This window comes from Chlamydotis macqueenii, chromosome 1 (assembly GCF_036417535.1).
Source record: "Chlamydotis macqueenii isolate bChlMac1 chromosome 1, bChlMac1.mat, whole genome shotgun sequence".
Lineage (NCBI taxonomy): Eukaryota > Metazoa > Chordata > Aves > Otidiformes > Otididae > Chlamydotis > Chlamydotis macqueenii.
In genome coordinates, this window is record NC_141556.1 from 38,431,776 (window position 1) to 38,503,864 (window position 72,089).

A 72,089-nucleotide genomic window follows, 5' to 3' on the forward strand; every position below is an offset into this window, starting at 1 on the left:
CCAGGGGAACCTCTGAGTCAGTGAGTTTCCTGTTGGAGTGGAACTATTGTCAAGAATGTGAGATTTATGGGGACAAAAGGAGACCAAACAAAACAGCCACAGCCTAGCAATTAGGATGCTGTCTTCCTGAGTTATCTGTTTTTAGCCACATGTCGTGTAAGTTAAAACAGTAAACAGGCTGGAGCCGGCTTCCCACTGGAAACATGAAAAGCACGGCCCTCATGAAAGCAGCATTCTGGGAACTCGTGTTTGTATCAGATACAAACACAGTTTAAGGAAAAGCTTTGATGCCCACTCAAAACCTGCACAGGTCACTCCCTTAGTTACCTCAGGAAAGGTAAGCTGGCATAAACATGGATCAGTCACATTTACACACCTGATGCTCGCTTACCAGAAGATTTTATCAAGACCTCTGAAGAAAGTGGGAAGTGAGAAGCTTCAGTTGTCCTTCTCCCCTCCACTGAAGAACTGTCTGCACTAAGGAGGATTTGCTGCCATGACTGTCCACCAAACTCCCTAGCAAAGACCAAGCTCATACCAGCAAATGAGTACTTTTACTCTTATATTTTTATTCTAGCTCCATGCATGAAATAAATTGATGCAGCAAAAGATGTGTAAGCTATAAACACTGTCAGGCCTTGCTCGCCTTCCCAAAAGACTGTCAGTCTCCAGGTGAATCTTCTGCAGTTCTCAGTCTTCCACCCTAACAAGATGCTGCAGGACCACCAAGCACCATCCTTCAGAGTTTCTCAGGATTTTCCCAGGGGCAGCACATCCAGCATGCCAAGTTGAGATCTGCTAGGCAGGGCTCAGTGACTCCAGGAGCTGTAGAACACAGCCTGTGAAACAGAAACCTCGTGAGGTCAGCTCACATCTGACACAGACAAACTGTAGTAAGTATCGGAATATTTAGGAAGTTCATTTGCATGTTTAACATGGAACTCCAGATGTCCTTCTTCCACAGAGAATTAAACTCAGATCAAAAAGCAAAACAAAACTTGGATTTCTATGAAACTGAAGTTTTCCAGTTAGCTACCATCCACTATGCTCTCTCCAACTTTTGATTTTGGTGTGATCACTGCTATGCGATTAACACTTTCCCACCAGATTTCGATGCAGAGCAAAGTCAAAGAACTGACTGTGCCTCAAAGAGTTAACTGTAGCTCCACCATCCTCCCTTCTCTTCCCAAGGCTCCTGCCTGCAAAGTTTTGAATAACTGCTGCAATCAGGACATTAATGTAGTTTGCTTCACGTGAAAATTACCATTTGGCTTGTTTTCTTCATCACACACTTGTGTGCATCTGGGTAATGGAACAATTTTGCTTCAGGCTATGCTAAAAAATTGGTCAACAAGGGCAAAACTTCCACTTGCATCAGATGGTGATGGGGCTCTTTGCTGACGAATTTTACCAGACGGCAAGAACAGCTCTGATACCAGAACACGAGGCACCACCTCAGCCTTGCAGGAACAGGCAGATGTAATGAAGCAATATGGCATTATGCAAATAAGCACACACTAAATTGTTCAAAGAAGCTGTGCTTCCTGCCCCATCTTCAAGTACTACAAATTTGCTCGTCGAGTATTACAGATAGTACTTGGAAATTTCTTTTTTTCTTCACTGCTGTCTGCCAGAAAGTGATCAAGTCTGATAAGAAAAACATCTTAGCACCTGAACTCAAAGAATTTGTGAGTGAAGGAAAAGGTTGGCGGCTGGTAAGTAACTTTGCTTCCTTTCACCCTTCTGCAACATACACTGGGCTTCAGTCTGTGGCCCGTAAGTGCAGGGGGAACTCAGGCTACCTGCAAGGTGTCGGTGAAGGTAAACCTGTTTTCAGGAGGTTGTTCTCCCAAACTTCCCTGCATAGCTGGAAAGCCCCAACTGATTCTTCTCAAACTCTTCAATCCAGAATTTCAGGGGTAATTTCAGCATTTTAAGTAGAGAAGTCTGATGCATCATGAAAGGCACTGGAAATGGAGACTCTGAAAAGAAATGAAAGCCCAGAGCTGTAAAACGACGCATTCCTAACTACTACTGTGCTGCTAATGTAAGCATTTAGCTAAATCCTCAGAAATCTCCTCACGCCCAGGGACATCCAAATCTCCCTGGGGGAATTGCCTAAGTGCTGAGAAAGGTGCTTCATCCCGCTGCTGAAGTCATTCCACTCCAAACGATTTGGCCAGAAAGAGGAGGAGGATGCTAGAGTGACCACAGCTTTGGGAACAGGGAGATCTTTGTTCTACCCCCTAGGTCAGCAACTGTTTTAATACAAAAAAAAAGTTTCAGTAGAAGAAACTGAGAGCTCGCTCTTGACACGGACAAATAACAGGCTTATTATCTGGCAAGACGCGAAGGCTTTTGAGAAGCGACAGACTGGAATCAAGTCTCCTCTTTGTGGGATTGCTGAGGGAAAGCTTTATTGGCAGGAATATTGGGTAAAGGAAGGTGTTTTCCCATCGGGCAGTGGTCAGTGAGCAAGAGCCAGCTATTTACAGGTAGTCGACAGCTGTGAATCCCCAGCAGCAATATTCACCCAGCAGGTATACCCAACTTGGGAACAGGAGCTGAAAACATTCAATTCAACACTTACTGACTGTGCTGGTTTTGTAAATCTCGACCTCAAGTTGACAAACTCCCAAAGCTGTTTATTCCTTAGATATATCTCCTATTGGCAACTGCCTTCCTCCTTGTTTATCTACTTGGTCTCTCCTCTTCAAGACGTCTAAGATTTCCTTGACTGAAAACAATACACATTCACTGTACGGCACGCATTTGTAATTATTAATAAAGGGTGCACTTTTGAACCTTCTTCCATGTTCACTTGCTGGAAAACACAACAGGAAACATGTTTGAAGGTTGGTCTGAAACATTTAGAAAAACAAAACAAAAAACCCTCTTGAACTAGATAAACAACAATAGCAGAAAGGAGGCACGAAGAGTTCTTTATCTGCCTTGGAGGCTACAGAACAGGATCCTTCAGAAGCTTTCCACTGGCATTACTCAAAGAGGTATTTTGGCTACATTTCCCTTAAATACTTCTGTCCAGAAGTAAACTCAATTAGAACATTTCAGGCAAAAGCTACAATTTGTTCAGATGGGAAATAATGTCATGATGTGTGGGACACCAGGTGCTTCCATTCTCATCTCTAAATTGGGTTTGTACCCTCGTGCAACAAAAATGTCTCCTTCATTTACCAATTCTATTGTCTCCCTGGCAGAAATAAACATACACATACCATACAGCACACGTCTCACAAACTCAAGAGCTACTCAGATGCACCAGACTCACACTGCAATACCGTAAGCAAAACCAGCACATATGCTGTTACAGTATCTATGACTTGCAGACCTCAAAATCAGGCCTGCACAAAAACTGACAGAGCCATTGGATACCTAAGAATCCCAGGCAAACCTAGAAAAACAACAATAACAGATTTAAAAAGAGGGCACAGTTCAAAAAACTGAAATTACAGGTACCACAGAGGAGAAGTAATGGATGATGAGAGCTCTTGGCCATGAGAAGATGTTGAAAATGAAGAATGTGGACAGAAAACACAAAAATGAACCCACTCACAACACATTGCGGCAACATTCCCTCCTAAAAAAAAAATATTTCCGCTTTTTAGCGATTAAGTTTTCCACCATAAAACTATCATTCTAGAGGAACACTGGCAATTTTTATAAAGGCCTTTGCACGCAAATACAGCTTCCCTTTCAGTAGAAACTTTCTGACCCATTATAAAACTTACATATTAAGTGTATACCACAGAATAATTTCCAGAAGACCTCGAGATAAAATAAAATACCTTGGTTTGTTTCAAACAACTCCACTGGTAGGAAGACACTGCAACGCAGAATTTTTTGAAGAAGCAGACATTGTTTTCTAACATGATCAGTGCTGGACAGCACTCACTCTTTAAATCAACACCTCATTTTTGGGGAATTGACCCTTTGGGCACTGCAGCTTTCCAGCCTGTATAGCACCCACCTTCTCTGGGTCACAATTCCAAGTATCAATGTATCTAGCTTTGGGAATTTATTCTTTCTGAAGATCAGTTCCAAGGTAACATCTTGGCCTTCAAAAGTCCACAGATATTTCAGCTGAACAGGTGAAACAAAGGACTAAACAGAGAATTGCCAGCATAATAGGCTCTACCAATTTACCTAGTATAACTTGAATAGAAACAGATTAAAACAACCTTTTTTATTTTCAGTAATGTGTACATAATTGTGTACAAAATCGAAAATGTAAGCAAATGTGTACAAAATTCAAACTGTTCTTGTATAAAATTTCCAAATGAAGTATTATTAAAACTTGCAGTCACACAAGAAGAGCCAAACTGCCTGCTACCCACCTATTTCCTCTACTTCATATTAACTCATTTGCATTGCTTGGAAAAATAAAACAAGCTGTCAGCATAATTCAAACATTTTTCACTGTAACAATCATAACAGTATTCCAGTCCCCCAGAAACAGGCAACTAGAAGGAGAGGTAATTAAAATGTCAAAGTCAAGGAAAAAAAACCAAAACATTCTTCTGAGTTTAAGAGATCAAGTACTCCTATACACCTGAGTTTGAAGTGGGGAAGGCCACTGTTCAAGGTGACCGAGGTTGCTTTTTCTAGAGAAGTTGAAATTAAGACTAAACATGGGTCTTGCCCACAAAAAGACAATGTTCACATCAGTACATCTGACATACTGCATTACTGTACTCTGAAAGTCATTCTGGCCAAAAAACTGTGGACAATGAACAAACCCTAAGGCTAAATGTCTTTTTCTCAAACTCCTGTATGTTCCATGTTAGCTTCATTATGAAATAATAGGAATTTTTTGGTAACAGGTTAAAAGCAGTAAGTAGTAAAAGTAACTTTTTTGTTACAGCACTGTGTTGTACTGACAATTCATACAGCAACACAAACAAATATACCACAGTTGCCTTTATGACAGCTGGTTAAAAGCAAGCAACTGAGGTGGTTGGTGAACGATGGTGTTGCTCCTCAATACTGTCCCAGATCATACTGCAGGATTGCAGTCGAATACCTTGAAAAGTAACACACAGGTTGCATAAAAAATAATTGTCTCAGTTTCAAGAGGTGCGACTGTAAAAAACAAACAAAAAAAAAAAACAAAAAACCAAAATCCCACATGGCTGTTGTGACATAGTGAATTAAGACATAATTCTCAGATATAAGGGATCTACATTTTAAACACTAGTTTCAATAACAAAATTTTAAATTGGTATGGCAAGTCCTAAAAATTGGGTCATATTAGTGATACGTGAAAGGATGCTGCATATCTACAATCACCATTATTTAAAAAGTACACCAAAAACCATAAAAAATAAATCATTTTACAGAACAGTTTCTATACAACAGGTGGGAGAGATTATGTCTTGCCCCAGAAATCCTTCCTCTTCTGAGCTCGTTCCAGTATCTGAGACGCAAGTGAGCTAGATGCTGCTGAACGAGCAGAAATCTGAGACAGCCTGTCATCTGTGGGGAAAGCAACAGGAAAAATGTAAATAGGAAGACTGAATATACATTTTAAAATACAGTTGACATTCATGGCAGACTTTGAAAGTTCAAGTATTTTTAAGCCCTCTTTCAGTGTGGATGCTAAAACAGTACCACAATACATTTCAACTCTATTACTTGGTAACTGATATGCTGGAGAAGAATCTAACTAGAAGGCTACGAGGATGCTGGGTAAGTTTAAGAGAGCTACATGCCCAACTCTTGATAAACTCCAGAATGAGATCCGTACCATCAGCTGATGGGAAACTGCCCAATTCTCCCAAGTCATCTTTACATTTAGTTTCCTGCGTCAGGAGACCTCAGAAACCATTCCTCTGCCACTGAACTCTGTATAGACCAGGCTCTCATAACAACATATTCTTGAGCAACCCACCACTTCAAGCAAAGTGGCCAACCTTAGAATAACACCACTAAAATATCAGAACCTATAGTCCCAAAAGAGCTGTTCTGTGCCAAAACCAGCTAATGTGCCACAAGCTGTTAGGAGAAATGTGTCTTCTGAAGAAAACAGGAAGTCTAACAAAAAGACAACAAGAAGCACGCTTTCAAAATGTATTTTTGAAAGGTTTTCCTTTTAAATATAGGGTCCACTGCACACTCAGCAGAAGTCTTAAAATTAAGCAGCCTGGATGCTGCTTCTCTGATAGAGTACAACGCTATTTCTTTAACATCATTATTAAAATGCTGCTACAGCTCTGTCAAGATGCTCTCTATGAAAAATTACCTCAATTACACCTGTTCTCCTGCAATGGATTAAAAAGAACTGTATCACTACTTCCCAGCCACCCCCCCACCAAAAAAAAAAAATAATAATTCCACAACTCAATCCTAACAGGACCTGTATTCTGTCAGTGTTTACTTTTCAGCAGCATTTCTCAATTATTGAAATACAGTGATCCAAACAGCCTGAAACAAGCTCACACACAATGCTTAACAACTATATTCCACGTATGAGGAAACTGACTGCACTTCCACAAACAGACATGTAATTGGAATAATTCCCAGGTTTGCATGTACATGAATAAATACGGGCACATGAAATACCTGTGAGCTAGCACATTGCACCTGTTTCTGAAAGCTCATATATCATCACTCAGCTCATAGGAAAAAAAAAAAAGAAAAAGAAAAAGAAACAGCAGTTACAGCATTGACTCTGTATGCAGCAAGCTTGTGGGAAGCTGCAGAGTACTATAGGATTTTGTGTATTTTATGTAGATACACAGACACTTGGCTGAGCCATCTGCACAACCCACACATTTTCCAGACAACTGCAATGAGTAAAATAGAGAATCAGGCTGAACCTTGGTTAAAACCAAGGACCAAAGATGCATAAGGGGTACAGAAAAAAAAAGCTTTTGGTTGCTTTGGGGTATATTTATAAATAAACTGCAATCAGATATAAACTTGCTATGCCCATACTCTAATCTGAGCCAAACACAGGTGATTGCAACTAGCACAGCACTGCACCAAGCTCAACCTCATACACCACACTAAGAAACAAACATATACCAGCTCAAGCTAATGAGGCTACAGTGCCTCTGGCTGACTCACACTACTGAGTTTATTTGTGTCTGCCCACAAAAGGGCCAAGATGATGCACTGGTGCTGGCTGCTGCCCCAGATTAGGTCCATAGTAAACAGAAAAGAAAAAAAAAAATCCCACAACTGCAATTGGAATAACAGGATGCCATAAGTACCCCTAATACACTAAGCAGAGAAACAGGTGTGAAAATTAGAGTAATTACTTTATGCTGCTTATCTGGTGCTGAAGTCTTTATCTTAAGATTTTTGGTACCTTTTAAGTTACATCCAAAGTTACTGCAACTGCAGCCTGGGCTGCGATCATTTTGCAGTTCGCTTTTGTTGCTATCAACACAAAGGCTTAAAAAATATGTGGAGAGGAAACGATTTTAGGTATGGAACTCAGCAAGCTATAGTAACCATATTGAGCCACAATGGTCTACTTAATTTTCAGCCACATTTAATGGTTTATTCATACTAGAATATACCTTCATATTCATACTTCCTATTACTAGGATGAACATTTTCAAATAATTTTGATGAAACAATGCAGTAGTTATCCATGCAAATACATAAACTAGTATTACTTACTGCATTCAGAAACCTCTCATATTAGTGCAAAAGTTAAAATTAATCTAGGTAATATACACATGATATACAATAATACTGTGGGACAAGAAATACCTTCGTCATTATAGTTTCTTTCCTGAAGTGGTAACTGGAAAGATCTCATTTTCGGATTGCCAACATTCCCTAAGGCAAAAAGTCAAAGGCATAGTTTTGAATCATTTAAAAATAGACAAAGGATAATATTTCATTCTAAAACATTTTAAAATGTGACAAAATTACTTCCAAAACATGAGTCTTATAAATAGCAAACATACCAAAAACTCCATGAGACTCCTTTACTCTAAGCTGAGGTAAAATAAACTTATTCCAGTTTATTCTTCTCAAGGCACTTATCTTTGGCAGATGCTACAATTGCCAAGAAATGGCTTTTCACAATATCCAATAAATCTTTTATAGATGGCTTTTTTGTTTCCATATCCTGCAGAAATATTTAAGGAACTTAACTCTCAGAAATCCACAACTCCTGCAAAATAATACCACACTATAAAGGTCCCCAGTTACACACCATTGTTGGTAACTGCAGATGGAAAAGTGTCACAGCTTCCAGTTGCAGCCTAAAGATTAAAAATTACAACTGTTCATGCTAAACCAAATCATCATAATAAATAAGTACTTACTGAAACTAGTAAGACAAAATTAGATAATAGACCGCGAGAATTACAAGGACATTAGTGGAATCTGAAACTAAGGTGGAGAGCTGTACACACTTCCTCAGCAAGACTAAACATATAATAGAAAAAGTTTTTGTTTACAAACAACACATTCTTTGTAGAGTCGGTAAGGCAGCAAGCTCAGCACTCTCTTGGCCTGAACACTGCACAGTAGGCATTTCCATCCTGCAGCACTCTAGCACAGCCAGTTAACACACAAAACCCACCATTATGCTGGAACTCTGGATCCTTGAGAGTCCCTTGAATACGACGAGAGGGACTCCAGCAAGGCATAGAGCAGCTTTTGGTTGACTTCAGCACAGGAGGTGTAGGGGAACGCTCTTGATGGGCTGAAGCAAGAGGAACTTGCTCATCAGAAACACTGTTAGGTGGCCACTGATCCTGCCTAAGCGGCAGAGGATCCAAAGTTCCCAGCCCAGCGGGTGGAGACATAAGGAGTGAAACAGCTTCCACATCAGGCTAAAACACAATAGAAAGAAAAAACAAAAACAACACAAAAATTCAACATCTCATACGCAGCCTTCCAGTACAGACCCTCACATACGCGGTAAACATTGGCTTTACAGTTACACTTCTCATGAGGGTACTGGAAGAATAACTGCTTCAAGCTTGTGAGACAGCTTAAAGAAAATCTATTCTTAAATACAAGTGTTTAACATAGTCCGAAAGTAATCTAATCAGGTCAAACCAAAAGCAGTTGGTTTTTTCTTCACAGTAAAAAAGTGTGATCTTAGATTTTAAAACAACAGAACCAACTTCTCATGCAATTGTGTCTGCTTTATTACAGAACTTACTGCAGAGGATGCATGCAGTGAAATGCTAGCTGTCTTTGTAGAACACAGACTAAGCACAACTTGACAAAAACTCCACGATTTTGAGAGGAAGACAGTTAAATAATTCCTAAATGTTTCTATTTTTCTTTTAGCAACTGTGCAAGCTGCAAAATAAAAGCAGCACAAAAGTAAAGGAAAAGGAGAATGAAACTACTATGGCACATTTACCCATCTTGTACTTCTTTCAAGTCAAGGAATCTGGAGCTGTGCCCTATGTCAGTCAGTGGCAAGCTACAGTAACATTAATTGGGAAATCAACAGCTCCTGAAGGCAACTTTAAAAAAAAAAAAAAAAAACCAACCAAACTACACACCAAAAAGAAAAGCCCCACAAACAGAATGCATGCATTTGGCAGAAAAAGCCAAAATGGAGCTGCTCCAATCTCACTCCAATAGTCTCAACTACTTTGCCTAATATCCCCAAAAAATTATTTATTCAGACATTTTTAGTCACAGATGCTGAAAATTATTGTCGTAGTTCAGCCCCGATCGGACCAGACTACGCAGTCTCTCTCTCACTCCCCCCACACTCCGAGAGAACAGGGAGAGAAAATATAAGGAAAAGGAGGTTTGAGATAAGGACAGGGAGAAATCCTTAAAGTTACCATCACGGGCAAAACAGACTCGACTTGGGGAAAACTATTCATTTATTACTACAAACAGCAGGATAATGAGACAGAGAACAAGATAACCTCCCCCCACCCCTCCCTCTTCCCGAGCTTAACATTATCTCTACTACCTTCCCCTCCCGAGCGGCATAGGGGGGAAGAGGGAATGGGGGTTGCAGTCAGTTCATCATATGTTGTTTTACGCCGCTGCTTCATGGTTGGGGGAAGAACTCCTCACATTCCTCCCCTGCTCCAGCATGGGGTCCCTCCCACGGGCCACAGTCCTTCGTGGAACTGCTCCGGCGTGGGTCATCTCTTCCACGGGTGCAGTCTCTCCAGAACAGCTGTCCCAGCGGGCCCTCCACGGGCCACAGCTGCTTTCAGGCATCCACCTCCCCCGGTACGGGGTCCTTCATGGGCTCCAAGTGGATCTCTGCTCCTCCATGGACCTCCATGGGCTGCAGGGGGACAACCTGCTCCACCATGGTCGTCACCACAGGCTGCAGGGGAATCTTGGCCAGGAGTCGCATTACTCCTCCCCCTCCTTCTGAACTGACCTTGGCATCTGCAGCCGTTCCTCACAACAGGCTGGTAGATGTCTCTCAGGATCTTTTTTACATCTTATTCACTTCTCATCTCCTCTCCACTTCTTGCAGCCGGGCTGGACCGAGTCGGGCCCAATCGGCAGCCTGGCGAGAGGCCAGAGGGTGAGGCCTGCAAGGCCCATGAGGCCTGCGCCTCCCCCTCTGCACCTCTGCCCCCGCTCAGCTTCTTCACATCTTCTCTTCTCTCTCTTTTTTTCTGTTTTCCCATTCTTAAATACGTTATCGCAGAGGCGTTATCACGAGACATTCTGCTACCAATCGGCTCGGCCTTGGCCAGCAGTGGGTCCGCCCTAGGCCCGGCCGAGTCCCCTTAAGAAAGGGGAGCGACTTCTAGCAGTTTCCTACAGAAGCAACCACCTTAGGCCCCCCCTCACTAACAAAACCACGACAATTATACAATGGCAAATGACAACTCAAGAAAAAGAATTAGTAAATAAATTATTCACAGTTACTTAAAAAGCACATTCCTAAAATGTATAATGATAAGTCTCTTTTCTGGCTCACCTGGAAGGACCTTTTTTTTGAAGCTTCTCTTGCACTTTGCTTAGCTGAAGAAGGGCCTGTTCCTAAACCTCGTGTTCTCTGCTGTGCTGATGAAGACTTGAATTTCGGAGACACTAGAACTGCACCTCCTATTGTCGTGGAGAAGGAGAAAAATGCTTTATTACCTTAAGTAATCTACTGAATTAATTCATACATGTCTTTTTTTTTTTCAGTTCCTGAAACACTGCTTTGCATTTAAAAGTTTTTACCAATAGCTGGAGTAGTGAGATCATGATGAGTCCTCTGAGCTCCACCAAGCGCTCTCAGCTTCGGAGTAGGAAGCCTGCCGCCTGTCCTCAAGGATACAGAAGAAGAATCTGACACAGCTGCAGGAGAATTCAATACTAAGGCATTCTCACTGCAAAAAAAGATAAGACATGATTAAAGGATTAGCTAAGGACTCAGGAGCCTTGCACTCAAGCTTTTTGTTTCTAATACACTACTACAGTGAAGCCTAAGGCAAGACAGTAAGGGCCATAAAACACCACCAGCCTGTAGCTAAAACATCTGCTTGCAATGCAGAGTCCTGGATTCCAGCCCCTGAGCCTCAGTTTCTGTGTTTTGCCGTTTTTTTTATGCAACTGCATGAAATACGTAAACAGTCTCAAGCTGCAAATTCAGGCTCCCTCTGTCAATAAACCTGTAATGTATTGCTGCATAGTAGCAGAGACTCAACAGGATCGCTGGAAGGAGCACTCACCCAGAAAAACTTTGAACCTGGTTGCCACCTTACAGGTAGGGATGTGGGTTTGACTCTTTTCAGTCAATGTGGTGGAACCGAAACCAAGTATCCAACAATTATGTAACTACTCTAGCCCCCAGATTATTAAATCAGCACTACCACTTCTGCCTTCTTCCTCCAGATGTATTTCTGAAGGAGGCGGCAGCACACCCACACTGTGCAAGGAACCAGATCCTATCACAGCACGCTAGACACTCTGAGGACATCTATGCAATGAATGCCTCATCTCTAGCTCTCAAGCAGGCTTAGATAACATGCAACTGTTAAGCTGCTCTGCATAGCCAAGTCCAGAGCTGATCACGGCACACACACAAACTTCTGTCTTGCAGATTAGAAATCCAGTATTCTTAATGACAGATCCATTTCTATCAGTCAGCTCAATGTCTTGAACTTTCCCATTCCTTATCATACTGTTAAAAACAAAAGCAGTGTCACACTAATTTATAGTCTCTTAAGTAAATCTGATTTAAAAACAAAAATGAGTTAACCTATACATTTCTGACATATTAGAGGAAAAAATTATATATACACACACACATACAAAAAAAAAACCAAAAAAAAGTTCAGCTTTACCCTTCCATTTTCTTATCATCATTAGCATCCTTATTGTTTTCTTCTAACTTCTGAGCTACAACTGCAGCCTGTTCATCTTGTTTTTCTTTCTCTTCTGCTGATTGCCGATTGTCCCTTTCTTCAGTACCTTCTTGTTCACCCCAAACTAAACGCCTTTTGACTGGAACAGTTAAAGCATCTGACATGTCTTTCTTCTCAGTGCTGTCTTGGTGTGGCTGTTCTCTGGAGTCAGGGTGCTGCAGCATTTTGGGGCTTGGTGCAGTCTCTTTTTCAGAAACTCTAGGTAAGAAAGAAAGCAATGTTTCATACCACTGATTTGCATGATATACCCATGCCTATGTAGAATACATTCATCCAGTTCAGCCCTTTGCCGAAAGTACAGCTCAAATATTAAAAGGTGGTACTGTTGACATGACGAATGATTTTAACTGATGTTCAAGCACAATCCATTTTCAAACTAGACTCTATGAAAATTGTTTCTAATTACCATTTCCAAAAATGGAATCTAAAATTAGGCCTCTATTTCCAACTGAAACAACAAGTTAGATTATCAGAAGTGCTCAAAAAAATAACTAGTTCCTTGCATAGGGACTGTCTGATGGCACAATTTTGAAAGCCAAGTAGCTTAGAAGACTCCTCTTTAGGCACAACTTTCGAAAGTCTTAAACTCTCAACTCTCACAGAAATCAGTGCAAATCAGCCCAGTGCACAGAAATGAGATCAGTAAGGCGATCAGTAAGGCAAAAACCAAACTAGTAAACAAAAAATTTACACCATACTAAATATCACACATTATAGTGTAATAAATTCTACATGTCATCCCCCAGCCCTTATTTGGGCTACAATCATGCAAATGGGTAGATCTCTCCCATATAGACACACGACAACTAGTGCACATGCAGTTGTCTAACAGACTGCAGAGGCATCCAAGACACTGTTTTTAAATAAGAGATCTCAGAGAAGACACAAATGGCTTTTTTTTCCCTACTTGCTTCAGCAATAGCTATCTATACATTTTACTAAAATACTAATTCTGAATTTTCCTAGCAAGGAATTTAATATCTGCCAATTCTGATGGCCTTCAAAGAAAGCAAAAAATGGACATGCACGAGTCCTGTTCTTAAGTCTTCATCTCAGAACTACACAGTGTCTACAACTCAACCACAAGAGTAATTAATCCTGACAAGAATATTGATAACATCTGAGTAGGCAAAGCATATTTCATATCATGCCAGCAGAAAGAAGAATATTGCTTCAGTATGACTCAGTGCAAAATTCCTTCAGACTTGATGAGACTAAGGTTGCCACACTAAATATGCATTTTTAGAAAATTATAAAAGAGTAACTTTCTCTTCTTTCAGAAAAGTGGATCATGCCTCATTTTCAATTTGAGCACAGATTTATCTGTGAAAAGGTAAATGCCCTCATCTGTTTGAGAATTTACATATCACACAATTGTAGAACAGCCCAGGTTGGAAGGGCCTTCAAGAGACCATGTGGTCCAAACTTTCTTGGGTAAAAGGAGCCTAGGTGAAATTATCTAGCACCCTGTCTGATCGCATCTTGAATACAGTCAAACATCCAAGATCTCACAGCTATGCTAAGCCTATGTTCAGCATTTTACTCTCTTTCAAAGCTACAGAATAATAGGCAGGAATTACGACCTTACCCAGCAAGATCTAGTGCTCTGATATTGTTGCTGACGTCTTCTTCTGAACTGGAATTTGAGGACACATCCCAGAGACTGTTATTATCGGACAGGATCTGATTGAGATGGTATCTGGAGAAGTGTGTTCCCTCTACTCGTTGCCTGTAAGCCTTTGCTCTTTCTCGAAGTTCTCTCACCTGCGCATCAAGGTTTCAGAAGTTGCACATCTGTTTAAAGTTCACTAACAGGCTACTATATTATAACGTATTTGCATTAGCTAATGGCAGCTGAAGAAGAAAGACAAGTTACTCATAATACAGGGCCACCCACAGCACAAGAATTGCATGCCGCAGTAAATGCAACAAAAGGAAAGCAAAAATAACAAAAGTGTATATTTAGTAAGCATGTTTGAGCCATGAAGCCAAAGCAAAATTGTCAATTACTCATTCAACGAGCACAGAAAGTTATACAGCAACTACGAATAAGCTTAGCGCTGAATTCTAGTTTTTCCATCAGTGCTCAGACAAAGTCGTCCAAACATTGAAACAGGAACTTAGATGCAACCAACCTCCACATACCACATGGAATTTATGGTGTTTTGAGATGCCTAAGGAGAGGAATACAGAATTATTTTTAAAATTCTTATTTTTCTCTCAACACTGTATTGTTATTTTATTTCCGTCTAAGTAAGAAATTAAATACCAAAAACCTCTCAACATAGCTCTATGCTGCCTCCCTGAGATTCAGTAAAAGCTGTAAAACAAAGACATCAGCACTGGTATTTCACCAGTTTTGCCAAGCTTGGAGAAATCAATTTAGATTTCTAAGCCTTAACGCTCAAAAATACATTAATCACACGCTAATTTATGATTATTTCAAGTCAATAGATCTATGTGCATGTGTAATACTGAGTTCGTATGCTGTGAAAACTGCAACTGTCTCTAGCTACATTAATCTTATCTCAGTCGGGAGCTGATGATTACTTGAGAACTCTTGGTGCTACTGTATGCAAGACATAATATCAAAATCATTCCTTCTAGGCTATCAGTAACTGTAAGAACAAGACGTCAGGTTTAGTCTTAAAAAAAAAGTGATAAGCCCTCTCTTTAGACATTACATTGCTGACTTTACACTATCGTTTTTATGGTTAAAGCTATTTCAACACTCACAGTGTCTTGTGTCCTCCACCCAAACACAATTAAAGCGCAGGAAGAACAAGCAACAACAAAACTTCTACGTTTAAATGACCAAAAATAACTTTGTGATATTGTAGTGTGAATTCTGGCTCACTAAAAAAATGGTTCACAGCAAAAGTATTTTGTCAAAGACCAGGAAGGTAATACTGACAGTTCCTCTAGCACATTTTCAGAGCTTTTCTTATTTATTATTCTTTCTTGCTAGACTTCTCATCATTCTTCCTGCAAGGAACAGAGTTAAGTAGGCCAAATTCCACTAAACCCACTAGAAGTAACGGCATGCAACAGATGGAAATCCACTTAGCCCTCACATGCTAACATCAAACAATGTGACCCACTAAACTTCCAAAGAATAGCCCATTAAAAATACATACTTGTCATTTTAAGAGGAGAGTTTAAAACTTGAGGTGCAACTGATCTACTGGATTATTCACTTTAAGTAGAAGAATGAAAAATTTATTATGATAGCCACAACAGAACGAATATAAATCCAGAGCAACAGGACACTGCAGGGGAAGGAAGAATACTATGTCTCCAGTTAATTGTGAAGAAGTACAAAGGACAACCATTTCCTTCAGTGACTCAGCTGGCAGCACTATCTCAGCAGGACACAGGCCCCTGAGAGTCCTACTGTGATTATGAATTGCCCACATTAATTTTTCAAAAGCATAATTCAAACAGATTTTTTCATTTGACTGCTGAAAAGCAAGCCTGAATAATAAATTGTAGAGTAGCAGTCTAGGAGTAATCACTAGAGCTAAGGTCATATCAGGATTCTATTATGGTCTTTGTTTGGGCTCACAACTTCAGAAAGGGTGCTTTGGACCCAAAGTTACCCATTTGCAGTCCCAACTAAGGGAGAAACTAGACTGAACCAGTCAGAGTTTATCATCTAAACACTTATGTAGAAGATGTCCTGCAGGCACCTTCAGCAGGGCTGAGTCTCGACACCCATCAGAGGCAGAGGTTAGATACAGTTTTAAAGAATGTTTCTCCTCACGTCAGTGCCATGCAGAACCACGCAAAAACCAAAAGGACTGTTCGGCAGCCTATACTGCGAATGGCCAAAGTACTTTTGTTGCTTTACAACAAAACCGATGCACTTGACACTTTTTCTAAGTTATGCATGTTTTCATTAATCTACTCTTAACATTTGTCAAAAGGCTAGATTCTTTCTTATGTCTCAAGCGTGAACGAAACATTTTATTCAGCCCTACTATTTCAGCCATGCCAGATTCCATCCTGTAGTTCTTAGAACAAAAATATGGACGGATGCTAAAAAAAAAAAAAAAAAAAAAGTATCAGGTTTTTTATTCTTGTATTAACAGAGGTTTTAACAATTAACTTTAGCTTTCTTCCAATCTGTTCTGAAGACTGGAAAATTCCAAGCTTTAATGTTGCTCTTTGTTTGCACTACACCCACAAATAACTTATTTTTGAAGAGTTACAACCCTCAATGATATATACGGAAATATTAACAAGACAATAGCAAGTGTGAAAAACTCTACACGGAAAAACTCCCAGATAGTATCGCATTTACATAAGCTAAACACTATTCTTTGTCTACCAGCAAAACTAGTTTGATATGCTTCACTGGTTTTGGCTGAGACAGAGTTAAATTTCTTCAGCTAGCTTGTACGGGGCTATGTAATGGATTTGTGATCAAAAGCTTTGATAACGAACTGATGCTTCAATTACTGCTTGAAGGGTGCTTACACAGCATCAAAGCCTCTTCTGCTTCTCATAACGCCCTGCCAGCGAGTAGACTGGGGGTGCACAAGAAGCTGGGAGGTGACACATCCAGGACAGTTGACTCCAACTGACCACAGGGATGTCCCAGACCACAAGACGTTGTGTTAAGCATTACATCTGGGAGAAGGAGGAAGGGGGGACATCTGGAGTTACGTGGGACAAACATAGCGTTTGTATTCCCAAGTAACCATTGTGTGCGATGTCCTGCTTTCCTGGCGATGGCTGAACATCTGCCAGCTGATGGGATGGAGGGAATTAATTCCTTATTTTGCTTTGCTTGTGCATGTAGTTTTTGCTTTACCTATTAAACTGTCCTTATCCCAGCCCACGAGTTTTCTCACTTTTACCCTTCTGATTCTCTCCCCAATTTCACTGGGGAGAAGTGAGCAGGGCGAGGCTCAGCTGCCCACAGGGGTTAAACCATGACAGATGCACACAGGCACATGACTTAAAGTCTAAGAGAGAGAAGAAATTCAGGTAATTGCAATTATAAAAGTCTCTTCTACATTAGCTCATGCTAGGTACACATAGATAAAAATACGTATGTAATCTAAGCACATTTGTTATCAGTAGAAGTCTTAAAATTCATTTGGCTCTTCTAGCTACCCAGCACAACTCCTTCATTTAGAAGGCCCTAAAAATGCTAATAATTCTTTTTTTAATTCCTCATGCCTACTCCCAAGTGACTTCTTTCTAGTTTCCTCTGCAGTTCTATTGGAAAAGTCAGACACATCCAAAACATGTATTTACAGTGTGGGAATTTCTTGGTTTCTCATACACTCTACTAAATGTGCATATTTACTTCCTACATCTCTCAAATATGATCTAAAAAGGATCCTGCCTGGTAAAGCAGAACACCCATCTTCCACTTGCAGTCTCCTCATTCTTTCTCTTGACTCTACTGCAGTGAATCCTCGCAGCTGGCTGTGCTGCAAAGAGAATCTACTCCAAGACAACGTGTCCCTTCCCCTTTACTTGCCTACCAGCCAGTTATTCTGAGCACCGTTCCTGACTATTTTGTATGTTACTGATGCACCATCCGGTTTCCAGACTAAATCCCTACACACCAGAAAAATTACATAATATTCTACATAAACATTCTGTATACTGCTTACAGTTAGGCTACATGTGATAATTTAGATTATTCTACAGTCTTAGTGACAGTAAGACTAAGTCAAATGCATATATTTATACATATACAAAATAAAAATATTGCTTGTTTTTAGTCCTCTAACATCCTTATGAGGCTGTTCTCACAGAATAGATTATCTCATGTATGCATACACAACATCTGATCATAAATTATGTCAAACTACAATATACTTCAAAATTTGAGATCTAGTTCTCATTATTTCATATACATTCAATATATTTTGTTTTGCCTAAAAAGAGAAGTGAAATTATTTCCTAGATCAAGTCCAGTGAGAAAAAATAAAACTGAATTCTACCACGCTACTCCTGCAATTCCCAGAGAACATTATTTCCGAACTCTCAAAGCCCAGTACCCTAGAGCCATCTGCTCCAGTTCTATCTTACACATCAGCTTGGTCCCAACTGATGAAGAAACTCACATTTCAAGTATTTGCCACACATTTAGCAACACACAGTGTCTCTTGAAGGCTCTCTCCACCAGCTAGGAGAAGTCTAATTCACTTAGGTGAAATCTGACAGTTGCAGAACTAGCTCCAGCAGCTTCTTAGCTCATTGCTAACGGTTTTGACGTCCTTGACTAATTCAGTATACCATACTCAGTAACATTGCTCAAAAATCCAAAGACCCTGAAGCTGTTCAGCATTTTCAGAGTTCTGTCAAAGGAGTTCCTATACAGCGTAATACTAATTGCAGTTGCTGAATAAACTACATGAAAATACTTAGACTGCCTGAAACTTGCAAGAAAAGTTCTTAGTTTTGTGTGGTTTATGACTGAATTCAGCTGACTGTTTTGAATGGATTCAGCATGGCAAGCTAATAAACTGATCCTGACTATCAAGCTGACCTAGGCTGATACATATGTTGGTCTTCTCCTTTTATTCCCTTGGAATCTTCTATCATCTAATTCTACATTTTGAAAACTTAGGCTTGTTACAACCGGGCAGAACAGCAACGCTACAATCATCTACTTCAAGCGACTCTGTTCTGGATGATTCTGATTTGTAAGGGAAACAAAGCTCCTCCCTCACTTTGCACATCACATTAATATATTATCAAAGTCACACTGTCTCTTTTCTCTTTTTTCTTACTACACATTTTACTGGATTGTCAGAACCTAATCTTCTTTGTATACTCACCTTTGGGAGCTTGAGTCATTAGCACTACAATCTCAAAACTGTATCTTATAAACACCACAAGTCAAAGTTTTTTGTCTATAAAAATCAAAATACAAAGCATACTCAAGCTTCAGATTTTTTAAGAATACTCACCTGGTTAGGAACTTTACTCCTGATACGAGACCAAACTCCATCTTTGTAGACATACTGGGCTGGAGACAAAAATTTTGACCTATATTCAGTATTCATCTTCCTAAAAAAATCAAGAATGAGAAGTGGAAAAAAAGACAGAAAGAGTAAAGCTGGATATCCAGAACACTCTTTAAGAGCACTTCTAAAGTTGTATCAACAATCACAAGTACACTTGCACTTAATTGCCAGGCTGAGATGTGGAAAACACATGCTTTGAAACACAGCTCATCTGTACCAACACAACTAGGAAAGCTGTGAAAAAGCTCATTCACAGTTGGTGGCTCTTCAAGTAGTTACTCCTGTTGGTTTTTCCTCACCACTCTTCTGTCAGAAGCTTTTACCCTCACAGCCAAATTAGCAGAACATAATACACACATAAGCCTCAATTACTTCAATGTGAAGTGGAGCATCTTTGTTTAAGCCACTGATGAAGGTGATTTAAGTAAAAATGCCTGGCTTGGCACTAATGTGGCCAAGACATTTCCTTCTACGAAATCCACTCTAAAGACGCTCTGCATATGGGTGGGTTGAACTGTTGGGGCTAAAACATCCGACTAACAGTATGATTCATCTAACTATGTCCTACTGGCTTTGACCTTCAAAAGGCCTCAATACTCAAAAAGTTAGATTCATTTTCCCTTCTGCCACACACATATATACACAGAAAAATTAACATCACCTAACCTAAAGCCGGCAATAAGCAATACTTCAAGTCTTTAAGCACTGAACTGTGGCTTTATCAGCTTAAATCTGAAGAGATTTTTGGTTTCAGCCTTGCTTCAGAACATTACTAACTTGATTTTCATATATTCAGCACTGGGTGAAAAAGCCCTCTTTTCCAGTCCTCCTTTAGACATAGTTAATAAAAGCCTGAAGTCAGAGAATAAAATGCACCTTGTAAAAAGAAAAATATCAAGGCAAAAAAAACCCTTTACAGTCAAAATTTCTTTCCATGTGTCCCTTTCATTGAAACTGACAGAATTCCTTCCATTTTGGGTGTAAAAATAATGGATTAGCTCAAAAAACACATTACTGCTGCGCCTTGATCCCAGTCATTCTGCTGCAAAAGCAGGCCATGCAATGCAGGTTGCATACAAAGTCACAGTCCTGTCTGCATATTAAGAAATTGCACATTTTGACAGTTATTTGCCCAGTGATTGCTTTGGAAACTTTCATTTGTGCTACTACACTCAAGGCAAAAGACGTAGAAATCTGTCCTTAAATGAAAAAAGTCACAGCAAACGATCAAGAATTTTACACACTACTCACTGCAAAATTGACTACAATCTACTATGTCAAAGAGCTATGAAAACCACTGTATCCACTCACTTTTTCATAAGGCAATTTTATTTCATAGTATTTTGGGTGACAATTTTGTAATTATCTCCCAATATCCAACAGCATTCAGACCTAGGTAAGTCTCCTCTCCCATCTTTAATTTAATGCCTTAACACTGCCAGAAAGTCACGGGAATGAAAACAATCACTGGGACACAAATTAAGGACAAATTTTAAAGGCTACATCCGTTCTGGGCTTTTATTTCTCTTGACATATCTCAGATACGTAGAAAATGGAAGCATGAGTTCAGTCCTGCGATGTCAGTATGCGGCAGAAGAAAAAGATATTTTGATAGCACTCGGTAACATACCATTTCATTTCATTTCCATGCTTGAGATTACCCTAAATGGGACAGATTTTATTACTTTCCCTTAACTCATGTATTTGCTTTTCTTACTCTGGGACAGAAGGTGGTATAGACTAGAAAAAGCAGACATCAAGTACAATCATCATAGTTTTAAGGTGTGGAGCAAGCACAGGAGAGCAGTTTGAAAGGTGATTACAACTTCCAAAGCACTCACTGAAAGTTTAATAGCAGCAGTGCACCAATTTAATTAAGTCATGTTAAATTTATAAATAATATTATTATTGTAATAAAAGGTTCAACTGAATGAGGGTGGTTACAAAGCTTCCACTTCCACTGCCCAGAGAAGGGGATGGAAATTAACATCAGCTTTAGATGTACCCATGGGAAGCTCAATCCCAGCGCTGCAAGGGGGCATTTGCCCCAGCAACTGTGGTATGGCGTGGTTAAAGGTCCATCACCCACCATTCTAAACATTAGGCTGCTGTACACCTATTCACTAGGCTAGGTTTTCCTATTTTATACATACCCACGACTTGTATGTAAAGAGAGGGGCTTTGGACTGATATGTTGCTTATTTTTTTGTTTAGGTTGTTTCTGTTCTGATTTCCCTTGTTTTGCTGCATCTTCTGCTGCCTTTTGAAACGGTTCTTCCCTCTTACTCTAAGGCAAAGATAATTTTAAAAATACCACATTAGCTAACAATCTGAAAATTTTCATATTCGTTTTGACATCAAGCTTTTGCACAAAGTTAATTTTATTTTAGTGTTAGATGTTTTGCATATTTAATAAAAACAAGAATACTGCTTTGTGAATACAAAAATAAACTAGCAAAATGCCAAAGCTAAGATTCTGAATGTAACATTCAGTTAGTCAGATGATCCATTTTGTATGCTTTACAAAATGGATTTAACATGAAACACAGAAATAAGATAATACAATACCTGTGCATTCTAACCTGAGTTGTGCAAGACTTAACATGTATATTTCTGGAATTTGTAACAAATAAGAAAAAAAAAAATAGAAACTCTTAGCTTTATAGTCAAGCAATTGCCATTGTGGTTTATAAAGGGTCAGACTGACTTGTTCATTTTTCATATCAAATACATTTTTTTCCTACTGATTTTATCCTCTCAGAAATCCCATGCATGATTTCTGACTTTGATAGAGATCTTCACAGATATTGATCAAATTCAAGGCAAAAAAAAAAAAAAAAAAAAAAAAAAAAGAAGGAAAGGAACAGGAAAAAAAACACACCACCAAAATCCTCAAAAACTTTTTCAAGATATTCATCAGAGAAGAGGTATAAACAAAAACCATTTTAGAAACTTTCACCAAAATTCCCTTCTCATGCCTTCTCTTCCTTCACTTTATTTGCTCTCTCAGGATAATATAACCTGAATTTCCAATATTAGAAACAAAGAAATGCTTCCTGAAAGCCTCATGCCTTTCAAGCTTTCTTCACATCTACTAAAAGGAGCAAAAGCAGATGTAAAAATCCTCATTCCCAGATGAGATTCAAAGCACTGGGCAGCTCTGAGTTTTAAATTATAAAGCCTCCAAGTCAACAATCATCTTTAAGAACCTCAAAAGTACCAACAGCTTAAACTGAGCCACAGGCACTCCATGTTAAGTATGCATTTTCCTCCGTAATGGTCCTAGTGAACATGTTGTCTGACAATGACTCTGTTTCATCAAGGAACAGAGGTGGGCACTGAAGAGACTCCTATTGGTCCTTCTACCTGAAGGATGGTTAGCTAACCTGCAGGAATTTAGACAACACTTGGCAGCTTGCTACAAACACAAGATGTTCATATGTCCACCTTGCAAAACAGGTTAGCTGTCATGCAGCCTAAATTGCTCTCACCTGTTTTTAGAAGGTCTCAGTCTGAAACAATTCTTTTTCATTAAATATGTCTGGTAAAATGCCATAGCCTGTTTCCTAAAAGTCCACTTAAGTTTGTCCGACCCAGCAAGCAAGACAAGGAAATGCAAGGCCTCAGACAGCTGAATTACTTTAATAAAAGACATTTTAATGTCTTGAACTGAGTAATAGAGCCTACATAGGCTACACAATGTCCTGTTATAGACCTGTGCTAAATACAGTCACTTACCTTTCAACTTATTAAGGCAAAGGCAAATGAATTCTAACCCTTCCTCCATGTTTCTTCAAATTACAACTATTGGGTGAAAATCAGTTTCAACTGTGGCATCTTCCATATATCAAAATATTTATTTTTTTTAATTCATGCTATGTCTGATTTATGAGATCAAAAAAGTTCCAGACTTCCCATCCGGCACCCCTGCACAGCAAGAGGCTACATTGGTACCAATGAGAGTATAAATCAGAGATTCAGATTTCAAAAACTATCCTAATGACTAAAAACAAAGTTTCAATTTAAAAAAAAAAAAAAAAAAAGACGACAACCCCACTTGAAAATTCACAAATTAAGACGACAGGAAAAACACACTTAAAATGTCATTATAAACTGAACAAATGCACTACAGAAACTACAGAAACCCCTAAGAGCAAAGAGAGCTGTATAGTGTTATTTTCAGTCTTTTATAGCAAAACCACTACTCAGTCCAGAATCATTAGCAACAGCTCTAAATGCAACTAAAAAAATTCAAAATAAACCCATTCCCATGTTATAGAAAAGAAAAATCAAAATTATAGAAGTATACTAATGCCTTTCTTTTAGGGAGATATTTACTTGTTCACAAACCAGAAGTTCTTTCTCTTCGGAATCATCTCTCTCTTGTGGACCCTTAACAGAAGGAGACTCTTTGAAGTTTCTCTCATATGCAACTTCAGAACTAATTGCAGGAGATTTAAACAGAGGTATGGATTTACTTGTATTACAAACAACCTTTGGGGAAAGAAAACAAAACAAAACAAAAAGAGTGTTATTTGCTTATCTTAAGGCTAAATTTTCAAAATCAGTTAAGCCAGTTCACGCAATACACTCACATAAGGGCAGACAGACGGCCATGTGTACAAGTACAGCATGTGCAGACTAATTAACTTCTAGGACAAATTGAAGAGAAACTTAATCTGGTAAAAATACATTTAGAAGTGACCGAGTCAGACACAGTGAAACTTGTGGCCAAATGCTGCTCTTACTAAAGTTCACTAACAGAGGTTTTGTTTATTTGGAAAGACAGCTGACTTTCACAGTCGTATGTAGGATCATATTTTTTAGAATGTATGCCACAAAACTTCCCTATGAGTCCTCAGTACATGTCCAGTCCATAAGTAACAGACAACTGCTCTCTGTTTTAGAACTGGATGCTTAGGGCTTGGGTAATCTCAGCTGTCCACTATTTTCCAATAAACCAAGGTAGAGAATTTGCCTAATACAAGGTCAGGTATTGTCTCCTCACAGGGTGTTGAAATAGAAGACCATACCATATGTCACAAGCACACATTTTCCCCAGCTTTGCTATGACAGTTTAGGTCTGACTTATAACCTAAATTGGGTAACTTGGATATTTTCACAGAATCTCTTCAAGGGAAAGGTATTGTCATTATTCAGGTGTATTCTCCATCATACCAACAGAAATCAAAAGAAAATCAGTTTGTTAATACGTCTGATTTTTATCATGAAACCCTAATCTTAAGTTTAGAACCTGCAAACATGTATACATATTTAGATTTTTCTCTAAGTTCTAGTTATTTAAGGATTTATAATGCCTATAGACATATTCTTACGGATTTTTATTCTGTGTAAGCTGTGCAAAACAAGGTTTGCTACTTTAGACTCCACAGTCTTTCTTCTGAAATAGCACAATGTTCACAAGCATCAATAATTAAATTATCAAACTGATTTCTAACAGAATCAAATGGAACACTCCGAAATTTTCCATAAGGCGATGTTCTGGGACCTAGCTCTTGCCTATATGGTCCTTTGGCTTCTATATTATTGTCATGCATTTCAGTGAGTTTTCCTTGGATAAGAGACTGCTGGGAAACAAGCATCTCAAAGTAAGTCCACCTACTTGGCACTTCAACAAGAAAAACACAGGAACGGTTTTTATAGTGATTGATCCTAGTTACCAACATTTATTGCCTCTGAAAGCTGTTACTGAACAGGGTAAAAACAGACAGAGCACTGTCTGTAATAATCCCATTAATGTATGTGCTCTTAGTGAAGAGACAGAAGACAAAATAAAAGCAGAAGTGCCTATTTTATACTGTAAAATGACCAAAGGATGGACTGAGTCTCATAAGTTTTGATGTCCGTAACAATGCATCAAAAACACAAAGCAGTCTCAGAGTTACTCTTTGTAGTCCGATTAGAAACAGCAGCATTTCCAATCCTACAAAGTCCAAAAACTCATGATATTTATGAAAACGTCACAAGAGCGTCTTAAAATCAGAAGATTACAGTTTCAAACATCAGCAGCTCTCATGAACGAAAAAATACTACAAAGCTGCACTTCAGGGCCTAGAAGTATACGTGCACAGAGATGGAGACTGAGAACAAGAAACTGTAGTAACCCATAAAAGACCATGAGAATAAACAGTGAAACCTGAATTATTTCAGTGGCAAGACGTGTTATTACAATACAGAACACCTGAACATTCATCTGTTGATTAGCTATACATGAGATAACATAAAAACTATAAAAATGAAGGGTAACATTGAGTAGGATCTTAAAGCTCCTAAGGTAAATTAATGCAAACAGAAAAAAATGGTCCTGCTGGGAAGGATGGAACATAACCAGCGAGAACAAGAACAAGTAATTAGATCTGACTACAATAAAGAATCATAGGGAAACAAAACTAATTATACTGCACTATCGTATATGGAAAGAAAAAAATAAAAAAATAAAAAAAACCATGTAACAGCATTCAAGTTTGGACCCACTCCCCATTCTGCAAAAAGGAATAAAGGAAATCCTGGAAAGTAAGCAACTGTGCTGATACATACAAGAAAGTCTTCATTTACTTTTTACATTCCTTAAAGTTACCTGCTCAGCTGCAAGTATTGGTGACTTTTCATGAGGACTCTTCCAAACAAATTGGCTTTGATATTCAGAATTTCTGGGGAAAGTATTTAAACGTGAAGTATTCATGCCTGCCTTCTTCTGAAGGACTCTGTGAAGCTGACAACATAAAAAAAAAAAAAAAATTAACACCAATTGTTCCCTTTCCTACAATGTTTTTGCAAGTCAGATATCTTTCAATGCACACTTTCAAACCAATGGTTTGGTTTTTGGTTGCATGTATTAAATGAATGCACAGTACATTTTCTCATTATAGCCAAAAAAGTCTATATATTATTGGCTAAATCCTTGTTTAATTGAAATCAATAGTGATGGAATACAAAGGGCAAAATTCCTTTTGACCCAAGAGTGTTCACCTAACAAAGTAGCTATAACATAGAACATCAAAATATAGAACTAAGGAGAGAGTTAGGCAACAGAGATTGGTGCACGTGCATTAAATTACTGTAAATATCAGATTGGTAACTTTTATATTGGTCAGTTAAAAAAAAAAAAAATCTTCCCTTACCCCATTACTCATTTTTTCCAATTCCTTTTGTGGAGATGAAAATGCTTCATCTTGATTTGGTGGAGCTGCAGAAGGTGATCTCTTCATGTTGTTTTCCAGAAGGGCAAGAGCTGTTTCACCTCCAGAATCCACCAAATGGGACTGAACTTTTTGGGGGAGTCTGGGTCCTTCTGGTGTTTCAATATTTTCCTGATTCACACCATTGTTGTTGCGGTCTGTGTGCAACTCCACAGTCTTAAGAGCTTCAGTTTCAAGTGGGTCATTTGAATCACAATCTGCTGTCCATTCAAAGGACTTTGAAATCTGTGGATCATGGTAAGGTACCCTTCTCTTGGAAATGAAGTTTGGTTCTCTTGTGATTCCTGAAAAAGATATACAGGGTTTAACAAAAACATTCTACTGCAGACATAATATCACTCTATTACACAAACAAACTGGAAGTTTATCATACAAGTGATTACTAGAAGAAAATACTTTAGTATCTTGAACAGTGACAGCTTATGAACTATGGGCACGGCTGTGAAATTCTGTCTTCTCTCCTATCTGCAAATGCCTTTCCTTTCCACTGAAGAGAGACAGGAACATGATGTTCCAGGACTATGTTGTATAAAGCCCTATAAAGCAAATATGGCACAGGACAATCTTTTGTAAGTTGATTCCAGGAATCGAACAACAACCATAAAATTAACCCAGCCAGTGAAAAGCATGTGGTTAACACAGATACAAAATAACCAACAATGATGCGATAAAAACTGCCACAAACACTTCTCATTGCACATGCACAATATTCCTTGCTGAACAGGTTCTCACCAACTGTGATAGGACAGTGACAGATGCCTATCCATCTAATACAACTGTGATTTAAAACAATCTCAGAGAGCTGATGACTTTTTACAGTATGAACACAAAAACACTTGCAAAGTTATAAAAAGACTATCTAACAAAACCAGGTATCAAATTATTTTAAAGAACTGCTGGCCTTTACAAGTGCAGATGAAAATAAAATTAAAATTACCTCAGCATTTTAAGAACAGGATTGAATGAGTGAACACATTTAAAGCAGGAAATGATAATCCAACTGCAAAGTGCTGAACTGCAACAGAAAAACAAGTGAAGGCCCCTAACCGGCTGAAAGAAACACTTTCTAAGAGAGAGAGAAACTCCTACCTCATGAAAAAGCAACCTAGACAGAACAACCTATAGTGAGAGGTATACAGAATGTCTGGATGTCAAAATACACATACAGGTGGTAGGAAACAATTCCAGCAGAAAAACACTGGAAAAGTAGCAGGAAGGAACTCAGAGCACCTGTAGCCATTAACTTTTTGTGGCGATGTTCCAACTCATTATTAAAACTGCCAACTATGTGTTTCAACAGGAAGAACCATAAGTTAATTATCAAAAACAATCTGCAAGCCCTATGAGGTGTCAAGAGTGGCATTTGAAAATGCACATGGTTAAATGGCTAGAAAAGAGATGGGAGTGAAAATTAATGCAAAAGTGAATGAAAACTACACCAAGCCCACACAAAAACACCGCTATGATATGAGGAGAAACTGCTATACTGTTAACTCATTACTTTATTGCAAGTCTTGTAAAATTTGCAGTTTAGTTCAACCAGAAAAGAAGCATAGCTTACAATTTTAAAAAGAAGTTAATGTGTTTGGATATTTAAATATTTCAAAATTCATGGAAGTTATACACTTCAATTCAAGTACCCATACACAGTGCCATGTGCTAGAGAAAGCAAGGTTAAAGAAATACGTATTTTCTAGTAGTGGAAGAAAGTTGTAATGTATGTAAAGCATAATCTTTAGCAAGATTATTTCTTAAGATGTCTAGCATCTTGACCAAAAACAAACCCTAATCCCAGTGGTCAGTTCTTAATTACTAGGCAGTAATCTAGAACACATCATATTGTAGGAATTAATATATTGGACATTACACAGACTGAGTAATGCGGTTGCACTGAATTGCACAATTTTGTTAATCTGTCTTGTGTCACTACAATAATTCCTATTTTTTACTGCTCCTTTCCAAAGCACTGTAGTTGTCATCACTCTCCAGCTTACTCCCATTCCTTAACTCCCTACAGGCCTTCCAATCCAGATGCTATTTCCTTCGTCTTCAACTTCCCAACCCCACATTTTCCTTCCATGGTAACGTCTACAACTTCTGACTTCTAAAATCCAGCATCACAAGCTTTTCCGTTTAATGCTCATCTTTTTTTCAGTTACCTGTCCCTGTAAGTCTTCTTAACAATTTTACCTTGTATCAAACTGTGCCCTAAGTTAGTCTCCTCTTAAATACAGAATTCTGCTTACTGTTTCCATGCACCACATGCCTCCTGCACACCCTGTACAGGTTAACACTGCATCTGTGTTTCATGTTTGGGACTCAGCTTATGCTGCATGTCAGAAACCAGGTATTTTTCAGGTTTTACATTAATTAAAAGAAGGTTTCAGTGTAGCCAGAAATAATATGGCATTCAAAAATACATTCTAAATGATGACTAGAAATATACTTTTAATTGTATAAAGTGTGAAAACTGCAAACACAGCTGTGGTGACACGCTCAAAGCAAACCTCTCTAGACCTCCTGCAGCCCAGGCTCAATCCTTACCAGAGCCGGCTGGGACAGCACCGGGGTTTGCAATCAAGAGGACAGCTTTCAGGAGAGCTTACCAAACTGATCCGACCGAAGTCCTGCCCACAAGGATTTCTGCTGTTGGGATGGGCTACAAAACTCTGGGGTTTTCCATTTGAAGTTCCTCTTATATTCACTCAGTCCCTGTGGCAAAGAGAGAGGTGTCTGTCAAGTGACCGGCGCATGTCCTGCTTCACTGCCTCTCTTGGTAACGGATCTCCAAGGGGAAAAACACCAACAAGGCCATTGCAGGATTCAGCTACGCCGGCAGTTTGCTGGCAGGTGGCAGGCCCACCCCTATCGAAGAGCAAAAACCACTTGATTGCTCTCCGAACAGCAAGAAACAGCATCGAGTAATTTCACACTCCAAGAAGCATGCGAAAAAAAAAAAAAAAAAAACTTGTTTCTATCTTTAAGTTACTAACATCTCAGGAACAAATACAGCCCGAACCCTCGGTCACCCACTGAACATTTTCTGTCTTTATTAGCCAGCGCTCCTCAGCGCAAAGGCCTCCCGTTTCCCGCTTTGCCGGCTGCACCCCCTCCTTCTGCCGGCTGCAGGCGCCCGCCGGGCCCACCGCCCGAGGCCCGAGGCCGCGCACACACCTGCCCCACAGCCCCCACCGCCACCCGGGGAGCGCCTCACCGCCTCACCCTGAAGCGCACGGGCATGGCGGAACGCGGGCTGCCCGGGCCGCAGCCCTCGACAACGCCGTTCCCCTGGCAAAGCCGCCGCCGCCGCCGCCCCCACCGTCCCGACCCGCCTCGCCTCGCCGGGCGCCTGCGCGGCGGCCGCCCAGCGGGGGCGGGGAGCACGGCAGCCCGCGTCCGGCCATCGCCGCTTCCCTTCAGGGAGCTGCGCCGGGGGGCCATGTTGGGTGCGGGGCCGGCCACCACCTCCCCTCACCGCGCTGTTCTCAGGGTGCGGCCGCCGTATTATCCGTATTAAAAGCCTTTTCCCTTACCTGTGGCAGGATAACGGCACCATCTCGCTGGTACTGCGTGTCTGGAGGAGGCGTGTGAGCCTACCAGCTCGTCAGTCAGCACTTGGCACTACTGTGGCACAAGGCCAGGAGAATATTAGATGCCTGGTTTAAAAAAAAAATAACGAACCCACCCTCGCAGCATTATGTTGGTACAAAAATAGCGTTTAGAGAAAGGAAAAATAAGTTTCCTTACCATTCTGGAGCCTGTGCGGTGGTGTGCCAGGTGCCGATCCTCCTTTGCCACCTCACCCAACCTTGCCGCGCGGTGAGATCCTAATCCACCTTCTTGTTCAGATCTTCTCTCAGGGCTCGCTTTTCTGACTGCCTTCCCACTGCTAATCTCCATCCTGACTCTCTTTGACTGTATCAAATTAAAAAGAACTGAGAGGGTGCTAAGAAAAGGGGGTAAGATAGATACGCTAAACAAACCGGCCTAGCCATCTGTTTGCCTTCCCTCTGCCTGTGGATGCTGACCCTCCCTGTCTTTCTTCTTAGTAGGGCCTGTTGCTGGTCACTGACTTACTCCTCTAGTGGAGCAAAAGCTCCTTGAGCAAGGGCTTTGTCACCTCTGTGTCTGCAAAGCATCCTGCCAGACACGGGAGGAATGATTTGGTGTCAGCCCTGCTGATTTAAGCAGAGTTTAGGTCCGGTTGGACCCTGTATGAAAGGTAGGCAACAATTTTTTTACTGTCGATGCAAGGGAGGAGAGAGCACCAATCTGTAACGAAAGGCTTGTGAGCAAAGTAAAATGTTCTTCTACAATGTAAACAGCAGGGGAAATAAAGGGAAGAAATGTGCTGCGTTGATAGTGTTTCCAAGTTTCACACATCTGTATTAATGAATTTCAAGATCAAGACAGTAATTTTGTTCTAATTTGCCTGCTGATTATATTTAAAACTGCTAAGTATGCCAAATAAAGTAGTTTGTTTTATTATTACAGTGGTTTATTTCATAATGTTCAATCAAGTGTAGTTCAGTACATTTTCTAAAGTAATGCGTAAACTTGATACAGAATGTGAAAAGCATGCTGGCAAACTCCTTCAAAATACAGGTTCCAAGTTTGCCAGGAATCTCTGCTCTTTCATATGTATGGAAACCAGGCCAAACATAATTTCAGTATGTTTTTAGGGTGTTTTCCAATTAACCAAACTATAATAATGCACTTATAGATGGTTTGGGGCTGTCTGGATTCAGAGATGGGTTTGGTTCTTTAAAGCAGAAACATAACATGACACCACCCCATCCTGAAATGCAGGATATATTTCTCAACAGTATATTTTCCTTTTTTTTTTAAGATAAAGCAAAATAAATTATCCTGAAACAATAGAATTTACATTCCTCTATATGCACTATTTGATTTAAACTGAATTTAAATCTTCTCCTTACAGCTAAGAGATAGGAATAGCTGATGTGGAAGAAGCACTTTAGTAAATATGTCAACTGCTGAGCTACTAGGATCTTTACTGCATGCTCTTTATCACTGCTGATTTATACTAGCTGCTTCAAGTTCAGTGTATATACGTTACTGAATACAGTTAATTCAAGGTAATACGATGTAAGAATGCTAAAATGCTTAGGCTGGTAAGAATATTTTCATATGAGTGCTGAATAAGTAATGAAATCATAAAAATGATGTGTAGAAAAAGTCACAATGCATTCACAAACTCATGATCCTGAAAAGAAGGAAAAGGTTGTGTCCAGTTTTCTGGAAAATAAACTAGCTGGGACTGATGTAAGTGTGCATTCTTTGGTAACTGGTCTGTATTATTTATTGGATCCCATTGTTAAAAAAAATAAATATTTAAAGCTTGTATTGCTACATAACACCTTTAAGTAGTTTTGAGTTCAAATCACTTCACATGTCTATAACACTTGAGAGGTTGACCATCTTCTTCCTTTATTCCCTATGAAGGAAATAGAAGTATTTTATTTTGCCTTAGTGATACTTACTCCAGTCTGAGGTCTTCTTGTTGCTGTTGTTCAAATGAATCAACAGATGCGGTTTCTCTTGCTAAACCACATATGAAAATTAATTTAATTTTTATATGTATGATTCAAATGAATAATTTGTGTCCCATATATTTTTTTCTTTTCACATTGGTTGTTTGCCTGTTAGCTTCATTTCATCTTGCTGCTTATCTAAACCCTTATCTTTGACCTTCTCCGTCTCTCGACCCCAGCCCTTTTGAGTTCTGACTTCGAGTGCTTGATTAAGATTTTCTCTGAGCACCTTGCACTTGAACGTCAGCCTGTGAATAGCTAGCTATTACATCTAACTAAATTGGGACCTTTTTATGACCCATTTCTCTTGCTGCTTGTAAACTTGTATACCACAGGCAACCCTGCCTTAAAGAGTCGGTAACCTAAAGTCTCTTTCTTTTCTTTTGCTTTAACATTGATGGTCTCTTCTGCCAAAACTCAAAGTATGATGTATCAGCAATCCTCCCTCCAGCCAAGGAAGGCTAGACACAGCTTGCCGTGGAGGCTGTCAACTCCGCTCCATGTGTCAGCCTGAGGGAATCAAATGAGAGCAATGAAACGTGTTTTCTACCTCCAGAGTCTGTAGCCTCTGGCACCTACTGGTACAGGAGCAAAGGAGGAATAGTAGCACAGCTGGCCTGGCTCGAGTCCCATGATTTTACTCTGAATAGCAAATGTTTCTCGTGCAAACTTGTTCCAGCTTATTTCACAACTCATTTAGAAATCGCAGTGTTAAAACTACTTTAATTTTAGTACTCATTTCAATCTCTTTTTCAAGTTACATAGGTGATCCAGCAGTGTCGACAAGCAGTCATTAAAGGGCAGCGTTTTGTTGCTTACAGGGATCTGAACTCAAAGATATCCTGGCTTCATTCCTCAGTAATGGTTCTTGAGCTTGGCAAAAGCATTAGCTGTTATCATCTTAAACTAGTCTATCTGTCTGATATAATTTCATTCTGAATTGCAGGGAAGCCTATGTAGTTCGTCTTTCTAACCATAAATGAGGTCATAAAATGAACATGAAATGTGGATAGACAGGTTCAACTCTCAGCCCACCATCCACTTTTTTTGTGCATTGTGAGCTATCTCTTAGGGCAAAATGCTGTCAAAAGTGACTTTAAGAACTTCATCTTTTGCCCGCCCGAGGCCAGACACGTACTGCAGAGCTTTCCATAACCAAGGATTGTCAGCCTTTGTGGCAACCCAGGGTGATCTTGAAACTCCAAAGTGTCTCAGATCAGACCTCGTTTGAAATCAGCATCTGTGGCCTTTCTGTCATTCCTCCCTCTCTGAAGTGACAATATAATAGCAAACCGTAGTTTGATATCTGCTAATCAGGAGCTTATTTTGATTATAAAAGCACAAGATTTTTTTTTTTAAAGTGTAGAATTCAGGCTCAGAAACAGAACAAAGTATCTCAAATGTGTGTAGTTGATGCAGAGGTGACAGCGCTAACTTCATTTCTTACATTAGAAGAAAAAAGGAAAGTAGGAAACCATGTGTCGTTTTGATCTGATTTTGGTCTAATGCTTGCCTGGAGAGCACAGTGAAACCACAGCTGCTCATCCTTTAGCACAGAAGCATACACCCAACTTGTAAGTGTAAACAATAGCGATCTCTGTTTCTGTTGGAAGCACAGGGTGTTACTTTGCAATATTTGTGTGGCTCTACACGCTTGGTCGTTACCAGTCTACATGACTGCTCATCATGTAGAAACACTCTCCTTTCTGTTTTTAAAGGTGTCTAAGATTTACACACTGCAGTAGCAAAATTGTGCAATGCTGGCATAAATAATCTGTTATGACAACCCCTCAGGGAGTAACTCCTGTTGGCAGGATGTGTGTAATCCCAGGATGGTCTCACGCGTTGGTAACTGCACCGTAACAATGGAAACATGAGCTTGGCCTCGGGTATCTCACGGCTCGGGTTGGCGGGCTCAGCTGTGTTGGCAAGGTAATGCAGTTCAACTTCAAAAGGGAAGGAGAAAAGGCTAATAGTCACTGTAGAGGGCCATCTGCTAGACAGCCACAACTCTCTATGATGTGCTAAGAAAAGGTTTTGGAAAAGACATGCTGAACTTTGTGTTAAATTAAACTTTTGTCATTTTTATTTTCATTTCTTACTTTACTGTGCATGCAGTCTGTATCTGCATGCTGCTATCAAACTATAGGTGCTATATACATACATCGATAACAAATCACGCTTCTGTGATGCTGACTTTAACAGGCACATAGCCATTTAGAAGGGAAGGCTCATTAAGGGAGCGGGAATTAGCCACACTGTCTGAAGGAGGTTGTCCTCTTACCTTTGGAATCCAAATGTGAGGGCCCCTTCCTCGGGGTGCTCCTAGTGGTATCCTTCAGGAGTGGACAGACAGAAGTCTCTTTCAACAGCCCTGTAGGACAGAGCGAAAATGTTCAAACAAGGTCAGGTTTTGTATGCTTAGGTCAACACAGAGGCAGATTTTTTTTCATCTGGCAACACTGTGGTAATGGAGCATCTAAAAATTGCTCTGGTAGTAATATCTATCAGGACAGTTTGCCACAGTGTCTGTCATCTGTGCTGATATCTGTATCTTACCTGTTTTCTATAAGAAATATGATAATGCAATAGAGTCATGTTTTGAAAAAAAAAATGTATGTAAAACAACTATGGTTTATAGTACAAATATTGAAAGAGATATTATTAATAGCTTGAAATACACTGTGCCAGTAGCTGTAGCAGTGTTGAGGACAGACTGGGAAGAGGATAATAGGATCAAAGGGGAAATAACTTTGGCAATCAGCAGCAGGAAAAGCCATTCATGGTATTTGCATAGATCATGCGTTCCCCCTCGTAATCAGGAACTCATTCACTGGAGATACCAGGGATACTGGCTCCAGATGGATAGCTTGTTACTCCCTTTCTCCCTTACTGGTGGGATCTGGAGAAGTAGTTGCATATTCCTCTGTGGTATGCATCTGGCCTTTGCCAATTTCTTGGGTCACCACAGCAGTTTAAGGTGATGGCTTTCTGTTACAGAGATGCACAGAAATACTTTTACAAAGTGGTAGCAGTTCTCAAGATTCTGAGTCATACCCATTTTTTTATCTGCTATTTTATCCGTTAACCCTCCAGTAACTGCAATGCCTAAATATCCTTGTTCTTCTTGGTTTGACTTTTTGTTAAACAAAATATCAGCAGATGGCAAGCCTTCACTCGTACAGCTTGGTAATGCACCTGTACTAAACACAGACCAGACTTTGATTCTTCAGCCTTTTTCAGTGGGTGCCTCTTCCCTCCTGACTCCTACCAGTCCACAGGATTAAGAATAAAGCTCCAAAGCAGTTACATACACAACCCTACATTTATCCACAAACTACAAAAATTGTTAGATACCAATGTGCCAGCTACATTATGTCTAGGAAGACTGGATTTGAGGCACACAATTACTTGACTAGCGCCAGTGCCTCTAATAAGGCGATCTGAAGGCACTAATTATAGTAGCATAGCAGAGAGGATCCCAAATTGTATTCATGCATTCTCCTCAAGTATGTGTACTTTGCAGCCAGGACCTGCTGTCCCTACCAGTGGCCACCACCACTGCTGCCACCAGTGTCCCTGCCAGTGATGGTACCTAGCTTTAAAAGTTAGTGAAAGCCAGATTTAGAAACTTGTCTCCCCTCAAAGAGTGCCAGTAAATATAGTAAGCAGTGCATCTGAACGAGCCCTGCTGTAGCTGCCCTCGGTAGATAGCCCAACACAAATCTGCAAGTAGGCAGGATCTCGCAGTCCTGGACTACCGCCAGCCTGAATAGCTTCTTGTTCTCCTGGCATTTGTCTGCACTAGGTACAGTAGCAGCTGATATAAATATGTCTCTTAGCTGTATTTGGGTGTTGCAAGGAATCTGTTTTACTGTGTACCTTGTTCTGGCAGGCTCTTCATGAGGACAAAAGCTTCTGAACACTGTGTATAAGCCTTCGGTTACTGCAGCTTAGCTTTCCGGTTGGGATTATGTTAGGCAAGAATGTTTCAGGGCACTGAATACTGCACCAAAACACTGCAGCCTTATGGTGCAAAGTGCTGCAGGCGCGTGATTTGAATGTGCTAAAAAAATGTTCCCATTTATATTGGTTTGAGTATATTCTGTCCATACCATGCCAGTTTTATGCCAGGCTAGATAATGCCAGTTTCCTTCAGACAATGTAAAGCCAGTATAAATACCAAATTGTGTACTCTGGATAATTCACCAAAGTGCCATCATGTGCTCCTGCCCAATCCATTTGGACTGGTAGGTGATGCGGTGCCACACAAATCAAATCTTAATGGTCTTGTCAGCATGTCCTTACTAAAACAGGTTCCTAATTGTCTCAGCCTCTCTTCTGCCTGGCATACATATAAGCACAAAGAAATCTAATCTAATATTTACCAGCGCAGCTGTTTCCTACCTCCTCCCCTGCAGCCCCCCTGGGACACCATTCTAATAGGGTTTTATGTAAACAGCAGTTGGCAAAAATCCTGAAGTCCCTTCTAAGGAAGATATGACATCACTGTGACACATGTATCTCAAGTTTCTTCAGAAAATTATTTCTCCCAGATATTGCCCACCAGAGATGCTGAGCAAGCTGAGGGTGTTCCTGGAGGGCGTCATCCATCTTTGGCTGAAGACAGCGTCTCCCTGCATGGGAGGCAGCATGGAGCTACAGGCTGAGCCTGGCCCTAGCCCTGGTGGTCCCAGGAAGAGGCCTGGTGGTCCCTGTTGCTCTTTGTGAACTTCCTCAGTAGGATTCACCGAACACAAGAGTTGTGTGGTTGATCCTGGCTCCACGCTTCCCAGCTAAAGGAAAGCCATCGCATGGGATGGGCTGAGGCCAGGTGCAGGCACAGCGGAAGCTGTTGTTCAGGCAGGGACCAAGCACTGTGGCCTCAGCTGGAAGCAGCTCCCTGGAGCCAAAGGTGGTTCCCAGTTGCATCCTCCCTGTGGCACTGCCTGGGGACCTCTCCCATGCTGCACTGACTCAGTGTTGTCCCCAAGCCCTGGCAGCCAGACCTCCCAGAGGGGGATGCTCTCAGGGCCTTTACAAAATAGGCACAGTGGGCCTTGCTGTGTTTACAGCTTGTCTGCACAAATGCCATGCTTTCTAGTATTTTCTTTCAATCTGTAGCAAAATCTGAAGTTCCCAATATTGTTGGAAAGGAAAATGCTACACAACCAGCAATCTGGTCCTTATCACAGCTGCTCAGTCTCAGTGCCCAAAAGTCAAGTTTCAATCAATTTAGACTTGGATGCCTTTTCAATTTTAGATAAAGCAGAGCCTTCAGTACTTAACAGCTTTTAGAAAATATATGCAATTAAATATGATACGTTGGATTCATTTCAAAATACCTGACTTGCAGTGGTACACTTCTAAAGATAAGTTCATTACGGTTTTTCTTTCTGTGACTGTACCTGGAACCAAATCCTGCAATTTCCTTCTCATAAGTAGCTCCCACTGAAATCAGTGGAGCAATCTCAGAGTTACAGTCTGCTGAAGGTATCTCTTGTCTTTCCACAGACAAGATTAACTGCTTTGCAGGCCGGATCTAGCCATAGGGTCATTGGCTGATCATCTCTGCTAAGAGATCTGAAAAAAGATTATGTATTATAACCTTTTGTATTCTAGTCAGTGCATTGAACTTGGACTGTGTAAGCAGCGGCTTGATGTCATTCATGGGAGTAGTCCATAGCTGTGAATTCTGGCAAAGCTTTTTCTCAAGTAAATAGACTGTCCCAGGTAAAATCTGAATAAATTTTGTAGTTTTTTAATCTGAAATCTGGAAGGGCAGCAAAAGGTTTTGTGATCAAAACATATGCCTCCTCACATGCAGATGTGCTGGGTCTCACCATCATCAGCTGGAGCAAGCTGTCAAAATCCAACCCTCGATTACAATATCCAGTGAAGAGATAAAGTTGTAACTGTCATGTCCAGAAGGTCCTGGTGACGTAAGGAACAACATTCCTGATGACCTCAAGAAGAGGAAGAGCCATCCTGTTCTGAAGACAGGGGTGATGAAAGCATTACTAGAAAAAGCAATATCATAGTGAGTTAAAACCAGCAGTGGTGGTACTTAACTGTTTTTAAAGGTTGGTTTAGGCAGGTGTTCCACCACTTCTGGTAGCATAATGAAGTTGAAATGGTCTCAGCAGAACAACGCAGTCCTTCATCCCCACCAGGATGTAAAAGTTGCAGGAAAGAAGCTGTGTGAGGCTTCTAGTAGGTAGATTTTTAAATACCAATTTAAAAATAGAGAACCATAGGAAAAAAAAATTAATTATTTTGGCTGACATGCTGAAAGTTTCTAGTTGGGCTTAGATTTGCATATACAAAAAAGCAGGGTTAACATTTTCAAAATAGCCCATTGGTCCTCAATTATTTTTCTGTATGTGAATACCTCCCTGACTGTGCAATCTCCAATGTAGCAGCATGGTAAAGACAGACTGTTTGTGACTAATTAACACCCATTTGCCAAACTCTTGGGGCCACCAAGGCAAGCAGAAAAATATATCCCACCATGTATTTTGAGAAAAGTGTCCAGGGCAAAGCATTGCTGAACAATAGAAAATACTTAGCTATGTATGCACGTGTAGCCTCCAGTGTGGCATTAACCTCCCACAGAGTATTTTCTCTGGTGAATACAATAGTACATGGAAATAATTGGAAGTTAAATATTTCATGTGCAATCACCTGATGAAATAAAATCTAAATTTTCCAATTGAAAAGCTTCAAATTTTCCAAAAACTTACTTTCTTTTTGTTGGGGAAAAAATAAAAGAAACAGGAGAGTCTCACTCTGCTGTGGTCTTACAGAAATTAGACTTTGTAGAAATAATATCAGAAAGAAGTTTGAAAATCATTTGACATGTTAATTGCATGGTAACAACAGGATCCAAGAAGGCAATCCAGCTTGATTGCATTACCACAGCTGGTGTATTGGTCTTACTTGAGAAAATGAGTATTTTTGATTTTTCTGTCCTTTCTGGGTCTCTCCTTTAAGCATGGGCCATGCTGGCAGTCTCTGTGAAGTTGTTGCCTTTTGAAGCTTAGAAAAATTATTTGAGAGTTAATGGTTTTGGTTGGGGTTTTTTTTTTCCTGCTCAAAGAAACAATTTGCTATTAAATAAGATGTTACATTGGTTTCTGTCATAACATGTTGCGTGTGTCCTGACTTTAACTTGAAAACATGACTCTAATGCAGCAGCTCTTCCAAGTGATTTTCCTCCTAATCTTTTTACATCTGCACTTGCGCCACCCCTGACACTCAATGAACCCGGAAAGCATGGTACTAAGACAGCTTAAAGAAGACGTATTTCTCATATTTATTCTGTCTAAAAAATATTTAATCCTCAACAAGTGATGCTTTTCTAATCCATTTTTTACATTCATTGAGAACCGTGGCTCATCTCTCAGACATACTTCTTGTTATGTTTTGAATTGGATTATTTAAGAAGCACTGACAAAATGCCTAAAAGCCTTTATTGGCATAGTAGCACTTCTGTTCTGTTGTGTTTGCTTCCTGAGCACTTTGACTGATCCCAATAGCAGAAAGACTTGCTGGAAGAAGGATGCACGGCAGAAAAAGAAACTGGGGACCACACATCACACAGAGAGCAGGACCAGCTACTGAGGTGCTGGGGTAAAGGTTATGTTTTAACAAGAGCTTTTATCAACAGCATCTGTCAGAAAAACTCATAGGGCATCCCAGTATTAATTTAAAGCTGATCTCCTAACAGTTTCCAGAAAAGAATGGCAGAAGCACCATATTTTTCCATCCACCTGGGGAGTGACTTTTGAAGCAGCTCAGGGTTTTAGATTGCTTCCTACCTCTTCACCAGGGCAAGTAAAATCTTCAGTCTCTGAATGGGGACAATGCAGATTTTATGGCACAAGAATTTCTCTGAAGATTTAGGTGCTGACTTCCTTTTCAATATTGGCCCGAATCCATTAAACTGTGCATGAATGCACAACACTAGAAATTTTCCACTGCAATCTATTCATTAAAACTGAAGTCTGTTCTGCAGCTTGCTCAGTGCAGAAAGATTCAAGTCAACAATTTCTTCTGTTGAATTTTGGTCAATAAATCTGCTGGTCCAGATTCATTCCTGGTACAACTCCAATGCTGCAATGTGCATAGATGTTGTCTTTTTTTTTTCTCCCTCCCTGAATTAAATTGTCCAACCAAAAAGATGACAAATCTTTAAAAGTACTTTGCTTAAGCGAGGCTGAAAATGTCATTGAATAAAGACAAATGGAGGAATTTTAATTTAAAATTTACTGCGAGTTTGCTGACAACCAGTTGTTAAGCATCTCTATTCTGGGTTAAGTTTAGAAAATAATCATAAATCAAAGTGAAATACAAGATCAGTTAAGTAAAGCTACTTAGAAACATTTAATTTTTAAGATATACCTTTCAGGGCTGCCAGGCATGCATGGACTGTTCACAACCATATGATGACTTGGGCAGATGAAGAAGTGGCACTTAGTGAGAACTACCCCAGCGAAGCACATTTCTGTTCTTCTGGTTTATTACTGCATTGCCTCTGGCTTCCAGATCCAGGCAGACGCCAGCTGGAGTGGGCAGGCAAATATACAGATGTTAACACTTGCCTTTGGCATTTTCTTTCACCGAGGTCCAGGATATCATCTGCAGTCTCCTAAGGGCTGGTGTGCAATTGGAGGTGAAAGCCAAAACTTACCGGAGCATCCAGGGTACCCATTAATAACCTAGGACGTTGTGCTTTATCATTCGAAAGTAATACTCTGATTACTATCGTTTGTCATGAAGAGATGTGATAATCACCATCTGCGTTACCGATGGACTCGGCACGGTGGGACTGTCACCACTAGGTGGCACGAACCTGATGCGGCAGAAAAGATGTCTGAAAAAATGCTGAAACGCTCAATGCTTTGCTGAACAGCTGCCCTCCAGTCAGGGAAAAGGCTAGCAGCACCGAGCTAGCCATCAGCACAGGACTCTCATCTGGAAATTCCACTTCATTCTGGTTTGCACAACAGTCTTCTAGATAACGGAGGAAGTATTTGGAACAGAACCACTGTGTTGCCTCCTCCCCCTGCGCAAAATTAAAATCCATTGATACTAATAAGTTTTTTTTCTGTGTTTCTGCAGCCAGCTATTTAAAGCACACACTTTCCTCTCGCCACTTGGAGCTACAGCGATGCGCACAGCTAGGACCACACCATAAAAATGCGGCTAGCTGGCTGCCATTGCTGTCCCATTCCCTCTGGCCACGGCCACAGAGCTCACTTGGTGCAACCTTGCTTTTAGACCTCAAGGTTGTAAATGGAAGTGTTTCAGCACCGCTCTGCCTCCAGCCCAGCGCTGACACTGCACTGCAGCTCTGGGGAGAGCGGCTCTCACGGTGTCCTCTGAGTGGGATGTCAGTTTGGAAGCCTTGGATGGCTCCCCAAGTAGGTTTTAGAGGTCCCAAGATACTTCAGTTAAAGTAAGTGATCCTCAAGATTTCTTCAGGGATATGCAGTCTACTATATTGCTGATTTTTTATTCAGATTTGCTAATATCTAATCCATTACTTTAAGCAGCATTTTTAGATAAATATGATAATCGGTGTCTCAAAATACAGGAAAGCTGACCTCGCTGTGTACAACACAGGAGACTGAGAGCTACAGAAATATGTTCTGGTTAGGCTTGCAACTCTTGGTTAAGCTTCTGTAACAGAATTTTACTTCTACAGCATCATAGATGTGGCAAGCACTTTAAAGAGAGAGAATATGTGCTTTAAATGTGCTATCATATATGGAGAAGGCACTCGAAATAAAGAAAATGGAAAGTTCTTGTACGAAAGCACCTATGCTTTAAATGAGATTAAGTGCAGGATAAGCTGACAATAAACAAAGGTCTGGGTGAAAGGCTGGCAATGGTGAACAGTCAGACTTAATAATATGACCATATCTTATTTCCTTCTCAATTTTTTTAATACAGTAAATTTATTGTAATAGGATTTCTGGACAGCATCCACTTTTGAAAGCCTGTGCAGAGGTTAGCAATAGATCGTCTGGAAAAAAAAAAATTGAGGCATGTCAAAGGGTTTTAAAGGAGTCTGAGGTTGCAGGAAGCAAAAGATCAGAGACTACTTCTTTCAAAATACTTTTAACAATTCCCGTTTCTTATGCAGACAGCATGTTTTAATACATTACTCTTCTGTAATTTCCTGAGTCATTTGTGTCAAATGTGAATTTGGTTTGGTTTCCTGGAAGTGTGATGCTACACCCAGACACTGCAGTGACAGAGGTTATAGACGTGAAGCCAGTCAGAAATTGCGTGCAGGGGTAAGAAAGAGTTTCCTTACAGGAAACAATTTTTGGTAGAAAATAAAGTGCACTCTCAATTATGGCCAAAAAGTTAAAATTAAAAAAAAAAAAAAGGGATGTGCTTTTTTTATATAACATAGAGGAAAGCAAACTGTTTCTGAGAAAATCTTCATTTTCCCAAAACCTGATTTTTCATCAGCACAAGTTTTAGTCAACAATTCTCAAACATTTCTAAAGCATGTATGTGAATTCTCGCATGGTAAGTCCCTTGCCTGAGAAGGACTGCAGTTTACTTGCACTTGTCAATCAGATGGAATTGATTGCCACCAGATTTGTTGTGGACAGCACTTAGAAACACATGGTAATAGCCACAGAAGTGCTGAAGCTTGCACCGGGACAGAAGCTTGTTCAGGGGTCTTCGCTTGGAGTGGGCTTTCCGCTCAGGCAGAGATGCTTCGCCATCCTTTTCTCCTGTTTGGTGGAGCCAGAGCTCGGTGTCACCCTATTTACCGTTGGCAGCGCCTGGCCCTTGCAAGGCACTGGGCTCCCACGGCCGCATGGCAGTTCCAGCGGCACAGCTGATGAAGGCGAACAGCCCAGGGAATAAACCTTGAAACGGTACCTGAAAAGCCAGAGGGTGAATTACAGGGACTTGGTATTTGACAAATAACACCAGAATGAGCCTACCAGCTCACATTAGTGACATATTACCAAAACTCTGCAAATTCAAAATATCCAGGATTCATGCTCCTCCTTTCTAAAGAAAGCCAGAATTTGAGCTATTTCACAGACAACCGGTGTGTGCTATTTCAGAGGCCAGAAGAAAATCAGGGAGAGGCACTCCTTGCATCTAGAGCTCGGAAAGCACAGCCCTGGATTTCCTCATAAAAGTCTGCTTTGCCCCTTTCCAGCCCAGCCCTTCACATGCCCCACCTGGAGTGCAAAAAGATGCAGCATTTCTTTTCTGCACAGCTTTCCTGAGCAAAACAGCTTTTTTGTTAGTGCCTGTTTCTTAGTGGGCATGTTACATTTGAATCTGTGTTACAATCAAAGGAACTAATTTTGACCAAATCTTCCTGAGACATCTCCTGGCTTATTAGATCTCGTTCTCTAATGTCTGTTCCTTCTAAAAATGTATCTAGAGATCAGCAACTGGAAATCTGTTGTCCTAGTAGCAGCAGTTGAATTATTAGTATTTTATTTTCCTGAAGGGAAGTGTTTTCTTACATCAGAACATTGCATGACAGTGCTGTCTGAGGTGCTACACGAAACATCTGTACTCATTTCCATTAACTGCTAGCGCGCTGGATCAATATTCAAATGCGGTCATTTGTTCTCTGCAATACCACCAAGCATCTAAAAACTGGGTGGTTAATGTGAACCAGGCATTTTTAAATAGATCAGCTGGCCCACCCATGATTGTAAGCCTGAGCATAAGGGAGCCTGTTTTACAAGGTCAATTCCAATTAAAGCTCCTCTCCCAACCCAAATATCTTTAATCTCCGAAGACTACTTGTATGCATCGTTTCACTTACGTAAGTCTGTTTTGTGATTACTTCCAATTACTTCCCTGCCCACGTAGCTTTCTCACCCTCATCCGCCACGGTTACGGATACACACGTAAAGATGAAACTGGCCCTAGCGTACTACAGCTGCTGTCCTCAGGTGCTTTTTTGTAGGGCAGCCCTCACGATGTGATTTAATACTTGAGAACAAGCTGGCCCATGGGGGAAGTGGAAAGAATCACTCAGATGATAACGCTTAGCAGATCAGTCCCTGCTATTTTAGTTACTAGTTTTACTTTTTTACTCTACATTTTATGCAGAAGCATAAAAGTTGCAAAGATGCTAAACAGACCACAGGAGAGGGGTTTTTTGATAATAGAAGTAGAATGAAATTCTAGTCTCAAACATGGATCAGAGTCAAAACTCCTGATCTAAACTGGAGGCATGCTCAAATGTCCAGGGCAGATTTTTATCTTAATTTTCTGCATGGAAATCTGAAGTAGCTCCACACTTTGTGAAATGTAGTGTTTTGTTGGAAACCTCACTGAGAACACAGTTTGAAGCAAAGTGTGTGTATTTCATCTTCAATGTTTTGATTTGGGTTGTGAAAGAAACACACTTGTGAACTCTGGCACAATTCAGAACCGAGAAATTTGTTCCAGCCCATTTTAATTTAAAAATATGTTTTAAAAATGTTAATACTGCAAAAGTCAATCAGGACACAGACCATTGTATTATTTGAACAGAGTAGAAAGGCGTCTCTCTCCAAACTCTACCAAAATATACTGATTTCTTTCTTACTTTTCAACAGGCGTCAGAAATGATGGGCTTCTGCAGCTCTTCTATGCCAGGAAAGGGGAGTGATTCCGCCTGATTCAATATTTGCTTCCCTGCTTTGCATCAGCCCGATAGTACAAAAGGAGGTGGGAAATGGTCAGTCTCCTGAGCTGGCTGCCCTCTCCCTGGGGAGCTCCTGGCCGACACCGAGCTGCCACGTACCCCTCAGTGCACGGGAAGAGGAAAGGCGGGGAGGGAGGTGGCCGAGCCCGCAGTGCTCCCATGGCATGCCATGCCATGCCATGCCATGCCATGCCATCCCATCCCATCCCATCCCATCCCCAGCTACCATCCAGTCCGGTGGGACTCTCGCTCCTCAGGAGAGCGGAGCAGCCTTCAGGCTATAACTGGCTTTTCTGAGATGTCTCTTCCCAGCTCCGCGTGCCAGAAAATCAGGCCCAGTGGAGTTACACCAGTATGCATGACAGCAAATTAGGGCCCTGGCTCTTTAGTTTCATTGTTTTGTGTTGATGATGCAATATGACTAATTTGTTAGGAATAATAACGCTGCACTCAAATATTCCCCTCTCAGAAACAGCTTCCTTGCAGGCTCATTAAGGGTCACCTTTTTTAAAAAATGAATGCATTTACCTTAGTTCCTGAGAGCAAAATAACTCTTTAAAGTCACAGATAGTCCTTTCAAACTAGACCAGCTTGCTGATGTATTATATAAAAGTATTAGGTGGCACCGTGCTGCATTTGAATGGTACTTTGGGACAGAGCGTTTCGCCACCCTCTCAAAAAATATATCTAAAACATATTTTTTAGCAGAAATGGTCTCCTTTCTACCAGACATTCCCTGCAGTACCAAGGCTTGGAGTTCGCTGGTGTGAGATTGTCACTGCACAGTATGCTGGTAGTGCCAAGACCTTGAATTAAAAGTCTGAATTAAAGAAAGCAGATATTTAATGAAAGGAGATCCCCAGTAGGCACGGAACATTTCTAACCAGTGTCCATAAATAAAACTGATGGCAAAGGAATCCTGCCTTTGAACTGATTGCTCCAATCAGATTTGGTTTTAATTGAGTTCAGATGTAAACAGATTTTCGAAAGGAAATAGTACTCTAGAAATAATTAAGGTTTGTGTACTTCCAGTTGGAATTGGTGGTGAATTTTTTAAATTCCTCTTCTACTTCTCTCTGACAATTGTGTCAAGTAGGTGAATTTCTAGCATATTTTTCTTTCTTTGGCATAGGAAGATAGAATATCTATATTAGTCCACCTCACTCAAAACACAAAGAGCCGGAAAGGCTTTACACAGAAGTGTCCTCCTGCAGTTTCAGTTTCCATTATTTCTGGAGGTATAGCAAATCTAGCCGCAAGTGTTAAGCCTGGGGTTCCTAGGAAAGCCGGTGATTGGAGGAACATGAATAAAAAATGGCATAAAATGGCAAATGTTCTGGTACAATGTCAGCCTCAAGATAAAAGGAATTCCTTTGAGCATGGAAATATTTTTGGGAATGCCTGAGAAATTTTCTATTGCCCTCATAACAGTTAATCTGCAAGCTCTGCCTCACTGCTTCCTGCTGTATTTCAATTTGAAATATTTATAAGGTTATATTAGAAAACAAGAGGTACTAGGAAAGATACTGTATTAAATTGGCATATTTATAACATATACCTACACAATGAATTTAGGTCTTGAGGAGAAAAAGAACAAACATATACATTTGATTGAAGCAATATGGCATACATTTATCATCAGTTTGCTGCATTTAGCATCTATTTTCTATTTCTTACAGAAAATCTCCCAGACAGGTCTGATCTTCGCTGAACTTACTACAGTAAGTTGGTTAGCAGGCAAACTGTACCTGAAATGTTATTCCCAATAAGCACACTTGATTGGAAACTAAGTCTGTGCTTACTTTCTGCAGGAGCTGCCCATGTTCTGAGGAGTCAGGAGTTATACCTGTTTTGACTAAGGTAGGTCTTCAGAGTAGATGTTGTATTGATCAGATTTCTAGGACACACATCACTGTAGAGTCCAAGTCCCCTTAGGCAGCATATTTCAGAGCTATTTATTAAGAATATTGATTTTTGGATGCCTATTTCTAAATGGAGAAAATGCAACATCTGCATCTTTCTTCTCCCTGAACTTGCACCTGGTATTTCAAGTTCTTTCTGTGCAGGCTGGCTGTAAAGCACTTTCTCATATTATTCCCTCTGCATATTTCTAATACCTAATCCCACTGAAGTCAACAGCAGCCATCTTCACATGGACAAGATCAAACCCTGAAGATGTAGATTAAGACCAAGGTGAAGGAGAGGAGAATACACTACTTCTGCTTCACAGTTTCATACTGGAAGCCCCTTTCCACTAGTAAATGGTGTATAGTGCTTGTCCAGATAAAAATACTTTGGAAGACGCCATGCTGTTGTAAAGGATGAGAGCAAACATCCATCCTTCACTTATTACCCCTACCAGCTCATTCTTAACTGATTCCCACTTAATCAGAAGTGGGGCATCATCATAGAAATAGAGAACACAATGAAAAAAAATAATGGTCCTGTGAGAAGAAAGGAGATATCTCATGGCCCAAGGCCCTAAGGCAAAAGCAAAGGGTTACGCTATTATTGGTACCCTTGTCACCTTGGCCACCAATATTCAAGAAGGCCTGCCTGAAAATTATTTTCTTCACACGTTTCTGCAAGTGTAACAAAAAACATGACCACAGAATAAGTTTAGGTTTAAATTAGCAATAACTGTTGTGGGGTGGAGACTTGTTACACGACGGTGCTTAGTGACTCTTGTGAATTAAGATGGTCGCTGCGGGGAGCAAACTTTGCATGAGGCCACCTGTAACACACTGGGCTCTGCTCCTCTGAGCAACATGGGCATGGCCGGACTCGCTAATAAGTCCAAAGACTGAGCCCAGCTCGCCACACAGAGACATATAGCATATTTAAACTTGCGTCTCAAATTTTTATCCAGTGTTGAGAATTTTAGACAAACTATTCTTGTAATCTACACTGATACAGGGAACTCACATTAAAATTTTTGTGTCGTTGACAAATAATAGGCTATTTAAAAAGTCTTGCGTTAGTAGCACTGGAGTTAGATGATGTATGACTAAGTCAGGTGATTATGGAGAGAGAGAGAGAGTCTTTATACTAATTGATTGGTTATGTTCTCTCTTAATGTAGGGAGCTCATCCACCATGCTTTAGCTAGACATATGGAAGGTTTTAAAAGTGCCTTTGGCATTAGGAGTGAATATGAAATATATTGCAACATAAAGTTCTTTCAGAAAATCTAGCCCTGTTTATCACAGTGACATTCAGAAATCAGTAAGGATTTGGTTTGTGAGCAAAAGGTGCAGAATTTGGCCCAACTTCTGATACACTGCCTGAATGGATCTGTGTGATTGCTGCTGCATTTGTTTCTGTTGCTAACTAAAAGCCAGTTGCTTTCTATGGGAATTTGAATTGTGCTCTGTGTGTTATTTACATGTGTTGAAAGAAGCATTGATGTACGATAGGAGCCAGTATAAGACTGTAGCAGGGGAAAGCTATTAAAACATATACACACTGAACTCATTAGCTAAGTTTATCTCATTATTTTTAGTCAAAGTCCAGATGACTGTGTATCCCCATTACATCTCCCTGGGCTTGTAAATTATCTATGTGTTAAAAAAAAATAAAAATAAAAATAAAATAAGTCAAATAAACCTCAAATTTATCAAATTATCTTTCTTTCAAAAACAAGTTTCATCCACAAGCTAGCACAACAATGAGAGGCCACAGAGGCTGCCTCTGTAGCTCGGTGGTTGCAGTGGTAGGAAAACCCACATCAAATCCACCTTCAGCCTGCATATCCTGCCACTCCAGCTGAGCACCCTTAATTAAGGCACAGTTACTCTGTGCATAAGGGAACCTCGGCAGCAGAGGAGGCAGTGCAGTAAAATAAGTTGAAACCTGGTGTCTTGCTGGTCTCCAGCAAAGGAGATGTGGAGTCAAGCATCCTTGGGCAGTGGAAGACATCCAGCCTGGATTCACCACATCTTAGGCATGTTTCTCTCCAGGAGAAAGAAAGGCAGCAGAGAAGAGGCAGCAAGAAATCCTGAGCAGAGATACTTGTACTGCAGAGTCCCTTGGGAGGACACACTCCGTAGTTGCAGTGGCTTTTATAGCTCCCCTTGCCTTATTGTCCGCTAGCTCCACAAAGTGCCATGGCTCAGAGCTGTGGCTCTAGTAGGTGACAGCTGATAATTTACAGAGCATTTCATCATGGCTTATAGCAGGGATTTTTCCACACTGCAGTGAAAGTCAAAATTTAGTTCTAATGAGAACACCATTAATATCCACCCAGATCTCCCAGCTGAACAAAGCCCTCTGCACCAGTGCTTGCTGCACCCTGACATCACACTTCCACGCTCATCTTCCTCACCACCCAAGTGTGAAGCACCCTCAGGAGGCCAGCAAGCCTTCTTCCAACACCCTTTCCTCTTCTCAGATGCTGTTCGCTACATGTCATTGAAAACCAAAACAGACAACAAAAGCACCCTGGCTAATTATGCTCTATCCCACTGGCTCTTAACATCTTTTCCCTTCAAAAACAATGAGATACTGACTGTGGCTGGGGAAACTGGGACCTGCTGGGGGAGTTATACAGCAATTATATCTATTTCAGGATAATTCAGGCACACCTCATTACTTCTGGTATACCATTGATTTTACTGCAATTAAATTGGAGGTTTCAGGCTTGGCTGAAATGTCAAATAGCAATTTAAAAAAAACCCAAAACCTCAGACATTCACAAAATGGATCCTTCCTGGAGATGCTTTAGCAACACTTCACCCCTCCCCCATTTTTTTTATCATTAGCAAACTTCAAACAGGAATATTACTCAGACAGTGTCAAAATGTTGGCCAGAATGGCTGGAAATCATTAATCCTTCAACCTTACCAGCTAAATTTATACACATTAACCAAGGAGAGGTATATACCCAATGCCAATACAGGTCAAGGACAACACAGAAATGAGAAAAATAGTGCTATCATATGGGAGCCACTGCAAGATACAATTAAAATACATAATGGGAGATGCTTCTCAGGAGTCAGGTAAGTTTTGACACAGAGAAAAACATAAGATAGCAGAGATGATACATTTCTGTCCCTCCTAACTAGAGCTGGTGTCTAGTGAATAGCGCCCTGCAAGCTCTGTGGACCAGCTGTGTTGACTGGGGCTTATCTATGGACCTAATGCAAAAGGCCATGGTGGCTGGTGTTAAAGCCAAGCTCTGGGCTGGAGGTTCCCATAGTCCTGTTTCCACCCCTATGACTTTCCTGTGTTACGTGGGCCATCACCCAGATCCTTCACTGGGAATCAGATCAATTTATCATGTTTACTTAGGCAAGAAGAGCTCATTACACCAATACCACTATCATGCTCACACAGGAGAATTTGTGTTTGTTTCCAGTGCACATGTGCTGCAAATCCCTGTTGCATCTTGCCTACATCCTAGGAACAGCTCCCCTCCCTTCTTCTGCTCCTGCAGCGGAGAAGGGGAGAGAGAAACAGCATTTTCATAAAGGACATGATAAACATCACTGATTATGCTCAAGAGATCCAGAGGGTGAACGTTTAAAATATGGTGCTCATTTTGTTAGACACTGTTTGAAAACATTCTAGGTAGGAATTAATGAAAACCAATAGTTTACTGGTTCTGTTTATTGTTTTCTCATTTAATTAGGGACTTAGCTCTACCGTCCAGTGTCAACACAGCCAGCAGATATTTAAATGAGATTGGGATAGTCGTTTCTTCATTGCTTTGCTCTCGGGGGAGGGGGCACTTTGCTCACGGTCTCTCCATTTAATATTTTATTATGAAGCAACAGAGTAAAGTTTTTTTCCATCACCCGCAACTGTGTGTCGAAAAGAGAGGGGGTGGAAAGCAAGGCAACAGACACTACTTAGGAGGCAAAAACACCTTGTCTCTGCATTATTATGGGAACGCAGGTGGATTATGGCAAACTGATGCCCTAGGCAAAATACAAAACAGAGCTCTGCAAGGCTTCCTCTGCTTCCCCAAGGACACGTCGCGTCTCCAGTGCTACGTGGAACTGCGGTGACAGAGGAGTTTGCTTCTCTGGCACGCAGAGGCTTGCCTTCCAGCCATTACTGGTCCCATGCTGGAAGCAAGGGAGACATCCTGCAGCAGTTTCCTGCACCTGGGTGGGGTGGCTGGAGATGTCACACTCCTCCAGGAACACCTTCCAGCTGGGCTGCAGTTGCTTTTGGCTTTTAGGGTTTGTACTCTAATCTTGCACCTCGGGCTAGTCTTCCAGGTACTGGAAGGCTCAGGCATCACTGCATCCATTACATAGTCATCATGCTTCAAAGATTTTCCTCATGACCATGAGATCAAGAAATACATATAAGCTTCTGCTCAGATGCAATCACACAACTCCCAGACACAGAGGCCAAGGCTCGGCACATCTAGCACAAGGGTTGCTGGGAGATTTGTGGACCAGTTTCACAGAGGGTGAGAGGTACCCCAGGCATGAACAGAAAGTACAGACAGCGGCACTGGCAGACCGTTGCAAGGCTGGGCTTTCTTCCTTCATGCCAGCATTCCCCTAGCATGCCCAAAGATTGGGAATGGAAGATTGCTTCCAATGTAAAGGTAGCAGCCATTTGTATTTAATCGCTAGCATTGATTTCCAATTTCGTATCTGCTGAACAGTAGCCACCAACCACATTAAAATTCATCATCGTCTTCACTGCACCTTCCAGTTCAGACTCTGCCATCACCCTTCATGAATCAATCCGTGTCACCATACAGTGGATATGTTTTTAAACTATTCATGGTGACTTTATGAAGTGAATTCAGCTGGATTCTGAACAGCCTGATTTCAGTTTGTGGCGCTACGAGGAAGATTTAAATATAAAAACACTCAAGTAGTTAGAATGACATGTTCAATCTGTATTGGAAAACTTATTATTGGGTTACTCTCTATCCTTAAGCCACACATGTTTAATGCATGATAATAGTGTTTATCCGTTATCATGAAGCTTTACTGCTCCTTAAAACAACATGGAAAACACCAGATCAGCTGTGTTATTCTTTGCTGGTATTGAAGCACAGCTCTGTGCACACCGTGAGCATGCACCAGCACAATCTCCTTGGGGGCTGGGTATTTCGGAAGCAGTGGGGATCCCAGGTTTTGTCCTTCGATCAAGAAAGGAAAATGAATATTGAATTTTGTGGCTTTGTAGCCAGCCATAGGATTTGTTCCTTTGTGAGAGGGTTGCAGAACCTGCTATCCAGTGGCCTTGCTGGTAACGCCAGCAGAAACGCTGGAAACGTCAGTGGTGCAGAGGAGGGAGACCTGAGGCTTTTCCAGCCTGCAAACAAGAAACGTGGCGTCTTCAGCCCAGGGATCAATAATCAAGGCTGCTGCTTGCTTTGTTTCATGCGACCTGGAGCCACCCTACTTTTTTCACCTTATTACAGGACAGCAGTGAAGCGCATGTTAATGCGTAGTCTCCTCAAAAGCCTGTGCAGCCCTGTGTAAGGAAAAGGCACAAATCTTCAGTGCAAAGGCTTGTGAAACACTCTGACAACTGACAGCAGCAAGCTCCCGTGATCACTTGCTGCCACATTCAAATGGAGTTTTTGTTTGGGGAAGGGCAGCTCTGCTTGTATGATGTTCTCCTTCAAGAGATTAGTTCTCCCTAGACCTAATATTAGCACAGCAAGTCCAGAGATATTACTCATCAATTAAAAATTCAATAAAAATAAGCTGTCATTACCATAATCCTTCATACTGGGAAATGTGGAGTTGAGAGCTTTACCATCCTGGCCTCTGACAAAAGTTCCAAAGACTGCCGGCTGTGGTGTTAATTGATTGGTGTCATTTATAAGTAATCTAACAATCCTGAATAATTTATTTTGCCGTGACATATGCTGAAAATATACAGCTGCACAGATATGTGCACAGCTTAGGAAGAAATGGTGCTAAACAGGGTGTAAGGCAAAGATTAAGATTCAGTGATCTCCTTAGGAGGACTTTTTCATGTGCTCTGCTCTCCGGCGCTTCTATTACGGCACAAGTATATGGATCTGACAATAGGAGTGTATAGATCTGGGTGGTCGAGACATGCAGGCTCAATACTCTCTTTCGTAGCAGATTACCCACAATGAATTTTAAAAGCAAGGAAGGTGGATGTCGAGCAGGAAATACACAGTGCTGAGAACAGCCTTGCCGAACCGCAATAAAAATTGACCGCCATGTTTCCACAACGAGGATGCTGATGATGGGAAAAAGTCTAACAATTTAATCTCTCTTCAGCCAACATGGAATAAAAATTCTCACCGTTGAGTGACTACAGAGCAGGTTTTCCAGGGGTCACCTAGTGGGGAGTGACGCTCATTAATCTGCATTGTTTTTACAACTGGGTGAATAGCCCCAGCTGCTACGCTTTGAAATCTAGAGGAACAACCCCAGAGAGCCAGAAAAATTGAAGAGGCTGGTGCTCAAAGCCAAATCTCTTCCCTTGCGGATGCACAAATGAAAAGTTTGTGTGAGTCCTTATTTGCTCAGGCAAAGCTGCTGCTGAAGTCAATGGCTGATGACCTGGGCCTGTTTCAAGTTACGTCACCCCAAGCAAGGGGTGAGATTCACCCCGAATCCCACCCCTGCAAGCCAAACCCCACTCCTTTTTGGTTCTCTGAAGTGCAGAAAGCTTTTCCCTAAATTCCATTTTACTGGAACGATTAATTACGTTGCTGGGAGTTGCTCTGAAAAATGTTCATGTGCATTGCAACTGAAAAGCCTTCTCCCACGCAAGTTTGTAAAACAACATGGAAATCAACCTCAAAATATGCATGATGAAAGGATGAGCTCTTTACGGTATCATTTCTGTGCTGTCGGATCAAATTTAAAAAGTAGAGAATTATATTCTTTGAGACTCAATTCATGTGGCTAGCTTAAAATTGCATTTGTACAAAACATTTGTATTTTAACAAGTTTTGCAGGGCGGGGTATTTCTTTCAGAACATTAGGTTTTGAAGTGAAGTGATCATGCGGAAATCCTAACTTCCATTTCACAAAGTTTTTAGTTCTTCAATCTGCTCCTGGAACGAAGCCTAAAAATACAACCAAATATAGCTAAATGCCTCAGAAACTAGAATGGCAGGAAAAAAAAAGCATGCAAACCTTTCTTTTAAACCTCTTCTTTCCCCCCCCACCTCCCAACTCTGACCTTGTTTTGAGGCCCAGAGGGTGACCTTTCTAACCCTGGGTACGATGAGCTCTGCCTTCTCCGTGGGACTTTTCCATCTGTACGGCGTTTCCAGAGCTGCACTCGTTTGAGGGGAATGCCAACTGCAGGCAGCAGATCCCATCTTGCTCCAGAGAAGTCAACAGCAGAGCTTTCCTTGATTCCAGTCAATGCTGGATAGCATCCAAAGAGAGCAAAGGCAGGAGGGAATATACTTGTTTTTGTTATTCATGTTGGTTGTGTAAACAGCACTCACTTTTGACTGAGAAATATGTGACTTTATTTCTATCATTTTTAGAAAAAGCATTTAGCAAGAAAATAATCATTACTACACACTGATTGCTCATTTTTTCCATTGCTCTGCACGTCAGAGCACGCATTGGTCCAAATACAACTGATCTGGTTAAGTGTTTTAATACACAGGGGAGTAAATTGTTTGGGATGAAAGAAATTCATTATCCACAGTTTGCAGGGCTGGAAGTCTGGCTGTTTTAATGTTACTGCCGAGTAAAAAATTTAAAAGTGCATGCTGCGACAAGCTGAATATGTCTTTAGATTCTATTCTAGTACAGTAAGCATATTAATTAGATTATTGTTCATTCTTTCAGTAATGCTGAACCCCAACACAGCCAGCAGGATAACTAAAGGTAATCAGCTAAAGAATAGCCAATTTTCCCTAGATTCTTTTCTCATTAATTTAATTCACAATGGGGAAAACTCCCAGTTCCCTGCTGAGATAGGGACGGCAAAAGCCTAAGTGGTAAAGACAGACTATCTTGAGCGGTCACACATGAATCCAAGAGATGATGTATTTGCACAGGGAGGCAGGAGAGCGTGTTAGGCTGCGGACTGCAGCAGCGTGTGTGCTCCCACCCCAGGCGACAGAGATTACAGCCTCTCCTCCCCTTGCAAACAGAGGGCTCCTGTACACAGCAAACACAGCCAGGCCTTGCACAGACCTCCACTATTTGGACAAGAGATTCTGTGATAAAATTAAAGGACCTTCTCAACTAGGCTTTCACATGAGCATTTTCCTATAGGCCCTTTATTTTTGTGCATACTATCTTCCAGCTCCTGTATTATAAAGGAGAGAAAGGACACATTTATTTATTTGTTTGTTTGTTTATATTTCATCCCTACTTTGGCAGAGTTTTGTGATCCATAAAACTTGCACTGTCTGAAGCAATTCCTCTTCATGTATTCTGTGGGAGTAACACCTCGGGAAATTAAATGCTTCCCACCCCGGCTTTTGTACAGTGTCGCTGCCAGATCCCCCTTTGAGCCCTGAGGTCAAGACATTAAAGAGAAATTATTTCCAAGTCATTGAAAAGCTTTGTGGGGTGGGATAGCCCATGGTTCAGCACAGAGCTCTTTTTATAAAGTTAGATTTGCAAGTGCTGAGTTAGTTGGCTTCTAGGATTTTTTTTTAATAGCTTCAGTCTGTTTTTTTAGAAAATATAGACTATATGGCTATAAAACTACAGCATCGCTGTGCACAACATGCACTAGAGGTGAGGTATAAACTATGGAAGATCCATATAAGGTTTCTGACTGCCTTGGAAAAACTACACCCCCCTTAAAAAGGGGGCCACAATAAGTGCCCCCTCTGGCTCTCTGCCTTGCCCTCTGCCAAAATTTGCTACCTCTGTAACAGAGGTCATCAGGAAGAGACCTGAGCCCACACTGCACTGCTTGGGGTCTGCAGTGATACCGGGAAGCAGGAGCAGCCCCGAGGGACCCAAGGCAATAACGGGAAGCGGGAGCCCCGGCCATGCAGCAGGCCCAGCTGCAGCACTGGAGCGGTCACCGCTCCCCACTGCCAGCATCAGCCCTGCACTGGAGAGAACTGCTCCCTGGGTTGCAGAGGGTCTGCCCACATCTCTGCTGCCCCAGTTAGCAGGCTGGCGCGTAGCACAAACCACGGATGGAGATAAATTAGCAGCATTGCATCGACAGAAGGAGCCACAGCACCAGGACATTTTGCTGCCCTTCCCAGGCTGCCGTCTGGCCTGGCTCCTCAGGCTCACCTTGACTTGAGCTGAGCCCAGGCATGTGCAGATCTGGAGGACCAAAACTAAAACGAAGCACCCTACAGATGTTGCCAAGGCATCCCCCAGTGACAATTTTCCATTCAGACAGACCCTGCATTTAATAGCTAGCCCAGTCATGCTGCTGGGACCTCAGCACCTCTCTGGGTCAAGGCCTTCCTGGCATCACACCAGAGCTCCGTGCGGGATCCTTATCCCTGCAGCTGAAGGCACATCAACAAAAGTGCTGCAAGGACCCGAGACCACGGCCTTCCCTTGTGCTGCTTCGGAGCCACTGCCGGTTTCACTGCCTGCAGCTGCCTGCGTGTGAAGGGGGTCAGACCTTGGGAGCGGAACCGAGGCGATGGACAGAGAACATGTGGCTCATCAGTACTGGAGCCTCACACTTCTTTCACTCCCTTCCTAACTCAAGGAACTGTTTTGCACTTGCGCAGAAAATGATAATAAAACCAACAGAGTGGAAAGCCATTACTGTGGATGTATCGCATCCCAGTTTTTTGGGTGCCTAAGTGGAGATGCCTGATGAGTCAGGGTCAGGAGCTGGCACCATTCCAATGAGCATCAGTGGAAAGGTGGCACCTCGAGAACCCTACCTGGAAAAACATGCGAACAGTTCAAACTGATTACCAAAAAGTAGGGGCACCCGAAGCCAGTGGTGACAGTAAAGTGAAAGAGGCTGCGTCTGCTGAGGTCTGTGTAGGTGCTAAGCCCAGTGCTTTGCATTGAAAGTTACACAGATGAAAATTTTTGTCATCATCTGTCTCACTAATGCTGGTTTTGGGGTCCTTGGTCATATTTGAGAAGCCTAAAAATCAACAGGTACAGAAGGGCTTCCAGAAGGCCTTGGACAGATCTTCCTTCTCAGGAAACTGGGTTTTGGCTAGCAGGGGCAGAGGAGGAATGTCCTTTCTCTGCTGCTGCAGTATGTTCTCTGAACTGTGCTGTTCTTTCTGTCTCTCGTCTGTGTCCTGAAAAGTGCAGCAACCTCTGCAGTTTTGGTGCCCTGACCTGATACCACTGGCAGTTTTATCTCCACCCCCTTGCCCCAAAGGCTTTGGTGTTTGCCAGTGCCAAAGGGTCACAGTCCTGTCCTCTCCCCCCTGTTCCCTCCAGCTGGAGAGAAGGGTGCAGGATTTGCTCCTTCATGAAGGAAAAAATAAAAGCATGGAAAATACAGTGCCTGGTTGCTCTCAGAATGCTGGCGTGACCCCAGGTTTACACTGTTTCACGCTGCAGAGCTGTATGGCCCTGCTTCAGCCAGGAGCTGCAGCCCTGGCCCTTATCAGGTATTGACTCTCTAGGAGGACAATAGCACAAGGAATTTTGTTTGCTCGGGTAATGACAGACTTTATTATAGAGCAACTGTACCATACCAAACATGTTTAATAATTAAGCAATGAGATATAACAAGAGGCAAATTCCAGCACCATTTTTACATGCCTTGGATTGTATGATAAGGCCAAAGGCCAAGAAATTTTAATGAGAGGATCAAACTATTTTGCATTTGAATCACCTAGTCTGTCTAGCTTTCTGTACTCTGTAGCGCAATGGTAATATTCTGTCATAAATATTGTAAGCATAAAATTTCTCATGGTCTGAGACCTTGGAATCCATTCTCCCAATGATATATGTGATCACTGCCATGCAGAATGGTGGAATACACCCCTTTGTCCATGATTAAGTCTGGAATTGATTTTCAGACCTCAGTTAACAGGTCTGAAAAACAGGTTTGCTGATGGAATTGCTGACAGATTAACTATGTCGATGCAAGGGACATCACCTCAGTGTCACGGTTGCTAATTCTCAAATATTTCTCCTTACACCATATAAAAGAAGAGAAGAACCTGAGATTTCAAGACAATGCTTGTTCTTATCCGCCGCAAGTTTGATATGAGTTCTCTTTGCTTCATGCTTGTCTCTCTCCTTTAGAACTCAAGTACATTATTATGAAATGCAATAATTTCCACAGAACCATCACACTAATGCAGCATAATCTCTGAGACTTTAATCCTATAAAAAGTCAGGTAGAGCCAGAATGAAGATTCTCACAAAAAAAAATTTACAACAAGCGCTTTGTGTTATGTTTTGCAAGGACTTTCTTTACACAGAGAACATAATACCGGGCAGCGTGACGTGCTGTACAGCAAATATTTATTTTTGAGATAAGCATGGAGGCTTGAAAGGTCTAATGAGCTAATTGAAATAAATAAGGCTCTGCTGGAATTCAGGGCCGGATGCGTGTGGCGGTGATGGGGAAGCTGCCCAGCTGCTCTGCTACTCCTCTCAAGATCAGACTGCTGGTGGGCAAGTACTATAGCTTTAGGCTGCTTACCCCTCCCCACATCTGCTCTGGGTAATCCATACCTGCAGGAATAATATAAGCCATTCCTGGCATTAATAAGCATGACATACTAATATTTAAGAAAGTGCCTACTTGATCAGGCCAATTAAAAGTAGAGTCTTGCTCTTCATAATGGCCAGAACATGTTGTTCAAAGGAAAAAGAGCAAACCGAAAAATTAAATGTTGAATATTCTGTAATATAGAATCATAGAATAGTTGGAAAGGACCTTTAAAGGCCATCTAGTCCAAGCCCCAGCAAGGAACAGGGACATCTCCAAGCAGACCAGGTTGCTCAGAGCCCCGTCCAACCTGGCCTTTAATGTTTCCAGGGATGGGGCACCTACCACCTCTCTGGGCAACCTGTTCCAGTGTTCCACCACCCTCATTGTAAAAAAGATATCTGCAATGTTCATTAGAGACACCAAAATCATCATTGGGATTCTTGCCCTCAAAAGCTTCCGCTTCAGCAGGAGCCTGAAATTCAGGGTGTGCTGGAGACCAAGCCCATAGACCACCTCATCTTGAGGCAGAGGGCCATCGTGCATGGATGGACCACAGCCATATGGCAGGGTAGGTGGAGACAGACCAAGCAGGTAAATGCTGAATGGTCACCAAGTGTCTCCTCAGAGCTGCTCTTAAACATAGCGTAGATGAAGATCTGATTACAATACAGAGAGGCAAGGGTGAGGAAAGAAGGCATCAATTAAGACGTGATCATCTGGCTGCGTGGTTAGTTATTTGCACATCTTCCTGTGTGCTCAGCCAGCTGTGTATATGCAACATCTGGAATTAGGAGGGGGAGTACAGCTGGGACACAATCCTTTCCTGATTCCTGCAGATAATCAGCTTTTGCCCTGAGGCACTACACTTTGCTAACCATCTTCTTCAAATCCAATTTTAAATGGACTGCGAGATCGTGCCGTAACACTGGCTGGCCGGCACAGCATATAAATGCATAAACTCAAGGTATGACCTGTACGTTACAATGCATTTCAGGCACTGGGAAAGTGCAGAAGGAAATCTGTTATATTAAAAAAAGACAACAGCATTCTTTCTACGTGGCTATTCTTTTTATATTAGCTTTTTACCATTTTCCTGAAGAAGTAAGGGCTGTTTCACCGAAGCTTCAGGGAAATGGCTGCATTTTAATACAGTCTAATTGACTTTTATGGTTATCTCTGAGGAGTCCTGGTCATAAAAGCTAATTAAATTATACTGATCTACATATTCAAGAACCATTCTATTTCTCACCCTTGGAAAAAAAAAAAAAAAAAAAAAGGAAAGAAAAAACTGGAGGCTCATACTCATGATTAGGACACGTTACAATCTCCTGACTTCCTTCTTTGTGCAGTCTGATTTGCTCAGCAATGCAGGATATATTTAACCTTCCTGAACAAGTGACTGTCCTTACCAGAATGTTGGTTATGTTATTTCAGATCTCTCATTCTGCAAATACAAAGAAAGATCTCAATTTACAATTCTACATTCATCTATATAATTCTCTAGAGAAAAGATTTAATAAAAAAAAAGCCAAAAGTAAATTATCTGAATCTGCATAATAGATTGGGCTTTATAAAGTAGACTTTCTGCATTGTCCTAATTCTGTTTCTTTTTTTAGGTGGCTAGTTTTTGCTTCTACCCTTTGTTTCCATGCACCTTGTGAGAGATTCTGACTTTGTTGTAGTAACTGTTTAAGAGGATGCCAACCCTGATACTGTAAAAAACAATGTTGCTGTTTTTTAATCTCAACTCCCATTATTTTTCTGTATTTATTACCCGCACAGTGCCAGATTTCCAAGATATTTAAATGCCAAACAGATCAGACGTGTGCCAAGTAAAATTTTATGAAGCACACAATATTTCTGAAAGTCTTAGAAGAAGTCTGACTCTATCTTTCACCTCCTAAATACCTTTCAAAACCTGGCCTAAGGCAGTAAGCAAAATTCCCACTTAGAATTATGGCCATTTGCTCTGATGGAATTTGTAGAAATCAGTTTCTCCAGAGTTAGTATCAATATATTTCAATGAATTTTTTAAAAAGCCTTCTGACATAATGCACCATACAAATCTCTGTCCAAATGCCTTAATCCAGCTAACACATTGCGCACTAAATAATTACCAAGAATTGCCCAGCAGCAGCAGCTCAGAGGCCAGCAGGCTCCCTCGCGCTTGTGCCCACCCTGTCAGGGCATAGGAAATGCTCTAGATGCCAGCAGTGAAGTGGTAACATCCCCCTCTTGCTCTTTTATGGATTGACTGAACAGCTCTGACCACCTCCTTCACCCTCTACCTGCCTGTCCCTTCTCCTCTGAACTTCTTTGGCTCCAGGTATCCTGGGGACAGCTGTTAACATCTTCTGGGTTATATCACTTCCACTCTCTTTTCCCAGCTTTAAAAAAAAACCCATAACATCATTTTTTACAAGTTCATTTACTAAACATCAAGTAGGAGGGGAAGACATCAAGGAACTGATGCAATTGGCACCTATAATTATCAGCACCAGCAAATCCCTCTGAGAAGACCCTCAGTACTGTGGGAGTCTGTAACGAACATGAAAATCTAAAGGTCACTTCCAGCTGGAAGAAAAGAAAAAGAGGAGCTGATTTGTCAAAAAAAAAAAGAAAGCCCTACATTTTTTTACAAAGTAATGCAAAAAATTACCAAAGTTTGGCAAAACGTCATGAACTTCCATAGGAAAACATGTGAAGAAAAGGAGGTAGGACTTCTTGCTAATTTAACCAAATTGTGAAAGGGGGCAGTGAGGGACCAGCCTCAAGACTGGCCACTGCCTGTGTTTCACACTCTGTAAGGCTGTACTGAGCAACAAGAGCCGCTTCATTATGTGAGGAGCTGATAACCAGCTGTTAGCCATGTTAGAATAGAATAGAATAGAATAGAATAGAATAGAATAGAATAGAATAGAATAGAATAGAATAGAATAGAATAGAATAGAATAGAATAGTTTGGGTTGGAAGGGACCATTAAAGGTCATCTAGTCCAACTTGCCTGCAAGGAGCAGAGACATCTCCTACCAGATCAGGTTGCTCAGAGCCCTGTCCAACCTGGCCTTGAATGTTTCCAGGGATGGGGCTTCCACCACCTCTCTGGGCAACCTGTTCCAGTGTTCCACCATCTTCATTGTAAAAAAATATTTTCCTTATGTCCAGTCTGAATCTGCTTTCTTCTGTTTTAAAACTATTACCCCTCATCCTATCACAACAGGCCCTGCTAAGAGCTAGGGGTCTCTGTTTCTTCAGCAAGGACAGACCCATAACAAAGCTGTATTGTGCTGGTGCCTAGTAGTCCTGTGTTGTGTGATGGAGAGGTTTCAATGCCAAGCTGCTGGCTAAGGATCAGATTGCAAAACAGAAAATCCCTTTGGGGAGAGAGCCTGTACAAAGCAAGGGCATTGTGAGACAAAGAATAAGGGCTCACATCAAAACAGGCACCTCTTGCGTTCTTGTCTGCATGCATATACAGCACCTTGGTGAAACCAGTGCCACATGCTCTGCATTGCTTTCTTGACTCTGAATTACCCAAAATTCAGGGTCCTGTGCACTATCTGAGAAATTACCAGCAAAACCAGACATCTGCAGATGAAAGAGGTCCCTGTTCACAAAGATCCTACCCAGCAATGCTTCTCTGAGCGTGGCTGCAATCAAGCAGGGGAGTTGCGATCCCATGCTTCTGGCCAGGACTTTGCCAGGGTGCTGCCTGGGCCAGCACCTCCCTGGGGATAGGGGGCTGCAGGGGCTCACCAAGGGGATGGGCAGGGCAGGACTTCATCCCAGGCAGAGAGCAGGGCAGCTGGGGACAGCTGGATTAACCAAGAGTCCAGATCACTGCGTATCTCTGTGGTGCTGAGGTGAGTCCAAGGTCAAGCCAGAAGGTCAGTCCACAGGCCAGGAGCAAGGGGGTCCATGGCTAGGCACAGCTGTGGTGGCACTGGAGACCAGCACCCCAACATGACAGCTCTGATGGGGTCTAAAGACCTGGGCCAAAATGGGGCCAGTGGGTAGAGATTTGGTCCCTGGTGAGGCTGGGCAGGGCCAGTGAGGCTATTAGTGCACCCATGACCCTGAGACACTGAGTCAGGAAACCTTGCTTATTCAGCTGTTTTTAAGGATCTGAGGCTTTTCCTGTGGTTTTCATGCCTTTCTTGTCTTTCCAGGATTTCTGTGATCTTTCTTGCTGCATTCCCTGTAGGCATACAGAGGCATAACTGAGGTCATCTCCTGCACTGTCATTGTGTGTCAGCGTCCCCTTGGGCATTCCCACTCCACCTCCACCATGAGTTCGGCCAGGGTGGAGCTCCCTCTCGTTCCAGATGAGCTGGTGGCACTTTTAGGTTCATCCTGAAGGGAAAGGGGCTGATAGGCTCACAAAGTTTAACTCAATACGGAAAAATATTAGCAGGGACAAGGCAGCCTTGGTTACTGCCTTAGTCCTATTTGCTTAACGCCAAGCACCCTCAGGTGCTAATAAAGAGGAACATTTCAAGGGTCAGGTTTCAGTGGTGAGGTTGTGCACATAAGAAGAAAGGATATTCACTCTGCAAGGGGTCTGGTAATCTGGAATGTCTTTCTTTTTACCTGGGAAATCTGAATCCCCAGTTTCGTACTTGGCAGGGCCGGGCTGCAAGCGCTGCTGACAGCCGCCGCAGCACACACAGCGCCTCTCGAGCGATTCCCTCTGATCTGATCAGGCAGGTCAATAAATGCAGCTGATATATTTTAATCGAGTGGTTCCACAGGCCGGTTATGTCCTTGTTCGTAAATAAATTGCTAGAGCAGAGCTTCACAACTTATTAAAAATGTCTGAAGCTCTTCGCCACCACTGCCATAACTCAGAAGGAAACTGCCCCCGCTGGACCTTTTTCTTTTTAGCAACGCCGCTCATCTGACTGTGTTAGATCTAAGGACAGTTATCTTGTGTTAGCATGCAGGATCTGATAAACGAGGTGGACAATAAGATTGGAGCCTGTGGCGTTGACAGAAACAGGGTCCATCCAGCAAAACCTGCACAGTGCTAAGTGAGGATTCCCCAGTGATCATATCCTGCTTCTACCTCCCACCCACCCTGGCCTACAGTTCCGTTTCACTGTTGTCTCCTTCCCACAGAAGAACTGGTGAGGCAAGCACAGCCAGTGTTTTAGTTTCTTCCAAAGACATCTTCTAAGGCACTCCTGAGAAGAAGAGGAGGTGCACTCTTTTAGCAAAAGGGCTGGAATGGAACTGTGAAGTTTCATGGTCTTTTAGGAAAGCTGTATTTCAGCCATTAATGAAAGCGATACAAATCCTCAAGTTACTGTCTGACTGCGCTATGCCTGAGTGACCAGGGAGTGCCAGTTTTTTAAAAATAATTCATATTTGGAAGCCTCCTATTGGAATTGGGGTCTATTGGTCACTTAAACAGGAGTTAGGAGCCTAAATGCCATTTAGGGTCTAGTCCTTGACTGCTTCTTCTCCAATGTTAGCCTGCCTATAGGGATGCATGGCATGGGTTTGCCACTAAATTCATTAATCCTGAGGCTGGGTATGAAGGTGACGAGCAGGATTCTGTACAAGACAGACATGCTTCCTACATCATCCATAGCAAGTACATCAAACCATGGTTCATCTCCTTTCTGGACCTTAGTAGCCCTTGTTAAGACTTTGGTCCTAATTGTAAGGACATTTCTAGGAGTAGATCTAAATCCAACAAAAACTGAATTTAATATATTAACAGCTGCCACAGCTGACTTGTATTGTGCTGGAGAGCGAAGAGGTGTCCATGCCAGGAGCAGCAATCTTTGAACGAGGCCTTGTTTAAACAGCAGATGAGAAGACAGTCCTGGCCCACAAAAACTTACAGTTTAAAGTTAGGAAAGATGCAGCAGACAGGCAGAAAAGCAGAGAGGAGAACAGGCCTGAGGAAGTGATGAAACAAGTATTTGTCAATCTAGTAGGTCTCATGCAAACTCATGGAGGCAACGTGGCTAAAGTTTTAAGGGAGGACCGAAGAAAGATTATGACGCAGCTCTGCAGATGTTTACAGAGAGCTTCTCCCAAATGCTGGGGGCAGCAAGAGGCAGAGGATGGAGGCGTGCATTCGAACAGCTAGCAGGAAGCCATGGGCGCTGATACAGTGGGCTAGTGAAACGCAGGAGTCGGCTTCTCAGCCCTGAAGGAGATGGTAGGTAGGATGGGGTTAAGCCATGCTGCTTCAGGCACGGAGGGAAGGTACCCGCAGACGCACCCCCTTAGAGCATTACAAACACTGTCTGTCAACAAGCAGAAAGCCCCCTTTTTTTTGACCTGCCGTGAGTCAAATATAACTATAAAGCTGAAATGGGAAGAGACGGACAGATAATTGCTGAGGATAAAGGACTGCATAAAAGCAGCATAAACATGCACACAGTGTTTTTCGGTGTTTTTCAAACAACTTTTTCTCTGGTTACAATTCAGTAAGAAGAGACTGGAGGTACCTTCTGATGTTAGTAAAGAGTTATGTACACTTTCAGAGTAAAGTCTTATTCCCCTACTTACGCTTTCGCTTGTTTGTACTTATTTTTATAGATCTTCCTTACTACACTGTTTGTATTTGCTAACATTCAGCAACCACTTCTTGCTTCAGCTGCACTTTTTTATATCAGTGTAACCACTTTTCTCATGCTCTCCTGGTGTTTGTTCTCTGCTTTCTTTGGATTAAAACAGAAGGACTTGCACTTGCAATCCCACCCATTTCTACTTGAATATTTACCAGTACCTACTTGTAAATTCCTGAAAGTTTTAGTGAGTTTTGCATAATTGTTCTGATTATTATCTCTATTGTCCTTTATAAAGGAAAACTCGTGCCAGAGTCATCACTGTTCTGCATTCTTCCAGCTCTAGAAACAACCCTGAAGTCAGACCCGACAGATGCGATGCCTGGATTTGACCCTGCTAGCCTGGGTATTGGTGTCTTTGCCAGATGTTCGGGTTACAGCATAGCCCAGACCATTGGAAGTGCAATGAGGAGGGAACTAGAGTTGCAGGGAAGAAACCTCACCTTGTTACACTAGGGACACCATGTTCAGTACGTATTTCCACCCCTCTCACAGAAACAGAAGTAATCTTCTACCTGGCATTGCCAAGGGCTGTGCTCACTCTGAGGAGGTGCTGTGTAGGGGTGAGACTCAGGCAGGATGCTGTCCTGAAAGAAGTTGTTTTGAAGTTCGGGCACAGATGGATCTAAAAAAAATATATTTTTTTTAGATGGAAGGTAACAGCATTGTTACCTTCCACACAAAGATTGCTGGCCCTTGTTGCTTTTCATTCTTCTGTTTGTTATAGAATGTGCAAGCAAAAAAAAATCCCAAATTATCATTAAAACTTGTTCCTTTGTGACTCTTTTGGACTAATTGATCTCTACCATCTGTGCACTGCATGGATATTTTTAGCAATTGTAAACTATAGTGATGGGCCAGAAACATGCAGTTTAGTTCATTTCAGTCAGAATCTGAAATTGTGCCATTTGGGTCAACCACGTGCAGTATGAGTATTTGTAATAAGTCACCTACATCGACAGTGTATTTGTCCTCTACTAAAAATCATATTATGTAGATTAGAGTAGCACAGTTCCCTTTTTTTTTTTTTAAATTTCCTGTTCTATAATTATGGTGATGTGACCATCAGAAGGCAGGGGCAGTGTGGTAGGTCAGGAGGTTGGCCGCTACAAGCTCTATCCCATTAGTTCACCGTAAGTGGGTGGTATGAACTCACTGGGAAGTGCGCATCCAAAGGGACAAAATGGAGCCCACTCTCACCGTTCTGCATCTAGGTGCTTATATTTAGCCAACGTTGCTTCAACTACAGGAGAGAGAACTTTTCAAAGGGTAGTATTTAAAAATGGCTTAGTCACTTCATAGTTTTTTGACCTATTGATTATACTTTACGTATAACCTACAAATATGTGAAAGGAGAAAACTCAGGATTCAAAAGTAGGTGACGGCAAGATCCTTAATGATGTTTCAGTCCCTTTATGCCAAATAGAGTATTGACAGCACAACAAAAGAGATCCATGAAATTGGCAGCAGCAAATATTCCTTTGGTTAAAGCCCTGCTGAAGACAGTGGACGCTTGTGCCAACTCTGCCATAAGGGAATGCTAGGAAGGGGACCAGCAAGCAGATGAAAAGCACCAGGTGCAAAGGTGGCTCTTGGTTGTGTTGTGGTCATTGGGTTTAAGCTGCAATACCTTTGAAAAGTCCAGGACATGCCACTGATGGTGTAGAATAAGAAGAGTGCTCTCAGGCCTACGACATTTATATCACTTCTCCCAGAGATGCAGCACAGAATTTTACCTGCAAATTTTGGAAAACACTGCTATACCATATTGAAAAACAGCTGCAAATTATTTGTTATAAAGGATGAGAAGGAAAATGGTCCAGCTGGTATCAACAGGGAATTGGGAGTCAGGAAGGCTGTGTTATGTCCTGACTCTGTCTTTAAACGTATAATTGTATAATACTATTAACATACATGCATATTGTCATGTCCATGTTTTAAATAGTAATAGTCATCTGCTGAGAAGCGTATCTCATTTCTAAGAAAGTCATTTAGCTTCTTGGATGACAGGAGCTCTGAGCATGCATTGCATTATTACTGGCCCATGTGGTCTGAGGCTATCTTCACTGAAATATTAAGCAATGATCTGATTGATTCTTCTTATGACTTCTTGAACTGAGTCATTACCCAGAGTTAGATGTCTTCTTTGTGGATTTGACAAGAAGCCTTGGAGAGAGTCCTAGGTCTCTCTTTACTTCCAAACACGTTAAAAAGACACATTTTCATGCCTAGAGATTTACCGAACAAGTCACTATTCTGCTACCCATGGACAGTTCTTTGTGCTACACTCTTCTTGGGGCTTGTTCAAGCCTTGTCCTTTGTGGTTTTTTCTCCCCATCTCTGTCCCTTTGTTGCTGGGCTGGGAGAGGGTTATCATTTCTTCCATCTGTCAAACATATTTCACTTCCAAAAGTGTTATCCAGTAGGCTCACATCAGCTTTATATGGGCCTTTCTTTTAAGTGGTGATCTCCTGACTTTTTTTTTCCTTTTTTATTTTTTCCTTTCCTATTTTTTAAGCTCTCTGTTACACCCTCCAGCTTCAGTGGGGTACAGCTTTACGCACCATGTTTCTTCAATAGCCCTTTTTTTTTTCTCCCACAGCATTCCCACTGATTTCAGCAATAATCTGTCTGCAAACTGAGATAAAAATTTGCCCTGCATTTTGGAGTCTCTTGACTTAGCTGCTAGCAGAGCCATCATTTTTCAAATAAATATTTACATTTGTGTTTTATTTGTGGTTGATTCTATGGGAGACAATTAAATGGGTTGAAACCAACTAAATCTGAATGATTCATATTTGAGGCTAAAGAGTTCATTATGCAATTTTTACGTGCTTTGCTATATTTTTATAGCTGAATTTGTTATGTTGAAGAATCATGCATGTCAGAAGTAGTCAGCAGGCAACTTAATTAGTCATGAGCATACATTTCTGAATGTCACATGGATGGTCTGGAAGAAAGCACAGAGAGCATCAGAAGAAAGTTGGCAGCATCAGAAAATGTTCCTCTAAACAACTGGGAACTTTAAGGACAGATAAAGGGTTTTCGTACTTAAAAATAACCTCCTAGATAATCATGCTGCCCAGATGTTGAAGGGCTGCTGCTTTGTAATTTCCTTATGTTTGTTTAGTTGATATGTTAGTATATGCAGTGTGTAGATAGATTGTGGTTTGTTTTCCTGACTTCAAAACTCTGAAGTTTCACCTAGAACTTAAAAGGGAATATTAAAGTTACTTTAAATGGGAAAGAGATTCAACTGATATTGAACAGTATGGGCTTTCATGCTGCTGACTCCAAGCAAATGCAAAAAATCATTAGACAAGCCGCTCTTAATTGCTGTGAGTTTCCTGATGCTCACAGGGATCCCATGAAAGCAGAAAAGTAAACTGCATAATCCATTTATATGACGTTAGCTACAAGCAAGTGTAGCTCAGGGAACACATACAATCTAGGCACCTCACCCACAGTCCTCATGCCAAAATCCCGCTGAGGCAGTGGGAAACTCCTGCACAAAGAAATCTAGCAGGTTAAGAAAGACATCTAGCCTTTGTGCCTTCCGCACATCAACCCTGTTTTCCCAGTTGCAGATCCTTCTGCCTCCCTGAAACTTTTGTACTGAACTATTAGTATTTGTTGATACATATCCTACTTGAAATTGTAACGTTTTGTATTTGCAATTATTTTATAAAATGTCTTACTCTTGGAACAAGAAAAAATAGTTTTAAATGGATATTCCATTGACTGCCTAAGCAATCAGGGCTTTAATTTTGCTTTCAGTGAAGTTTCAGTTTTCAACAGACACAAGAATGGATCTGCATTCATGACTGCTTTTTATAATTATGCCAAAAAGAGAGGAGCTGCCATTAATGTAATGCAGTTTTCCAAATCAATATTGTGGCTTCTTCCTCCCTGATCTGCTGAAATACAATTTCAGAAACACAGAGCACATTGCCGCTTGGGGAAGAGAAAGGCGCAAAGTACCTAATGTTCCCTTACTGTCTGAAAAAGCGACATCTCAGTTGGTGGACCTTAAAGAAGAGAGGCCAAGGGGAGCTGGTGGAGCTCACCAGTTTTATAAAGCAAAGAACAGCAGCTTAAGCCACTGTTGCGCCTGTGACGGTTCCCCGCAGGGGGAAGGTATTATCAACCTCCTCCTTGCTTCCTCATTAGTTATTTTTGGGCCCGGATGAACCCTTCATTCCTCTTTACCAAGAATACTAGACTTCCGTCACCGTCGTCAGAAGAACAACAGTAGCAAAACAATATATTTGTCTGTGTGTGCTCCGAAGAATGAAGCTCAAGGATAGAAATTGGTGTGACATTTTAACAGAATAAAGAGGATTTCTAATTTAGCAACTGTGTTTATGTCATAAAATGTTATACTGGCAAAGATATCACATACTTTGTAAATACATTTTCCAAGCTTTCCCAAAGTCAGCTTGTGCTACACGTAATTCATCTTGTCATTAGGGTATCTTGCAAAGTTCAAGAAGTAATATTAATGTGGCTGAAACAATGAGGCCTGACATTGCAAAGCACAGTGTTAGAGAAACCAGCAGGGACTCTATTCTACCAGAGGACCAAGTTCTACCAAACACTGCAAAACTTTGCCTATTTCTTGTTTATTTTTCAAAAGAGAGAGAAAACTGTGACCAAACAAAAAATCAGTGAAACATTTCAATCAAAATTAGGTTTTGAGAAAATATTTTTTATTATTAGGGCCCTTTTTTCTTTTCACAAGAATGAAACCTCCAGACTCTCTGTGGAATTCATACCACAGATCTGCACTTTTGGACATGCTCAGCATCCTCTATGTCCAGAAATCGTACCCGTAGGTGGGGTTCTTCTGAAGACTCATGTCTACATTTGGGACATTTTCATCTGGATTAGTCATCTAAGCTTTCTGCATAGCCAGTCCCAATGGGAGAAACAGACCCTTCTAAATAAGCAGGTAATCTTATCCAAACTAGACATCTAAAATAGTCCTAATACATCAAGCCCTTTTAAATTGCCTTTCTATCTGTTGATGCTAAAGATAGCCCAAGGTGCCTAGCTCAGATGTAGATGTTTGAATTGTAGATGACTCAAGTTAGGTGAGATGAATTCTGCCCCATATGTCTTCTTCATTTTACAGGCTCTCTTGGAAGCAGATTCTGGAGTAGGCAGTGAAAATACTGAGACATTTTTGTTCCGTAAACCAGAAAGTTTGGTGTTCCCCAGGCAGGTCTACTCACCATATGTCTTTACATTTGTTCTGTATCACAAAATTGACTTCTTGTTGCTTGGTTAAATACAACACTTTTAAAAAGATAACATATGGCAGCATCACACCACTTTTCAGAACTGGGATGCTATGGAGAGCAATGGGGAATTCTGTTTAAAAATTGGTGTTAAGAGTTATCCTCAAAAAATCTCTGCTAAATGGGGAAAAGGAGAAGCGGGGTTTTTTTAAACCAAAAGTACCTCTTCTTAAAATATTGATAAATTACTTGACATACTACGAGTTAATTGTATCAGAAAATGCTTATGGCAGTTGTTGAGTATTGTACAAAGGAGCTGGCTCTGTGCATCCAAATGCACGAAAATTCTTTACACATAGACAGATGTTTAAGATGCAAATACATTAGAGCTGAACCTGTCAGGTCTAAAAAAAAAATCTTCTTTGCTTGTTGTTTTCTCCATCTTTCAAATAACATTCATTTCATTATTATTTTTATGTTCCAGGGTAAGGAGTAAATAATGTAATGGCAACCAGCTGTCTCACTGGCACCAATCTCCCTGCCCCCTGAGGCTTTGATACAGTGTCCCATGCTGTGAGAGCCCCCAGAAGAGAGATCAGAGGCAGGAGAAAGTATCAGCAGGAAAAACGTCTCCCTGATTCATATTCGGCAGGTTTTGGGCCAAATTCTTGCCCTCAGGGTACAGAAGGTGGGTCTCTCTGTGGTGCTGTCCAAGGGAAATCCACACGCAGGGCAATGGCAATAATGGGGATCACGTCTACACAGCTCCAGAAGGATAAGGCTGTTTTACAGAAGCTTTCGGAGTGTCGCCATTTCCCTCTGGACTAGGTCGCACAGGTCGCACTGAACCACTCCAGGGGTAATGTGGTAGGAGATACCAACAAAGCTGCTTGCTCCTGCAGTGTAATGCTCCCTACATCCTAGCACTTCAGATAACAAGTGTCATCTTCAGAGCCTTCCACCCACTGCCTTAACCTCGCTACATCTGAGCTGAGGAAGTCTCAGCTGCAGGATTCTCCATCTGCACCAATCATGCCAGAACCTTGGGTTCAGAGTACCCGCTCTTGTTTCACAGGAGCTCCCAAAGCTCTGCTGGCACGCCAGCGTCGCCGCTGAATCACCGACATATCTTAGTCAGCCTGCTTAAAATGGCACAGCTCTGAATTGTCTGGTTGCCTCCTCCAAATCGCTCCTGACCTTCTGCCGATCCCGCTCCCTTGATCCTAGCTACTGGCCTCATCTCTGAATCTGCACCCCCACGCTCCTTGAAACATCTAAGCTCCAAAGGCCACGTGCCCATCTGCGGCCCTTTCCTCTTATGAGGTACCAGGGCTTTCCTGCATTTGGACTATCAGACCCTTCAGGGCAAGGACTTACTCTGCGTTAGGCGCTGACCTCTTCCTGTACCACATCATGTACATTTACAGCACTATCAATTATTTAAAATAGCTCTGCCTTCAGTTCAACCACATGCTGAGTTAAGCTCCATAGCCTTTGGGTAGTTTGCAGCAATTTTATTTTTCTTCCTCAGTGTTTCACAAATTGCTTGCTGCTCTGTAGCACTTGTTACTATTTGCTAAAGGAGATGATATGGTGTATTATGACTTGAGAGAAGTGGTTTTGTAGAGATAGTGTTAGCTTTCTTCCCAAAAATTCAGATATGCCTGCGTAGCAGTGGAAGCCCAGACCCTACCCCCAGAGGGCCCTTGACTTCATTAGCACTTTCATTTAGCTCAGACAAGTAATTATTAATATCAACATCCAATTCTAGCACATCTATCTAGATGTGCCACAAGGTGACGAGATGTAATAAACATAAAAGAATATAGACTTAGAAGAAGGGAAAATGTTCCTTTCAGTTAACAAGGGACAGACAACACAGCAACAGCAACAAATGGTGATGCATGTAAGTA

At 41.3% G+C, this 72,089-nt stretch overlaps 1 protein-coding gene across 5 annotated transcripts; it reads right to left on the reverse strand.

Moving 5' to 3' along the window:
* Window positions 1–615: 615 nt before the first annotated feature.
* Window positions 616–29,871, reverse strand: SAXO6 (stabilizer of axonemal microtubules 6). Of its 5 annotated transcripts, XR_015258684.1 has the most exons (16): window positions 29,776–29,871; window positions 29,160–29,265; window positions 26,476–26,837; window positions 25,932–26,066; window positions 23,672–23,827; window positions 21,487–21,620; window positions 19,277–19,376; window positions 14,477–14,515; window positions 13,930–14,105; window positions 12,261–12,539; window positions 11,155–11,303; window positions 10,907–11,034; window positions 8,564–8,816; window positions 7,741–7,809; window positions 1,672–1,982; window positions 616–839 (listed from the first exon to the last, which is right to left on the reverse strand). XR_015258684.1 is itself a non-coding variant. In XM_086748934.1 (15 exons), exons 1-15 carry the CDS (start codon window positions 29,791–29,793, stop codon window positions 1,834–1,836), a joined length of 2,253 nt encoding a protein of 750 aa, XP_086605060.1. In that variant the 5' UTR covers window positions 29,794–29,871; the 3' UTR covers window positions 616–1,833. The 5 variants fall into 5 exon arrangements, 4 of the variants coding, with proteins under 4 accessions (XP_086605060.1, XP_086605070.1, XP_086605078.1 ...); XM_086748934.1 differs by having other exon boundaries at window positions 616–1,982; XM_086748952.1 differs by lacking the exons at window positions 616–839; window positions 1,672–1,982 and adding an exon at window positions 4,180–5,493.
* Between the last annotated feature and the right edge of the window lie 42,218 nt (window positions 29,872–72,089).

Excerpts from the sequence above, each read along its gene's own strand:
- SAXO6 (XM_086748934.1), bottom strand. Across the intron at positions 26,838-29,159 it reads ACTTCGGTCGGATCAGTTTG|GAATCACAAGAGAACCAAAC; the intron begins GTAAGCTCTCCT and ends TATCTTTTTCAG. Across the intron at positions 1,983-7,740 it reads AAGAAACTATAATGACGAAG|AGTCTCCATTTCCAGTGCCT; the intron begins GTATTTCTTGTC and ends ATTTCTTTTCAG.